This window comes from Sprattus sprattus (genome assembly GCF_963457725.1).
Source record: "Sprattus sprattus genome assembly, chromosome: 2".
In the NCBI taxonomy this organism is placed as follows: domain Eukaryota; kingdom Metazoa; phylum Chordata; class Actinopteri; order Clupeiformes; family Clupeidae; genus Sprattus; species Sprattus sprattus.
This window is the reverse complement of record NC_137921.1, coordinates 9,877,591-9,949,679: the sequence shown is the minus strand read 5'-3', so window position 1 is coordinate 9,949,679 and position 72,089 is coordinate 9,877,591. Positions and strand designations below refer to the sequence as shown.

Genomic DNA, 72,089 nt, shown 5'->3' with positions numbered 1-72,089 from the left:
AGTTTGGTCTGTCATAGACCTTTTGTTAATGTTTGTCTTTCCGTGTTCTGTCATAATGGTTTCCTATGTGAAGATATTTGCTATTGCAAGAAAACATGCAGTAAGCATCCGGGCCTCAAGAGGGCAGCACATCCCCAGGAATAAGAAGTATGGAGAGCGTGTTCCTAAAGCTTCAGAGAGGAAAGCAGCCACCACACTTGGGATTCTTGTGATTGTGTTTGTCGCATGTTTATTGCCCTATTTCTTGTGTGTTGAACTGAGTCATTTAATTCCATATCCAATAATTGGACATGTGTTTGATGGAAGTCTTACTGTGTTGTACCTTAATTCCACAATTAATCCAATAATTTATGCTCTCTTCTACCCTTGGTTCAGAATATGTGCTAGAATCATCCTCATGTTTAGGATTTTCAATCCTGACTCTTCTCTAATCAATGTGCTTACAAAAAGCAGATAATACTGTGAATGATATTACATTGATGCTTATCAGCAGTTGCTACAGCAGATGTTTTTGGTTCATTGTATATTTGTGTCATATGTCTTAACTGTTAGGGAGCTGTAAATACATTAATACTGCTAATAAAAACAAATACTTCAATTACATTTTCCCATCGCCATATACATCTAAAGAGGCTTGTCAATACATGAATGAAAGCAGTTAGGAATCACTACAAAATGTAAACCCATTATGTATGTAGCCTCTCTGCTTCCGTATCCACCTTCTGTATCTTTGCACCTACATACCCCCAAGTATACCCCCAAGTCAGACATGAAACTGTTCCATTAAACCCTTTTTTGTTTCTTGATAATATATTTGCTGCATACTGTAGGTGGCAACTGTGTCACCAGGAATACATGAATGGCAAACTGTCTGTTTAGAAAGCATTTAAAATTTGCCTTAGGTGAGCAATCTGCATCAGTGACTGTCAGTCAGATATAAAAAAACTAATGTTGATGAAACATGGAGAGATATTAAAGGCACAATATGCAACAATTATGCTTCAGGATTAGGGTTAGGATAAGCAGTTTAACCTTAAAATAACAGCTTAAAAAAAATTGGGGCGCTACAATGACTTTTAATATGGAGAATTGCGTCCGTGCCAATGGCATAGCAGGGTCGATAGGCATATAACTGCCTTCTGTAGTTTTGCCTGCCGATGCCCGCCGACCTGACTTTGATTACCTTCTGCCGATCTAGTAAGTAGCTTATTTGCCGTCTTGCTTAGTCTTGTGTTGCACATGATTGATGTTTGACTGTATAAGGACAGTCGTTGAGTAATTAGTTAGTCATAATGTCAAAGTCAGCACATTTCAAGAGATTTCGTTAGTTTTAGCTGCTAGCATACCTCTAGCGAATAGCTATTAATCCTTAATGCACCTTTAAGAAATTGGCCCAGAGGAAGAAAAGTATCCCTAACATCTTGGTCACTTCCTTCATAGGCCTTCGATAACCTCTCTGGGCCTTAAACTAAACGTTACGCAAGAGAGAGCAAGAGAGAGCGAGAGAGACCAGAGAGCCCATGTCCACTGGGATCAGTGTTTTTCCAACACCTTTAATAATGATCATGGAGGAGCAGCCAAAGGAGATTTGTCACCACACTCATTAATACACACAAACAAATCTGTATCCACAGATTATGCTATTTTCAGTCAAAGGCATTAATATGTGCTAAAAGCATTACACAGACCAATGTCTTAATGAAGACCGTTGAGATGCTATCAGCAAACTGGCAACCATCAAAACATGATGCAATTATTACAGCTAATGTGTGTGTTGATCTATGTGTATGCTCTCTCTCTCACACACACACACATACACACACAGGGCCCTAATTTAATTGATGGCCAATATGGCCGGCAATATACAAAGTCCACTGCACATGACCTAAGGGTAATTTAATAACTTCAAAAATAAAACTTTAAATCAAACATTTGTTTAACTGAGAGAGTCCTGTTTTCTAGACCGACTGCACCGCCCAGTTTACAGAGATGGGACTCTTAATTTACTCTAGGTACTCAGGGTCTTAGTTTTGTGGGAGCAACCCCACAGATTCATCCAGACAACAATTTCCGATTAAAAAAATATAATATTTCTTACAAACTTGGTTTTCTAAAAGAAAACCATGACAGTTATTCAAGTCCATGTGTAGCAGTCTGTGGGCCACTGCCGAAAGGTGCAGAGTCCACAGTAGGTTTTCATACAAGTCTGTCGCATCCGCCCCACCACACACACACACACCACACTGTACCGCAACTGGGCAGACAGGAGGGCCTGGCACGAGGCACACCACTACCTCCAGAGGGCAGTCTGACAACCCCAAGGACAGGCAGATGTCAGACAAGGGCCCAACCCCAACTACGCCCTCAGATTCAGGAAGTCTGGCTGTCCACCCGGATGTCCAGATGAGAGTGCTGTCCTTGTTTTAATGGCCCATGACACCTGGCACAGTGGTATCTCCTCCAGAACGGGCTCTTCGCACTAGAATAATTCAGTTTAAGATAATCCACAGAATGTACTGGACTCCCGTTTAACTGTACATGGTCAAGCTCACTACTGCCCCAGGGTGCTGGAAGTGTTCAGAAGAAGGCACATTTACTCATCTGTGAGCAGGCCCGGGGTGGGTAATCGGGAGAATCGGGAGCTTTCCCGGTGGGCCACTTCACTTCTGGGCCGGTCGAGAATTTAATTTTTTGACATTTGTCACGTTCGTTCATCTTCTCTTAAAGTAGGCTAAACACGTTTCACATTCTGATACCGCAGCCTCCGCATGGGTTGTACCATGCGAGGAAGTTCTCCCCTCCCAAATAGAGTTGGTTGGGTCCACAGCCCGTCTTTTCCAAAAAGTTTTCTCATTAGACTGCTGCTGGGCCGGCCCAAACGCAACGATACGAGGCAGGGAGGATGGATGGGAGGAAAAGGCCAGGAGGGGCTGAAAAAGCCAGATTGAAATAAAGAAAGGCATTGGAGGAGGATGCTGCCAAATGTGCCAAGTTTACCGATCTATTTTCAAGAGGTAAAAACACAAGTGGCAACTGGTAAAGAGAGGCATAGGCCTAATGATTAGCAACGTAAATATTCGGCTAGCATTGTAGCGTTGGTTAATATCGTTGTAGCGTTGTAAACCTATTCGCAAGCAAAATATTACATTTCATTTAAATATTAGCCTTTTTATATCACCCAATATATGGTAAAATGATTCCTGCTGAAAATGATGAGCACGAAATGTGCAATGAGGAGGCCATGACTACAGGGACAGGTAGAGAGGTTAACCAAATAAAATAAACAATATGAATTTAAGTTATTTAATGTAAGAAAGAGCAGTATATGACCGTGCTTGATGAAAGAAAAGAATGCCAGGGGAGATTTTAGATGATGCCAGTTCTTCTGATGTTGCTTTTGAAGTGAAAGTCCATAATGTTATTCTGGACACTGATAGCATGGATAGTAGGTTTTCAGCTAATGCAAAACTTGCCTCAGATTTAGCTTGTCTTGACCCTAAAAACATTCCTGAAATAAAGATAGATGGGCTCCCTAACTCAGCACTCCAGGAAATCAGCAAATGTCTGCTTACGTTTGATTACAGAGCTACTGTTAGCACATTACAAACTGAGCTGTCTAGCCTGGCATACCAGTGGGAGAGACTGAAAAAGTCCTCTCTTGAAGGTTGTACTGTCAGGGCATGTAGGCTAGTGAGATGGCACAGGAAGGTCAGGAGGATAGTGGCGGACTATATGGAAGAACCAGAGATGGAGCTTGAAAGCAGGACCTGTTCCTCCTGCAAAAACTGTGCCATTTGTGCCCAATTAATACTCTCACTGTACAACCTCCTCCCAGATGCTTATCATGTCATTAGGTAAGCATATAAGTTTGGGTTGACTTTGTCCATCACACAGGTTGCATGTGAGAGAAGCTTTCCAAACCCTAACATTTGTGAAGAATAGGTTTCGAAGCTCATTGAGTCAGGAGAACTTGGAGGATTTCATGTTAATGTGCACAGAAAAGGAAATCCTCATGTCTAGAAGCAGTGACACAGTTATAGATAAAGTGGCTGAAACCAGTGCAATGCTTAAGCAGTTACTGATGCTGTAGATGCTGTTGGTACTATTCCCAATGTAACTGTTTACTGTACTGTGAGTTGAACTGTAAACATTAGATCAATATCCTCATTGTTGAAGAGTGGGATAGGTTTCAAATGCTTTATTTATTTCCGCTTTTGTTAATTATCAACCTATCCTTGTGGAATAGCGGAATATTTTTTGTTGACTTCTCAGTTTAAGTGGATTATTATTTAACCTTTACATTATTTGTTGAACCATGGTATTGATTAAAAAAAAAATCAGAATAGTAAGAGCTGAACTGTTGCTTCATTTATCCAATTTCCGCTACCATGGAAAAAGTGGGCCTGAAATTCCCGGGCTGAAAAGTGGCCCTACTCCGGCCCAGTCTGTGAGTCTGTGGATCCTTTTCCACGTGACCTGCATTCAACGAATAATATCTGTTTCCTTGGCTGAGCCTATGCAACAGTTCCGATGCGCGGCCACGAGAAAATTAACAAATCTCTTTTTGAGAGGACTCGTTACTCTAGTCCTTGTAAGGATTTGTTCAAAATGAACGAATTGTCCACGAACGACACATCACTACGGCGAAAATGGAAGAAACTATTGCTAAGCTTAAAAAGTTCTCAAGCGTGAAATGATCAATGATGGAAGGCCAATGCCGGAGCTAAAAGGTATGCTTCACACGACGGGACAGAAGATAACTCGCTCTTTTCAAACGGAGTGGTATACCGAAAAGAATACTTTAAAAAAAAAAAAAATACTTTAATTAAATTAAATTAAATACTTTTAATACTTTAAAAAAATACTTCCGAAAAGACTGGCTGTGTGGCTGTGCTACAAGAAACTGCCTTTACTGCTTTCCTGTGTGACAGAATCAGGATTTTGTGACTTGAAAAATCTGCCAAGAAGCCTAGGTAAACATGAAAGGTCAGGAACCCACATTTAAATCAAAATAGCTTTGAAAACTTCTGGAACCTCAAAAATAGATTTGGCTTTGGAATAACAGCGGAGATTAAAGGTTAGCATCCACAATGCTAAGGTAAAGGAAAACCGAGAGATTTTAAAAGACCTCATTAATGCAACCTGCTTCCTAGCTAAAAAAGGAACTGGCATTTCGTGGCAACGATGAGAGTAGAAGTTCTTCTAATAGTGGGACCAGGGGCGGCCCTAGCTACCCCCCCCCAAGACTGCAATTATTTCACATAAACACAACGATCGCAGCAAATAGACTGTGTTACCGTCACACACCTGTGTAAACTCAGTCCCAACACAGAACAACGACATGCAATAAGAACAGTAAGGAACAGGTACATCGTTAGTGCATTATCACACAAAGAAAAGTATATACGCCCGCCGCACGCCATTATGGGGCGACTATGCCGGCATGCTACAGTCAGTATTATCATTATTTGTTAAATTTAGCTTTGTGGCGAAATGTATTTCCTCGCTTCAATGTCGTTATAAGAATACGTTACTTTGCGCATAGGCCTATGTGATATTGTTGGAAGAAGTTTGATTTGTAATTAGTTGCAACAGACGAGGGCCTGTCGAGCGGCTGTTCCCATAAATCCATGTACATGTTCTCATTCACAATAATGTTTGATAACCCCCTGAAGAAGTTGTATTAATGTTTTCCCACGTGTTGTTTATCTGCTCATTATACACTGTTTCTCCAAAATCAGTTTGATCTCTGAAATACTGTGTTCATCATTAGTGTTTTCATGATAACATATTGTAGCAACCCTTAATGTGTATTGTACATCATAAGTGGACTTCCCTGCACCTTGCGGCGTTGTAATATCATTACTTTTACCTGTCTTTCCGACGGTAAAGAGATATATCGATGAGTTTGATGATCAGGGCCGTCTAGTCATGTACGCCGTTGGGGTTAAGCCTCTTCAGAGGATAGACACACACTCGCACCAAATGTCTCGCTATGCTAGCATGATTTAACAACACCAATGAAGAACATAGCCCTCCGTTTTCGAGTTTTGGCTCATTTTACCCTAAAGTTAGATTTATTTTTTTATGTCAAAATATTGGTTGGAGCTATAGAAGGAGCGCCAACTTATGCGTATTGTGTTTTTTTTTTTTTTTTTCGGGCGCATTATTTGGCGCTCCCCCTCTAGATGGTGCTCTAGGCGGCCGCCTAACCCGCCTGTAGGAAAGGCCGCCCCTGAGTGGGACCTATGTTGAACAATCCCGTAAATCCTCAAATAAAGACCAGGATTCAATTAGGGGCCAGGCTTCAGATAGTAGCCTGGGGCGTGGTCGATACAGACTTATAAAGGCCGGGCCCGAATACAGGCCGGGGGTAAAAAAAAAAGGAAGCCTATTTTACTGTAGCCTACCAGCATCAGTCCATCAGCACAAAGCAGACATCACAATTCAATTGAATGCATTTCATAAATACATGTTCTCCTGTTTATTGTTGTTGGCTAATTTCATGGGCTGTTTGCAATAAAATAGACATTTTCCAACGTAGGCCTACTAGGCCAATTTGTTATTGTTCATGAAGGCGTGTCTGGCAATTTGTTATTGTTTAGCCTAGTTGCACATCTCGTAGCCTACTGTTGTTCATCTTTAACGTTTTAGTTGGCTAGGCTACTTTAAAAAAAGACATCATGAAGCAGTACACTATGGCGCCAAGGCGAAAAAATAAAACACAAAGAGAAGGTTTTGAAGTTTGCAGAAGAACATTCGGGAGAAAAGGCAGGATAGAAGTTTAATATAGACCCAAAACAAATTCAATACTGGAAGAAGCAGAAGAATGAATTCAATGCGGCCAAAAAGACCAGAGCCCGACTAGCAGGTAGAGGTAGAAAAAAAGTTAGCCTGGATATGGAGACCAGCCTGGTCGAATGGATTTTTTCATTCCGCTATAGGCATCCTAGAGTAACTAGAACAATTATTTGGAAATCTTTTCCTCCGTGATTGACAGTGGAGACCGTAACTTTGTGGCAATTAGGGAGCTAAGGTCTTGTCTGCGAATGGGTACATTTCGCATGTGCGAGAGTCGCCATTCGCTTGGCACAATTCGCTTCACGCGAGAGTCGCCACTTTGTGAATGAAGCGCGCTTCACTTAGGACGCGAACTACAAACAAATAGCTACACGTAACCTATAAACGTTGTTGAGACTTTTATTAAAGATAACAATAACAAAACAGAGACAAATAGCCACACGGTCAAGCAATGTAATTTATTACGTTCTACGAATCCAACTGATACAAACATGTAGTCTACTGTTCGGGTAGTAATCTACAGCAACTCTTGACTTCTATTGAAAGAGATTTTGAAATCCTCAAAACCTGGTTTGATGTTAATAGATTGTCACTCAATAGAAAAATAAAAAACTAATTCATGGTCTTTGGAAATCGAAAAAGGAAATAGGTAAGGACATTCAATTAAAAATAAGTGATGCTGAACGAGTGACCGAGATAACATTTCTAGGAGTGGTCATTGACCATAAATTAACATGGAAACCACATGTTTATTATATCAAAGGAAAGATCTCTAAGATGATAGCAATTTTGTACAAATCAAGAAGCATGTTAAACTATAAGGCCTTACATATTATTTACTGTTCACTTATACTTCCCTACATATCATATTGTGTGGAAGTCTGGGGATTGACATATAAAACAACTGTCAATGAAATCATTATTTTACAAAAACGAGCCATAAGGATAATAAATAAGGTTGATTATTATGCACCCACTAACCCATTGTTTATGAAATCATTTGTTATGAAATTTAATGATCTGGTATATTATAAAATAATGCAAATAATGTATCGAGCTAAATCAAACCAACTCCCAGTCAGCATACAAAGGTTTTTTTCATTTCAAGAGACAAAATATAATCTCAGAGATGTCTGTAAATTTAGTGTACCAAATGCCAAAAAATTAATTAAAAGGAGATGTATATCTGTTGTTGGAATTTCATTATGGAATGATGCTAACATAATCTTAAGAAAGTGTAAGACATTTTTTGTTTTCAAAGGGATGGTAGCTAAAGCAATTTTTGAGGGCTACAAGTGTCCATAATGTATGCAGGATTTTGTGCTGTTTATTTGAGATCTTGCTTCATTGCTCTTCTTGTGACTAACTTTTTGGAGGCAATTCTTTTGTTTGTTTTTTTATTTCCATTACATGTATTACTTGTAAAAAATAAAATAAAAATGCATATGTTGATGGGTAGCTTAAATTGGTCAAACAGGACAGGCTTAAATACAAGCATTATTCTTCAGCTTGTGCCTTTTCAGTCACTTTGAATGTATTATTATTTGTGTTGAACTTGTTTGTTGTTACTGTGTGTGACTGAATAAAAACATAATCAATATAAACTTACATTACCACTGCACACTCACAACCTTACAGATAATGTATTGTATAGCATTTGTATTCAGTATGATATGGCAGCGCAAGATATATGGGGTATGAGTAGTTGTAACATTGGCAGCAATAGTTGGTCATTAGCGCAGATATGATACAGGTACAAGTCAAGTCAAGTCAACTCTTTTATTGTCAGATACACAGAACAACAGAGTTGGACTGGGCACTGAAATGCTTAAGACAGGACACCATACCACACTACCATAGATACTAAACATAAATACACATATTAAACAGATACTAAACAGATAAACAACCTACATGAGCTAAACTGAACATGAGCTGGACTGAGAAAGTAGTGCAAACAGCAGTAAAAGTGAGCCAGTGAAGAGTAAAGTGGCAAGTGTAAAGTGAGGAGTGCATTATTCTTCATTTAGGAGTCTGATGGCCTTAGGGTAGAAACTGTTCTCCAGTCTGCGGGTGCGAGACCGGACACTTCGGAACCGCCTACCAGAAGGCAGCAGGGTGAACAGTCTGAAGGATGGGTGATGACAGTCTTTTAGGATCCTGCCAGCTCTTCGGAGGCATCTTTTAAGGTAGATGTCCTGAAGGGATGGGAGTTTCCTGCCGATGATGAACTCAACGGATCTGACCACACTGCGTAGGGCCTTACGGTCCATGGCTGTGCAGCTTCCAAACCACACTGAGATGCTAACAGTCAAGATGCTTTCTATAGTGCATCTATAGAAGTTGGTGAGGATGTCTGGATTCATGCCAAACTTCCTGAGTCTCCTCAGGAAGAAGAGGCGTTTTCGGGCAGCTTTGACCACCTTGTCAGTGTGGGCAGACCAGGTGAGATCATTGCTGTCTGATGTTGATATGATATAAGTACAATGCAACGGAATCTAACCAAAGGAACCATAGCAGAAGAGTGCAGAGTATTCTGCATAGTGGTAATATAAAAATAAATAGATGGGATGTATACAGTATGATATGACAGTACAAGATATATGGGGTATGAGCAGTAGTAACATTGGCAGCAATAGTTGGTCATTAGTGCAGATATGATACAGGTACAGGTGAAGGTAGCAATAGAGGTTATGAATGAGGTAAGACATGATAAGATATATAAGTACAATGTATATGAGGTAAGAGTCATGAGGCATGATATGACATAAATAGATATGAATACACTATAGAATGTTAAGTGGCTGAACAAAAAAAATACCAATTCAACACCCACAAGCTAGTTTACACAGCACCAGGTTACAACCATCAAGACGGCTCCTGGCCTATTGTTTAGGTTGATGGGCCATCAGACCTGGTTCCTGGCTTTTTTGTGTCTTGGAACCAGAGCTCTTACACTCTGATTGTTTGTTTTTGAAATAAATGACATGAAATGACATTGCTTGAACGTGTACCTATTTGTCTCTGTTTTGTTACCGACTTTCAACCACGAGAACGAGTAAAATCTTTATTAAGAGTCTCAACAACGTTTATAGGCTACGTGTAGCTATTTGTTTTGTCTTTGTGAGTCAACAACGTATATGTCTCATATGCGCCCGTCTCTGTGCAATTCTGTACCGACTTTCAACCACGAGAATGAGTAAAATCTTTAATAAGAGTCTCAACGTCTCATATGCGCCCAAAGTGTCGACTCTCGCCCACTCGAATTGTGCCTGATTCGCGTGAAGCGAATGGCGACTCTCGCACATGCGAATTGTACCAATTCTGAAGCGAATGGCGACTCTCGCACATGCGAATTGTACCAATTCCCAGCTTTGGCCTTACCTGAATTAGGGGCTGGCTCCAGAGAATTCTCGAGCGCAATGGGTTTTCAGTGAGGAGACGTACAACAGTGTCTCAGAAAGACCCAGACCAAGTGGTTGAGAAGCTGGTTCCCTACGTTGACTACGTTGGAAAAGTAATCGCCTCCCAAAAAAAATTATGGATAGATATGCTGTCATCCACAACGGCCAAAAGCATGGCTTTAAAAACTACAGGGCATGAGAAATGCCATCTCATAGTGATCCTGGCTGCCAAGGCGGATGGTACCAAACTTAAGCCGCACATCGTTTTCAAAGGGGCTGTGTGTGAAGTGGCTCGAATGCAACAACAGAAAGTCAGCACTGTGATTGCAACTTCTGCGAATGGCTGGATTAACGACAGCACTTGAAATGGGTAGTCGCTGCCTGGGCGAAGCTGGGCAAGGACATGATCCGAAAGTCCTTCAAAGTTTGTGGACTGACACTGAAAGATGACGGGAGTGAAGATGATCTCATCCATTGCTTAAAAGCGGGACAGCTATGCGCCCCTGGTAGGGACGTGCTTGCGCAGGCGCAGTCATTAAGCAGACGCTTTTGTCCAAAGCGACGTACAAGGGAGAGAACAATCAAGCTAAGAGCAATAAAACCTGGTGTAACAATAAATACTGCTTTTTTTTTCTTTTCAAGGAATAGAAAACGACATAGAAAGAAAAAGAAGTGCGGGACTGTCACTGCTTAAGTGCAAGTTAAGCCGAGGTGCCAGTTAGGAAGGGAGGGACGCCCATGCTCTGGTAGTGCTAGGCAGGTCATTCCACCAGGGACGTGCAGTCATAGGAGGCAGGGGAGGCAGAGCCTCACCTGTCATTTTGAAAAGTAAAAAAAAAAAATATAAAAAATAAAAATAAAAAATTGTATAATAATCATATATATTTATGTATTATAAAATAAATATTCATATTTCTCTAGTTATCTGTGTTACGAGTGTCATTTCTGCATGATTCCGATCATTTCGAGCATTTTTATTATCAAAATCGCTGAATTTGAGCATTTCCTGTTCCCAGTGATCAGCCAATGAACATTGGACGTGCGGTCAAGGGAGGCAGATGCATTGCAGTCTATGGGCAGGGTAGGCAGTGCCTCCCCTAGGATTGCGAAATCACTCCAAACTGGGTTTTACGCATGCGTGCGCAAGCGTAGAACCTTTTGAGTTGAGCTGAAAACGCATTGAAAAATATTGCAAGGGAGGCACGCACTACCACGGATTCAAGAAGGGTGGCGAGCGAGAGGGCACTTGTTGGGTATATAATCTGACGTTGGATTTTCTTCTTCACTTCTCTACTTGAGTTTGACAGCGAAAATGGAAGATTGCATTGCTAACCTGAGGCATGTTGAATTAACTAAGAACGTTTTAGTTAACACAGTAGTATTACACATTTGCATTGGAGTATTTCACGTTTCCCAACGGGACTACATATTCATGCGCAACACGAACCTAAAGAAGCTAAAGGCTGTTGATGCAGGAAAGTTGCCTTGAAGTTGTGAGCAGACTAGGTAGGTGCTAATCCTGAGCTAAACTAGCCACTGACTGCATTCACTCAAGAAGAGGACAACGGATTTCCACTGATCTATACTGATAATCGTGAGTGGATTAATTTTGTTTCACCTCAAACTGACGGTTATGAGCTCCAACGAAAGTGCACCAACTTTAAATTATACTGGCCAGTAGAACATTTTGGTATTGTGTGCTATGTATGCGGTGTTTAACTGTTTACCTGTTAATATGTTGTGTAAATAAATATGGAATTGTTTTTTCGAAGCTGTCCGAGTTGGTTAAATGGTCATTTAAATTAGCATCCCACCACGTAGTTATATTTTCTCCAGACAAAATGAAATGAGCCATATCATTGGTGGGAGGGCTACATACACTAGCTTGCAACTATTAATATCTTATTAATAACTCATCATAATACAATAAAAAAACAATCGTTTGAAAATAATGGTATTAGACAATAAAACAACGTTTTTTCAGTTCTGATCAGATGACAATTTTAAAACCATAGACATATATACATGTATATATACATTATATATATTGTTTAAACTAGAGCTCAAAATGACGTAATCACTTCCGGTTTCTGTGCCTCACCAGCTCCGAACCTCACTGCACGTCGCTGCATTCCACCAACGTGGAACTACAACTGAGAATAGTCTGGATTGCCGTGCTTGCACAGGCAGCAGTGCTGGCGGCAGAGAACCGCACGCAAGTAGCCCAGGATGAGGAGAATGACGAGGAGGAGCTGCTTAATAATGAACTTGTTGTTCTCGATGATGAGGATGGGAAAGAGGGTGTGGATGGGGACGCCGAGTAGCTGTTGAGCTTTGGATGTAGACCTAGAAGTATTATGTTTAGATGTAGGCCTATTTTGCAAGGTCCATCTTGTTCGGAGTTTGTTTGCTCCATTTGACCGTAGCTTAATGGCTATGCCCATTCAGATGTTGCTTATGAATTTGGTAGGTGCGTAATATTAAAGACTAGGCCTAAGTCCTGGCCTTTTGGTTTAATTTGGGTTGTCTCCTGTTCGTTCTGTGATTGCTGTCCTTTGACGGGACCAGATGTTTGTTACATTGACACTGCAAATAATGCGCTACGCGATAAACTTTTCATTTGGCCGAGTGAGATTTTTGACTTGCTTGATTGTTATTGAGAACATTGGAAAATATCTGCAATTAACGATGTAGCTGAGACTGAGACTATGGTTTATTACTGATTCATTTCTAAATGGTTATTCTACAGAAAGTTGATTAGCTATAGGTCTACCGGTTTCATTCTATCGGTAGCCTATCGGTAAATGGCTGCAGAAAGTGTTGAATGCATATGCAATGAATGATATTAGTCAATGTAACTATGCCCATTATCAAACAGAATACGGAACGATTTAATTGAAGCAGTCGGTAAGGTGATTAGAAAATATATAAACAATTAGATTAATGCAGCAACTTTTGTTGCAGGAGAAGAACACGAAACAACGGATGTCACACAAAAAAGCCCAGATCTTTGTCATTTTGCGTTATGTGGCTAAAAGTGAGGTGGCCTGTAAAGTGAGGGAGGCGTTTTGGGGATTTGATGATGTGAGTGATGTAAACTCTCTCTGTGTGTCTGAGTGCTAGCATGCCTGGCCAGACAGGAGATAGCGTTGAGGGTGGGCTATATGGGAGTTACTGGTAGGGGCTTGGTGGTCCTGATGTGCATGTGTGAAGACAGAAGTGCTGTGTGCTATTTGTTTGTGGCCAAACTGTCACGGAACGAACAGCTCAGACGAGGGGATTTACAGGAAGACAGGGTTTATTGATGGAACAGCCAGTGAGCAGGGGAATGGACACAATGCAGGGCGGACTAACAGGCAGATGAGACGCACACAGGAGGAGACTAGACTAACCTAAAGACAGGTCTAGGAAAGAGAGAACTAAACTACACAGAGTCACACTCTGGAATTACACAAAACACCGGGGAACACTAGCTGGGAGAAACAAATAAACTAACAACGTACATGGAATACTAAACTAACACAAAGAACCTTAACTGGGAACATTAACTAAAGATCTCACAAGCAGAGTGTCACTCTGGCTAATGTGCGTAGGGTGCAGAGCAGATACACGGCTCAAAGCCAGACAAGACAGTCACGTTAGACCTGGTGTCGTATGCCCAGCACTCTGGGTAATGTAGTCTTGGAAGCCTGGAGGCACGGAACTGGCTGACGCGGAAGGAATCGTAACATCAAAAACAAAACAAAAACATCCCAATAGGGTGGGTGGGTGGGTGGGTGGGGCAACCGAACAGGGGCAGAATGTCTGGTGGACGACCGAACCGGGACGGAGTGTCTGGTGGCCGGTCGGGTTTACGGCCGAACAGGGGCAGAGTGTCTGGGGCACGGCTGGATGGACGGCCAGAGAGAGGCAAATAATCTAGCTGGAGCGCCTGGGTCAGCGGCAGCTGGGTCTGCAGAGTGAGTGACGGCTGGTTCAGGCACAGCAGAGGTTGCTACGGACTCCCCTGAGGTAGAGGCTGCTGTGGATTCAGCAGAGGCTGCAACAGACTCCCCTGAGGTAGAGGCTGCTGTGGGTTCAGCAGAGGCTGCAACAGACTCCCCTGAGGTAGAGGCTGCTGTGGGTTCAGCAGAGGCTGCAACAGACTCCCCTGAGGTAGAGGCTGCTGTGGGTTCAGCAGAGGCTGCAACAGACTCCCCTGAGGTAGAGGCTGCTGTGGGTTCAGCAGAGGCTGCTACGGACTCCCCTGAGGTAGAGGCTGCTGCGGGCTCATTAGAGGCCGACGCTGCTGCGGGCTCATTAGAGGGCGACGCTGCTGCGGGCTCAGTAGAGGCAGCTGCAGGCTCAACAGGGGCAGAGGCAGCTGCCCTGTATGGAGCAGGAGTGGGGACAGCGGCTGTGGCCACAGGAGTAGCCGGAACAGCTGCTGCGGCAGGAGCAGCAGTAACAGCTGCGGAAGAAACAGGAGCAGCACCTGCGAGAGGTGCAGCAGCAGTAGCAGGAGCTGCCATTGCGGGAGCAGCATCAGCAGGAGGCGCAGCAGGAGGAGCAGGAGCAGGAGCTGCCACTGCGGGAGCAGCATCAGCAGGAGGCGCAGCAGGAGGAGCAGGAGCTGCCACTGCGGGAGCAGCATCAGCAGGAGGCGCAGGAGGAGCAGGAGCTGCCACTGCGGGAGCAGCATCAGCAGGAGGCGCAGCAGGAGCAGGAGGAGCAGGAGCTGCCACTGCGGGAGCAGCAGCAGCAGGAACAGGAGAAGCAGCAGGAGCCCGGCGAGGTGCAGGCATTAAAATGGCCTCCGTACTGTTAAATTAAACTTGAATTAACCCTAGTGTTCACTTCACATATAGTTGGCATGATACTGCCGTAACTAATAGGCCTAAAAATTAACAATACGTGCACAGAATGAAATCATTGATACATGCATCTGCATCACCATAAGCCTCTTTTGGTGTCGCCAATCTGTAAATTCTACAATATTCATAATATTTGCAAATATTGTGCGTACTTCACCTCGAAACATGAATGTTTTCCAGGAAAGTGTCGTTTCACAAGTATATTTTTCTGTGTAGAAAAGTGCCCAGCGTGATTTGAGTGTGTATGTAATGTTGTTACATGTGGCCCAACATAAGAATACTACATTTCCCATCAGAAAAACACTGTAATATGTGTATAGAATGTCCATACTTATTTCGAAATATATTTCTTTTCAGACACATCAATCAAGATTACATCATGTGTTTGTGTCTGTCGTTGTCATCAGGGAACCTATTCGTCTTGAGTGTAGGACATAAAATCTGCCACTTCAGAGCTTTCTACCTCAGAGAGTGTGCATCTCATGGACATCGCACACTACCCACACTCAGGTTTCAACACACCAAGGACCTGCATTGGGTGATTTAACTCTTTGTGGGAAACGTTTTGCCCGATGAAATGCTAGCGATTCATTTTTATAACACCAATGAATTTTAGAATTGTGACTGAACTGAATTTCTGCTCTAATGCCAAAGTGGGAATCGTTTGCCCGTTGAAATGCTAGCGACTCATTTTTATAAGAACAATGAATTTTAGTGTTGTGAATGAACTGCATTTCTGCTCTAATGCCACATGTCAAGATTCTGAGTGGACCCCTTCTTCTGTACTTATCTTTGCCTGTGTGGCAGTGCTGATCAGCCTGACTGTGTGCGGAAACCTGCTGGTGATCATCTCCATCTCGCACTTCAAGCAGCTCCACACACCCACAAACTTCTTAATTCTTTCTCTTGCTACAGCTGACATGGTGGTTGGTCTTACTGTCATGCCCATATATTTCATATCAAGAAATATATGTGTGATTGTGAGCAAGATATTTTGCTATGTTTGCCTACTGTGTTCAACACACTTTACCTTTTTATCTATTTACAATGTCTCTTTTATTTCTCTGGATCGCTGGTATGCCTTATGCTACCCACTGCAATATTCAATCAAAGTCACATCCAAATGTATGTCCATTGTCATCTGCCTGAAGTGGTTCATTTCATTATTGTACAACTTGACTTTTATTTATTTTAATGGAACTGCCACAACAGACATACTATGCCTGAGGGATTGCAATGTAGTGGCAGAAGGAGTTTGGTCTGTCATAGACCTTTTGTTAGTGTTTGTCTTTCCGTGTTCTGTCATAATGGTTTCCTATGTAAAGATATTTGCTATTGCAAGAAAACATGCAGTAAGCATCCGGGCCTCAAGAGGGCAGGACATCCCCAGGAATAAGAAGTATGGAGAGCGTGTTCCTAAAGCTTCAGAGAGGAAAGCAGCCACCACACTTGGGATTCTTGTGATTGTGTTTCTCGCATGTTTATTGCCCTATTTCTTGTGTGTTGAACTGAGTCATTTAATTCCATATCCAATATTTGGACATGTGTTTGAAGGAAGTCTAACTGTGTTGTACTTTAACTCCACAATTAATCCAATTATTTATGCTCTCTTCTACCCTTGGTTCAGAATTTGTGCTAGAATCATCCTCACGTTCAGGATTTACATTCCTGACTCTTCTCTTATCAATGTGCTGATAATACTTTGAATGCTATTACATTGATGCTTATCGGCAGTTGCTACAGCAGATGTTTTTGGTTCATTGTATATTTGTGTCATATGTCTTAACTGTTAGGGAGCTGTAAATACATTAATACTGCTAATAAAAACAAATACTTCAATTACATTTTCCCATCGCCATATACATCTAAAGAGGCTTGTCAATACATGAATGAAAGCAGTGAGGAATCACTACAAAATGTAAACCCATTATGTATGTAGCCTCTCTGCTTCCGTATCCACCTTCTGTATCTTTGCACCTACATACCCCCAAGTATACCCCCAAGTATCCCCAAGTCAGACATGAAACTGTTCCATTAAACCCTTTTTTGTTTCTTGATAATATATTTGCTGCATACTGTAGGTGGCAACTGTGTCACCAGGAATACATGAATGGCAAACTGTCTGTTTAGAAAGCATTTAAAATTTGCCTTAGGTGAGCAATCTGCATCAGTGACTGTCAGTCAGATATAAAGTCAGTCAGATATAAAAAAAACTAATGTTGATGAAACATGGAGAGATATTAAAGGCACAATATGCAACAATTATGCTTCAGGATTAGGGTTAGGATAAGCAGTTTAACCTTAAAATAACAGCTTAAAAAAAATTGGGGCGCTACAATGACTTTTAATATGGAGAATTGCGTCCGTGCCAATGGCATAGCAGGGTCGATAGGCATATAACTGCCTTCTGTAGTTTTGCCTGCCGATGCCCGCCGACCTGACTTTGATTACCTTCTGCCGATCTAGTAAGTAGCTTATTTGCCGTCTTGCTTAGTCTTGTGTTGCACATGATTGATGTTTGACTGTGTAAGGACAGTCGTTGAGTAATTAGTTTGTCATAATGTCAAAGTCAGCACATTTCAAGAGATTTCGTTAGTTTTAGCTGCTAGCATACCTCTAGCGAATAGCTATTAATCCTTAATGCACCTGTAGCCCAGCTAAATAATAGTCATGTGCACTGCGCATGCGCAGGGAATCCTTTTTCATTTAGGAGATCCGTTGAATCTAGCCACGCAAACGAGTAGACACAACTTGATAAAAGAAAAGTTAAACTAGAATTGAATTTAGTAAGATATTGATACATTTTCCTTTTTATTTTATAAGTAATTCTTTCTTCCCTGCTTTTTATGAGAAGAGAGTTAAGTTTGATTCGTTTTTGATGAAGGAAGAGCTTCGGTGAGTTTAAATATTTCATACTGTACAAACAAGTTCAAACTCATTGAGCATATAAAAAACCAGTCGAAGCATTTATTTTACAATCTTTTATTTCTCAAATGTATATAGTATTTTCATGTTTGGTATTTGTAAAGAGGTATAACTTGTTTGAAACCGTGCATTGAAATGGTATAGCTAACGTGGTTATGGTTAAGTGTTAGCTATTCATGACATTTCGTTAGGTAAGATAAAACATTCAACAGATATTCGACAGATATTCAACAGTATTGTGTATTGTATGTGTTGTTATGCATTTAACATGATTGAAAATGGGTTTATTACCGAATTATATGTATATACTGTCCATAGGGGTAAGGTTGGCCATGCAGGCTAATTGCACGTTTTTGGTTTAATTTAACTGCTGCGCGGCAGCAGAAAAGATAACCACCTTTTAGGGCAGTTCGGTTTTCTACCTGTAGATTTACATGATGTAAGAGTAAAGCTTTACGAAGATTTTGATATAGAATACTAACTTTGAATGTATTACACTGTTGTGTAGATTGGTTTTAAGTTTGGATTGAAGAAGACTCGGAAAAGATGGCGAGCTACCCAAGAGCTTCATATCACGCACATGCAGCATGTAACCTGTGGTAGCCTGTCCAGCTACCATATGGTTTCTTCAACGTCAGTTTGAACACGAACTTTGCAACATCGCGTGGACAGATAAGTTCAACCTTTCACACTGAAAAGGCGAATCCTTTTGCATACACCCACACGGACTGTTGATTGTGACTGATAATACAGTTTTTCCATACTGAATTGATACTGTTTTTCCACACTGATTTGTTAAATTGTATTTGATTGAGCATACTGAAGGGTTACACTGTTTTTTAAAGTGTATACTGAATTTTATATAGAGTGCATTTACTTTTATTGCTTTGTTTCAATTGAATGTACATTTTGGTGCATATTTACATGGTTTTGTTATTTTCTTTTCTTTAATATACATATACTACACATTTACACACACCCATTCATACACTGACTGCAACGTATTCACATCTTTTCAATTTTATATCAAGGAAACTGTACAAAATAAAGTGTTAACTATTTACAACTCTAGTTTTCTAGAATCTTCGTGAGTGTAGCTTCTTTTCACTAGTCCAGATAACACAGGTGCTACATAAAGTGGCGAGCCAGCCAGGAGAGTTGTGGCTTTAGTTTTGTACAGTTTCATCACCTTTTATTGCGAGAAATTATTTTGAACTTGTTGCCCTAACATTTAAGCATTTAAAAATGGATGTTATAAGATCTGAAAACATCAAAGTGCCTAATGCTGTGTTAGTCAGTGGATTGTCTCATTCTGAGGCTGATGATTATATTTTTGAGTTACTAAGTAGATATGGCACTGTAAGCAGAGTCTTGCAGAGCGATAGCCCAGATCCAGCTTTTCTGAACACTGCTGTTGTAGAGTACGACAGTGGCGCAGCTATTGAGAAACTTAAGGATGATCTACCTTTTTCCAAAATATCCCCTTCTGATCCAAGTGTGATTCATCACATTAAGCTGCTGTCAACTCTATTTACCGCATCTCTAGGATCTAGCCTCACCAGTAGCTATATATCAGAACTTAAAAATGTTGCAAAATTAGGTGGCATGGACTTTGAAGCATTGCTTCTTGAAGAGTTAGCCAGAATCCGAGTGTCCACTAAAGGTGAATCTTCCACACAAGATGTAAGCTTAGGGAAATCCCCAAGCTGTCACTTAAACAGGGCTGATGTATCCATACGGATAGATGAGGATGAGGATGTAATTCAAGGAACTTGCTCTTTTCCAAAAGAAAACACCCAAAGCCCTTCGCCCAGAATCTTGACTTGTTCAGTGCCCACTTCTGCAACAGCCATACGCCTACCTGTTGATCAGCTAAGTACCCCTGAGGTCCAAAGATTAGTCGTCGAGCACATAGTGAAGGGTGATGATGTTTCTTCCAGGCATCGCTCTCTGAAATTAAGATCCTTCTCTGGGAAAAGTCCTGTTCCACCAATGGAAGTCGATTATGAAACATGGCGAAGCCACATTGATTTCTATCTCAAGGATTCTTCTTTTCCTGATCTGCAGGTGGTCAGGAAAATTGTTGAAAGTCTTTTGTCTCCTGCAGCTACCATGGTGAAGCATTTAGGTCCTCAGGCGAGTTCTGCTTGTTACTTGAGTTTGTTGGATTCTGCTTATGCTGCTGTGGGCGATGGAGACGAACTCTTCGCAAAGTTCTTGAACACAAATCAGAATGCTGGCGAGAAACCTTCTGCTTATTTACATAGGCTACAGATCTCTCTCTGTGCAGTAGTGAAGAGAGGTGGACTACATGCCAGTCAAATTAACCTCCAGTTGCTGAAACAATTCTGCAGAGGCTGCTGGAACAACAGCTTGATCACAAATCTCCAGCTTGAGCGAAAATTAGATAACCCACCATCTCTATCTGAGTTCATGCTTCTGTTACGGACAGAGGAGGACAAACAAGCCGCAAAGTCAAGCCGCATGAAACAGCATCTTGGCTTTCCAAAAGCAAAAGCTCAGTCCAACTTGCATGCTGTGTGTGACCCTTTTGCCACTGAGGTTGACATGTTTTCTGTTACCTCTGACCTCCCCTCAGAAACAAAGAAAATGAAAATGCAAATAGCTGACCTTCAAGCTCAGTTAGCTACTCTAAAAGTTTCAAAAGAACAAAATGTAGGGGCTAGCAGCAAAACAGAAAAATATAGGAGAATCAAACCTAAAGACTTCAAACAAGAGACACCACAGCAGTCCACACAGCAGTTTGCAGGGAAAGCGAATAGAAAGCCCAGACCCTGGTATTGCTTCAATTGCGGGCAAGATGGTCATATCTCACCCTCCTGTAGCGATGAGCCTAATCCAGCACTGGTGGACGCCAAGAAAAAGGAACTGAGGGAGAAGCAAAGAGCTTGGGAGGAGTTTAATGTTCCTTTCAGCACTCCACCTTTAAACTAAAGTCTGCTTCTGTTGGGGGGAAAATGGGAGCAGAAATAGGTGTCAGTAGCCCCAAGCAAAACACTGTTTGTCAGCCTATCATACAGTCTCATTGTGTGAAAACCAGATCTAAACCACAGTCTAGATTAGTTGGTGAACGGTGCACTGCCATGGTTAACATTTCCGGTGTTGACTGTAGCTGCTTATTAGACACCGGATCCCAAGTGACCACAGTGTCTCTTTCTTTTTATAACAATCATCTGTCAGCACAGCCAATCAAGCCTTTAGATCACCTCATAGAGGTAAAGGGTGCCAATGGCCAGTCTGTGCCATATCTTGGCTATGTAGAGATAAGCGTGAAACTCCCAAAAGAATTCATCAGCAATGAAGACCCAGTTTCCACTTTAGCCCTGGTTGTTCCTGATGCATGCTTTAACACTAAAAGGTCTATATCCCTCGTCCGGGATATTTTTATTTTTGAGTTTTCGTCTTAGAGACATAAAAAGAACAACCACGGAAACATTGAACCCTTTTCTAATATTATTGCTGAGGTCTTCTAGAATAGAATCATATATTCCATGTGTGCATCAATGTTTTTAGTTAAGCAAAATGTACAAAAACATCAAGGCATGTCAGACAACTTAGAAAAGTCTAAAAGGCCTTGGACCTTAGAGTGCTAATAGTGAAGTTACCATCCTTATTGGGACAAATCTGCTTGACACCGTCTACAGTGAATATCCTGGACACAGCGCTAAGGGTAGGCATTCTTCAGTGCATGGCTATGCACAGATCCTTAAAATTCTTGAGCTAAGGAAAAGTCAGAGCACCAGTGGACGAGTGGGACTGATGACACTCAAAGGGAGAACAAGACAAACCATACCGGCTGGTCAGAGAGTTGCATTGGATTGTTCCATGAGAATTAATGCCATTCCCTCTGAACCATATGCTTTAGTAGAACAACCCACACTGTCTTCCTTACCTGGTGGAATTGTTGTTGATCAATGTCTTATCACCTTACCTAAGAAGTCACCCAGCAAGTTTGCTGTATGGGTTAGAAACCAAACTGATCATGACATAACACTTCATCTCAATTGTGTCGTTGCTCAGCTTAGCGTTGCTCATCAAGTCCTGGAAAATCCTCAAATGGCAGATAAGTCTGGCATGATGTGCTCAGGTTCTTACCAAAACTGTGCTCAGACAACTAGTTCCAGCTTGAGGTTCGACTTTGGAGATTCCCCTCTTCCAGAGGAGTGGAGAAAAAGAGTTGCTCAGAAGCTGAATACTTTTGCTGATGTTTTTGCGCATCATGACCTGGACTTCGGCCATGCCACCAAAGTTAAGCATCGCATTAAGCTGAAAGATGACACCCCCTTCAAGCAAAGACCCAGGCCTATCCATCCTCGTGACTTTGAAGCAGTAAAAAAACACCTAAAGACGCTTTTTGATGCTGGTGTAATCCGTGAGTCGGAATCCCCCTTCTCATCTCCTATTGTAGTAGTGAGGAAGAAGAATGGCGATGTTCGACTTTGCGTAGATTATAGGAAGCTAAATTCGCAAACCATCAAGGACGCTTATGCGTTGCCCAACTTGGAGGAGGCGTTCTCTGCACTCGCTGGGTCCAAATGGTTCTCCGTTATGGACTTGATGTCAGGGTACTACCAAATCGAAATGGAGGAAGAAGACAAACAGAAGACGGCTTTTGTGTGTCCTTTGGGTTTCTGGGAATTCAACAGGATGCCACAGGGGACCACAAATGCACCAAGCACTTTCCAACGTTTAATGGAAAAGTGCATGAAGGACATCAATTTAAAGGAGGTGCTAGTATTTCTGGACGACTTAATTGTTTTTTCTGCTACTTTAGAGGAACATGAAGCAAGGCTGCTGACTGTACTTCAGCGTCTGAGAGAAAATGGTCTTAAACTGTCTCCAGAGAAATGCAAATTCTTTCAGTCACGTGTCCGTTATCTTGGTCATATTGTGTCTCATAATGGGATTGAGACGGACCCAGAAAAGGTCCGTGCATTGAAGACTTGGCCCAAGCCTCAGACCTTGAAAGAACTGCGCTCGTTTTTAGGTTTCTCTGGATACTATCGCCGTTTTGTGCGAGACTACTCAAAGATAGTGAAGCCATTAACCAATCTGACTGTTGGGTATCCACCATCCAGTAAATGTCGCAAAAAGCCTTCGCAGAATGTAACCTACCTGAACCCCAAAGAACCCTTTTCTGACCGGTGGACGGCAGCATGCCAGAAAGCTTTCGAATGCATAATAGACAGACTAACATCAGCTCCTGTACTAGGGTTTGCTGACTCTAAGCTCCCCTACGAACTCCACACTGATGCCAGCACCACTGGTCTCGGAGCTGTGCTTTATCAAGAACAAGACGGTCAACAGAGAGCTGTAGCTTATGCGAGTCGCGGTTTGTCTAAGAGTGAGGCCCGATATCCAGCCCATAAATTAGAATTTTTGGCAATGAAGTGGGCCATAGTTGAGAAGTTTCAGGATTATTTGTATGGGAACACTTTTACCGTAGTAACTGACAACAATCCGTTAACATATGTACTCACTTCCGCCAAGCTTGATGCAGCTGGTTACCGCTGGCTGGCGGCATTATCCACCTTCAGCTTCAATATCAAGTACAGGCCCGGAAGCAAAAATCAGGATGCGGATGCTCTTTCCAGAATGCCCCATGATGCACTAGACGACGATCCTGCTGCTACCGAAGAGAGTGCGAGGATCATGGATTTTGCAAAGCAGCATCTGGCTTCGCAGGATTGTACAAACTTACCTTGCAGTGTTGTTGCTGCCGCCTGTCTCCGTCATCTGTCAGATGGAGGTAGTTATGACCTGCCTGATGTGACCTTAGTTGAATCTCTTGCCATGAGCGCTGATGCAGTTCCAGATGTTTATGGCGATGAGAAAGCGTTTGGAAAATGTGTGTTAATTCCTACTTTCACTGATGAGGACTTGATCAAGCACCAAAGAGACGACCCCATAATTGGACGTGTTATCCAGGCTCTGGAAGCTGGGTGTTCAGTGTCTGGCGATCCGGATACTCACTCACACGACCTCAAGTTGATGATCAAGGAGTGGAAGCGTTACGTTATGAGAGACGGCATCTTGTACAGGAAACGCCAGTGTGACGACCACCTTGTTTATCAGCTTGTACTTCCTGAAGTGTTGAGAACCTCCGTGCTCAAGTGTCTCCATGACGATATGGGCCACATGGGGATTGATAGGACGCTTGACTTAGTGCGTTCCCGCTTTTATTGGCCTAGAATGTCGTTCGACGTGGAGCGCAAGGTGAAAACCTGTGGACGATGTGTCAGGAGGAAAGCACAGCCTGAACATGCTGCCCCCTTGGTAAACATCAAAACATCCAGGCCAATGGAGTTGGTTTGTATGGACTACTTGTCAATAGAGCCAGATAGTCGCAACATAAAAGATATTTTAGTAATCACAGACCACTTTACCCGCTATGCTGTTGCTATTCCGACAAGAGACCAAAAAGCGCGAACAGTGGCAAAAAGTCTCTGGGAGCATTTCCTGGTGCACTATGGATTCCCGGAACGGCTTCATAGTGATCAGGGCAGGGACTTTGAATCTCATGTCATACATGAACTCTGTGCTGTAGCAGGTATTAGGAAAGTTCGAACAAGTCCTTACCACCCGAGAGGTAATCCTGTCGAGCGATTTAACCGCACGTTGCTGGATATGTTGGGTACGCTGAAAGACAAAGACAAAAGTCACTGGTGTGATTTTGTGAAGCCACTCGCTCATGCATACAACTGTACCAGAAATGAAGCAACTGGTTTCAGTCCGTATGAGTTGATGTTTGGTCGACACCCAAGGTTACCAGTGGACATTGCCTTTAACTTGCCAGTCAGAGAGGCCAAATCTCAGTCGCACTCCCAGTATGCCCAGAGCCTCAAGTCTCGTTTACAGGAGAGCTTCAAAACTGCTACTGCAAATGCTCAGAAGTTGGCTGACCGGAATAAGCAACGATTCGACAGGCGTGTGCGAGAATCCAAGCTTGAGGTGGGAGATCAAGTTCTGGTTAGAAACCTCCGCCTGCGAAATAAGCATAAATTAGCTGACAAGTGGGAGTCTGTTGCCTATCGTGTCCTGGAGAAGATGGGAAACTTACCTGTCTACAAGGTCCAGTCAGTAGGTGGAGACGGCCCAACTCGAACCCTCCATCGCGACCTCTTGCTGCCCTGCGGGTACTTGTTTGAGGAGAATGATGAACCAGCGGAACCGAAGCCTATTCGTCGTCCTCGAACCAGAGCAAATCCTTCTCGAAACCCTGACGAGGGACGTGATGAAGATTCTGACGATGATGATGACGAATCCTTCGGCCCATCATCGTTCACTGAGAAGAGGTTCACAAGGACCTATGACATCACCAGAGTTGCACCTGCTGCTCAACCTGTTGACAGTCAGTCATCGCCTTTGATGCTGCAAGAGCCCTGCCCAATGACTGAACCTCCGGCAGTAGAGACGACTGATGTGCCCTTGGAGAATTCATCTGAAGGACAGAACAGTGCTCTGATGCCGGTGGAAGATGTGTCTGAAGTCGATCCATTGGTAGAGGGTAATGCAGAAGAGCCAAGCACAACAGACCCCAGTGGTGAAAGCCATGAAGTTGCTGAAGAGTTGGCAGAAAATGATGATAACCACACTGAAAACCATACTGAAACCTCAGAGACTGACAGACAAGCAGCTGAAGAAAGTATGCGTAGGTCTGAACGGATGCGACGACCCCCAGGTCGTTTCAATTATCCCCAACTTGGAAAACCTTTGATTTCTTTTGCACAAACTATTTTAGAAAGCTTTAACAGTGTTCTTCACTCAATTCATGATTGTGATAATTTGCCAGTGATAATCCATATCTAGTAGCTGGCGCATGCAGGGACGCATGCTCATTCAGGAGGGGAGTGTGTAGCCCAGCTAAATAATAGTCATGTGCACTGCGCATGCGCAGGGAATCCTTTTTCATTTAGGAGATCCGTTGAATCTAGCCACGCAAACGAGTAGACACGAACTTGATAAAAGAAAAGTTAAACTAGAATTGAATTTAGTAAGATATTGATACATTTTCCTTTTTATTTTATAAGTAATTCTTTCTTCCCTGCTTTTTATGAGAAGAGAGTTAAGTTTGATTCGTTTTTGATGAAGGAAGAGCTTCGGTGAGTTTAAATATTTCATACTGTACAAACAAGTTCAAACTCATTGAGCATATAAAAAACCAGTCGAAGCATTTATTTTACAATCTTTTATTTCTCAAATGTATATAGTATTTTCATGTTTGGTATTTGTAAAGAGGTATAACTTGTTTGAAACCGTGCATTGAAATGGTATAGCTAACGTGGTTATGGTTAAGTGTTAGCTATTCATGACATTTCGTTAGGTAAGATAAAACATTCAACAGATATTCGACAGATATTCAACAGTATTGTGTATTGTATGTGTTGTTATGCATTTAACATGATTGAAAATGGGTTTATTACCGAATTATATGTATATACTGTCCATAGGGGTAAGGTTGGCCATGCAGGCTAATTGCACGTTTTTGGTTTAATTTAACTGCTGCGCGGCAGCAGAAAAGATAACCACCTTTTAGGGCAGTTCGGTTTTCTACCTGTAGATTTACATGATGTAAGAGTAAAGCTTTACGAAGATTTTGATATAGAATACTAACTTTGAATGTATTACACTGTTGTGTAGATTGGTTTCAAGTTTGGATTGAAGAAGACTCGGAAAAGATGGCGAGCTACCCAAGAGCTTCATATCACGCACATGCAGCATGTAACCTGTGGTAGCCTGGCCAGCTACCATATGGTTTCTTCAACGTCAGTTTGAACACGAACTTTGCAACATCGCGTGGACAGATAAGTTCAACCTTTCACACTGAAAAGGCGAATCCTTTTGCATACACCCACACGGACTGTTGATTGTGACTGATAATACAGTTTTTCCATACTGAATTGATACTGTTTTTCCACACTGATTTGTTAAATTGTATTTGATTGAGCATACTGAAGGGTTACACTGTTTTTTAAAGTGTATACTGAATTTTATATAGAGTGCATTTACTTTTATTGCTTTGTTTCAATTGAATGTACATTTTGGTGCATATTTACATGGTTTTGTTATTTTCTTTTCTTTAATATACATATACTACACATTTACACACACCCATTCATACACTGACTGCAACGTATTCACATCTTTTCAATTTTATATCAAGGAAACTGTACAAAATAAAGTGTTAACTATTTACAACTCTAGTTTTCTAGAATCTTCGTGAGTGTAGCTTCTTTTCACTAGTCCAGATAACACAGGTGCTACACACCTTTAAGAAATTGGCCCAGAGGAAGAAAAGTATCCCTAACATCTTGGTCACTTCCTTCATAGGCCTTCGATAACCTCTCTGGGCCTTAAACTAAACGTTACGCAAGAGAGAGCGAGAGAGACCAGAGAGCCCATGTCCACTGGGATCAGTGTTTTTCCAACACCTTTAATAATGATCATGGAGGAGCAGCCAAAGGAGATTTGTCACCACACTCATTAATACACACAAACAAATCTGTATCCACAGATTATGCTATTTTCAGTCAAAGGCATTAATATGTGCTAAAAGCATTACACAGACCAATGTCTTAATGAAGACCGTTGAGATGCTATCAGCAAACTGGCAACCATCAAAACATGATGCAATTATTACAGCTAATGTGTGTGTTGATCTATGTGTATGCTCTCTCTCTCACACACACACACATACACACACAGGGCCCTAATTTAATTGATGGCCAATATGGCCGGCAATATACAAAGTCCACTGCACATGACCTAAGGGTAATTTAATAACTAAATAATATCAAAATTAATATCAAAAATAAAACTTTAAATCAAACATTTGTTTAACTGAGAGAGTCCTGTTTTCTAGACCGACTGCACCGCCCAGTTTACAGAGATAAGACTCTTAATTTACTCTAGGTACTCAGGGTCTTAGTTTTGTGGGAGCAACACCACAGATTCATCCAGACAACAATTTCCGATTAAAAAAATATAATATTTCTTAGAAACTTGGTTTTCTAAAAGAAAACCATGACAGTTATTCAAGTCCATGTGTAGCAGTCTGTGGGCCACTGCCGAAAGGTGCAGAGTCCACAGTAGGTTTTCATACAAGTCTGTCGCATCCGCCCCACCACACACACACACACACACACACACACACCACACTGCACCGTAACTGGGCAGACAGGAGGGCCTGGCACGAGGCACACCACTACCTCCAGAGGGCAGTCTGACAACCCCAAGGACAGGCAGATGTCAGACAAGGGCCCAACCCCAACTACGCCCTCAGATTCAGGAAGTCTGGCTGTCCACCCGGATGTCCAGATGAGAGTGCTGTCCTTGTTTTAATGGCCCATGACACCTGGCACAGTGGTATCTCCTCCAGAACGGGCTCTTCGCACTAGAATAATTCAGTTTAAGATAATCCACAGAATGTACTGGACTCCCGTTTAACTGTACATGGTCAAGCTCACTACTGCCCCAGGGTGCTGGAAGTGTTCAGAAGAAGGCACATTTACTCATCTGTGAGCAGGCCCGGGGTGGGTAATCGGGAGAATCGGGAGCTTTCCCGGTGGGCCACTTCACTTCTGGGCCGGTCGAGAATTTAATTTTTTGACATTTGTCACGTTCGTTCATCTTCTCTTAAAGTAGGCTAAACACGTTTCACATTCTGATACCGCAGCCTCCGCATGGGTTGTACCATGCGAGGAAGTTCTCCCCTCCCAAATAGAGTTGGTTGGGTCCACAGCCCGTCTTTTCCAAAAAGTTTTCTCATTAGACTGCTGCTGGGCCAGCCCAAACGCAACGATACGAGGCAGGGAGGATGGATGGGAGGAAAAGGCCAGGAGGGGCTGAAAAAGCCAGATTGAAATAAAGAAAGGCATTGGAGGAGGATGCTGCCAAATGTGCCAAGTTTACCGATCTATTTTCAAGAGGTAAAAACACAAGTGCTAACTGGTAAAGAGAGGCATAGGCCTAATGATTAGCAACGTAAATATTCGGCTAGCATTGTAGCGTTGGTTAATATCGTTGTAGCTTTGTAAACCTATTCGCAAGCAAAATATTACATTTCATTGAAATATTAGCCTTTTTATATCACCCAATATATGGTAAAATGATTCCTGCTGAAAATGATGAGCACGAAATGTGCAATGAGGAGGCCATGACTACAGGGACAGGTAGAGAGGTTAACCAAATAAAATAAACAATATGAATTTAAGTTATTTAATGTAAGAAAGAGCAGTATATGACCGTGCTTGATGAAAGAAAAGAATGCCAGGGGAGATTTTAGATGATGCCAGTTGTCTCATCTGATGTTGCTTTTGAAGTGAAAGTCCATAATGTTATTCTGGACACTGGTAGCATGGATAGTAGGTTTTCAGCAAATGCAAAACTTGCCTCAGATTTAGGTTGTCTTGACCCTAAAAACATTCCTGAAATAAAGATAGATGGGCTCCCTAACTCAGCACTCCAGGAAATCAGCAAATGTCTGCTTACGTTTGATTACAGAGCTACTGTTAGCACATTACAAACTGAGCTGTCTAGCCTGGCATACCAGTGGGAGAGACTGAAAAAGTCCTCTCTTGAAGGTTGTACTGTCAGGGCATGTAGGCTAGTGAGATGGCACAGGAAGGTCAGGAGGATAGTGGCGGACTATATGGAAGAACCAGAGATGGAGCTTGAAAGCAGGACCTGTTCCTCCTGCAAAAACTGTGCCATTTGTGCCCATTTAATACTCTCACTGTACAACCTCCTCCCAGATGCTTATCATGTCATTAGGTAAGCATATAAGTTTGGGTTGACTTTGTCCATCACACAGGTTGCATGTGAGAGAAGCTTTCCAAACCCTAACATTTGTGAAGAATAGGTTTCGAAGCTCATTGAGTCAGGAGAACTTGGAGGATTTCATGTTAATGTGCACAGAAAAGGAAATCCTCATGTCTAGAAGCAGTGACACAGTTATAGATAAAGTGGCTGAAACCAGTGCAATGCTTAAGCAGTTACTGATGCTGTAGATGCTGTTGGTACTATTCCCAATGTAACTGTTTACTGTACTGTGAGTTGAACTGTAAACATTAGATCAATATCCTCATTGTTGAAGAGTGGGATAGGTTTCAAATGCTTTATTTATTTCCGCTTTTGTTAATTATCAACCTATCCTTGTGGAATAGCGGAATATTTTTTGTTGACTTCTCAGTTTAAGTGGATTATTATTTAACCTTTACATTATTTGTTGAACCATGGTATTGATTAAAAAAAAAAATCTGAATAGTAAGAGCTGAACTGTTGCTTCATTTATCCAATTTCCGCTACCATGGAAAAAGTGGGCCTGAAATTCCCGGGCTGAAAAGTGGCCCTACTCCGGCCCAGTCTGTGAGTCTGTGGATCCTTTTCCACGTGACCTGCATTCAACGAATAATATCTGTCTCCTTGGCTGAGCCTATGCAACAGTCCCGATGCGCGGCCACGAGAAAATTAACAAATCTCTTTTTGAGAGGACTCGTTACTCTAGTCCTTGTAAGGATTTGTTCAAAATGAACGAATTGTCCACGAACGACACATCACTACGGCGAAAATGGAAGAAACTATTGCTAAGCTTAAAAAGTTCTCAAGCGTGAAATGATCAATGTTGGAAGGCCAATGCCGGAGCTAAAAGGTATGCTTCACACGACGGGAAGATAACTCGCTCTTTTCAAACGGAGTGGTATACCGAAAAGAATACTTTAAAAAAAAAAAAAATACTTTAATTAAATTAAATTAAATACTTTTAATACTTTAAAAAAATACTTCCGAAAAGACTGGCTGTGTGGCTGTGCTACAAGAAACTGCCTTTACTGCTCTCCTGTGTGACAGAATCAGGATTTTGTGACTTGAAAAATCTGCCAAGAAGCCTAGGTAAACATGAAAGGTCAGGAACCCACATTTAAATCAAAATAGCTTTGAAAACTTCTGGAACCTCAAAAATAGATTTGGCTTTGGAATAACAGCGGAGATTAAAGGTTAGCATCCACAATGCTAAGGTAAAGGAAAACCGAGAGATTTTAAAAGACCTCATTAATGCAACCTGCTTCCTAGCTAAAAAGGAACTGGCATTTCGTGGCAACGATGAGAGTAGAAGTTCTTCTAATAGTGGGACCTATGTTGAACTACCGTAAATCCTCAAATAAAGACCAGGATTCAATTAGAGGCCAGGCTTCAGATAGTAGCCTGGGGCGTGGTCGATACAGACTTATAAAGGCCGGGCCCCGAATACAGGCCGGGGGTAAAAAAAAAAAAAAAAAAAAAAAGGAAGCCTATTTTACTGTAGCCTACCAGCATCAGTCCATCAGCACAAAGCAGATATCATAATTCAATTGAATGCATTTCATAAATACATGTTCTCCTGTTTATTGTTGTTGGCTAATTTCATGGGCTGTTTGCAATAAAATAGACATTTTCCAACGTAGGCCTACTAGGCCAATTTGTTATTGTTCATGAAGGCGTGTCTGGCAATTTGTTATTGTTTAGCCTAGTTGCACATCTCGTAGCCTACTGTTGTTCATCTTTAACGTTTTAGTTGGCTAGGCTACTTTTAAAAAAGACATCATGAAGCAGTACACTATGGCGCCAAGGCGAAAATATAAAACACAAAGAGAAGGTTTTGAAGTTTGCAGAAGAACATTCGGGAGAAAAGGCAGGATAGAAGTTTAATATAGACCCAAAACAAATTCAATACTGGAAGAAGCAGAAGAATGAATTCAATGCGGCCAAAAAGACCAGAGCCCGACTAGCAGGTAGAGATAGAAAAAAAGTTAGCCTGAATATGGAGACCAGCCTGGTCGAATGGATTTTTTCATTCCGCTATAGGCATCCTAGAGTAGACCAAGTGGTTGAGAAGCTGGTTCCCTACGTTGACTACGTTGGAAAAGTAATCGCCTCCCAAAAAAATTATGTATAGAGACATAATTGCCATGGACGAAACAGCAGTCTGGTTTGATATGCTGTCATCCACAACGGCCAAAAGCGTGGCTTTAAAAACTACAGGGCATGAGAAGTGCCATCTCATAGTGATCCTGGCTGCCAAGGCGGATGGTACCAAACTTAAGCCGCACATCGTTTTCAAAGGGGCTGTGTGTGAAGTGGCTCGATTGCAACAACAGAAAGTCAGCACTGTGATTGCAACTTCTGCGAATGGCTGGATTAACGACAGCACTTGAAATGGGTAGTCGCTGCCTGGGCGAAGCTGGGCAAGGACATGATCCGAAAGTCCTTCAAAGTTTGTGGACTGACACTGAAAGATGACGGGAGTGAAGATGATCTCATCCATTGCTTAAAAGCGGGACAGCTATGCGCCCCTGGTAGGGGCAGTCATTAAGCAGACGCAGGCGCAGTCATTAAGCAGACGCTTTTGTCCAAAGCGACGTACAAGGGAGAGAACAATCAAGCTAAGAGCAATAAAACCTGGTGTAACAATAAATACTGCTTTTTTTTTCTTTTCAAGGAATAGAAAAACGACATAGAAAGAAAAAGAAGTGCGGGACTGTCACTGCTTAAGTGCAAGTTAAGCCGAGGTGCCAGTTAGGAAGGGATGGACGCCCATGCTCTGGTAGTGCTAGGCAGGTCATTCCACCAACGTGGAACTACAACTGAGAATAGTCTGGATTGCCGTGCTTGCACAGGCAGCAGTGCTGGCAGCAGAGAACCGCACGCAAGTAGCCCAGGATGAGGAGAATGACGAGGAGGAGCTGCTTAATAATGAACTTGTTGTTCTCAATGATGAGGATGGGAAAGAGGGTGTGGATGGGGACGCCGAGTAGCTGTTGAGCTTTGGATGTAGACCTAGAAGTATTATGTTTAGATGTAGGCCTATTTTGCAAGGTCCATCTAGTTCGGAGTTTGTTTGCTCCATTTGACCGTAGCTTAATGGCTATGCCCATTCAGATGTTGCTTATGAATTTGGTAGGTGCGTAATATTAAAGACTAGGCCTAAGTCCTGGCCTTTTGGTTTAATTTGGGTTGTCTCCTGTTCGTTCTGTGATTGCTGTCCTTTGACGGGACCAGATGTTTGTTACATTGACACTGCAAATAATGCGCTACGCGATAAACTTTTCATTTGGCCGAGTGAGATTTTTGACTTGCTTGATTGTAATTGAGAACATTGGAAAATATCTGCAATTAACGATGTAGCTGAGACTGAGACTATGGTTTATTACTGATTCATTTCTAAATGGTTAGTCTACAGAAAGTTGATTAGCCATAGGTCTACCGGTTTCATTCTATCGGTAAATGGCTGCAGAAAGTGTTGAACGCATATGCAATGAATGATATTAGTCAATGTAACTATGCCCATTATCAAACAGAATACGGAACGATTTAATTGAAGCAGTCGGTAAGGTGATTAGAAAATATATAAACAATTAGATTAATGCAGCAACTTTTGTTGCAGGAGAAGAACACGAAACAACGGATGTCACACAAAAAAGCCCAGATCTTTGTCATTTTGCGTTATGTGGCTAAAAGTGAGGTGGCCTGTAAAGTGAGGGAGGCGTTTTGGGGATTTGATGATGTGAGTGATGTAAACTCTCTCTGTGTGTCTGAGTGCTAGCATGCCTGGCCAGACAGGAGATAGCGTTGAGGGTGGGCTATATGGGAGTTACTGGTAGGTGCTTGGTGGTCCTGATGTGCATGTGTGAAGACAGAAGTGCTGTGTGCTATTTGTTTGCGGCCAAACTGTCACGGAACGAACAGCTCAGACGAGGGGATTTACAGGAAGACAGGGTTTATTGATGGAACAGCCAGTGAGCAGGGGAATGGACACAATGCAGGGCGGACTAACAGGCAGATGATGAGACGCACACAGGAGGAGACTAGACTAACCTAAAGACAGGTCTAGGAAAGAGAGAACTAAACTACACAGAGTCACACTCTGGAATTACACAAAACACCGGGGAACACTAGCTGGGAGAAACAAATAAACTAACAACGTACATGGAATACTAAACTAACACAAAGAACCTTAACTGGGAACATTAACTAAAGATCTCACAAGCAGAGTGTCACTCTGGCTAATGTGCGTGAGGGCGCAGAGCAGATACACGGCTCAAAGACAGACAAGACAGTCACGTTAGACCTGGTGTCGTATGCCCAGCACTCTGGGTAATGTAGTCTTGGAAGCCTGGAGGCACGGAACTGGCTGAAGCGGAAGGAATCGAAACATCAAAAACAAAACAAAAACATCCCAATAGGGTGGGTGGGTGGGGCAACCGAACAGGGGCAGAATGTCTGGTGGACGACCGAACCGGGACGGAGTGTCTGGTGGCCGGTCGGGTTGCTCAGTAGAGGCAGCTGCGGGCTCAACAGGGGCAGAGGCAGCTGCCCTGTATGGAGCAGGAGTGGGGACAGCGGCTGTGGCCACAGGAGTAGCCGGAACAGCTGCTGCGGCAGGAGCAGCAGTAACAGCTGCGGAAGAAACAGGAGCAGCACCTGCGAGAGGTGCAGCAGCAGTAGCAGGAGCTTCCACTGCGGGAGCAGCATCAGCAGGAGGCGCAGCAGGCGCAGGAGGAGCAGGAGCTGCCACTGCAGGAGCAGCAGCAGCAGGAACAGGAGAAGCAGCAGGAGCCCGGCGAGGTGCAGGCCATAAAGGTGCAGGCATTAAAATGGCCTCCGTACTGTTAAATTAAACTTGAGTTAACCCTAGTGTTCACTTCACATATAGTTGGCATGATACTGCCGTAACTAAGAGGCCTATAAAATTAACAATACGTGCACAGAATTAAATCATTGATACATGGACTGTTTAGCCATTTGCATCACCATAAGCCTCTTTTGGTGTCGCCAATCTGTAAATACTACAATATTCATAATATTTGCAAATATTGTGCATACTTCACCTCGAAACATGAATGTTTTCCAGGAAAGTGTCGTTTCACAAGTATATTTTTCTGTCTAGAAAAGTGCCCAGCGTGATTTGAGTGTGTATGTAATGTTGTTACATGTGGCCCAACATAAGTATACTACATTTCCCATCAGAAAAACACTGTAATATGTGTATAGAATGTCCATACTTATTTAGAAATATATTTCTTTTCAGACACATCAATCAAGATTACATCATGTGTTTGTGTCTGTCGTTGTCATCAGGGAACCTATTCGTCTTGAGTGTAGGACATAAAATCTGCCACTTCAGAGCTTTCTACCTCAGAGAGTGTGCATCTCATGGACATCGCACACTACCCACACTCAGGTTTCAACACACCAAGGACCTGCATTGGGTGATTTTACTCTTCGTGGGAAACGTTTTGCCCGATGAAATGCTAGCCATTTTTATAAGACCAATGACTTTTAGCGTTGTGACTGAACTGAATTTCTGCTCTAATGCCACAGTGGGAAACGTTTGCCCGATGAAATGCTAGCGACTCATTTTTATAAGACCAATGAATTTCAGTGTTGTGACTGAACTGAATTTCTGCTCTAATGCCACATGTCAAGATATTGAGTGGACCCCTTCTTCTGTACTTATCTTTGCCTGTGTGGCAGTGCTGATCATTCTGACTGTGTGCGGAAACCTGCTGGTGATCATCTCCATCTCGCACTTCAAGCAGCTCCACACACCCACAAACTTCTTAATTCTTTCTCTTGCTACAGCTGACATGATGGTTGGTGTTACTGTCATGCCCATACATTTCATATCAATCAATATATGTGTGCATGTAACCAAGATAGTTTGCTATGTTTGCCTACTGTGTCCATCACACTTTACCTTTTTATCTATTTACAATGTCTCTCTTATATCTCTGGATCGTTGGTATGCCTTATGCTACCCACTGCAATATTCAATCAGAGTCACATCCAAATGTATGTCCATTGTCATCTGCTTGAAGTGGTTCATTTCATTTTTGTACAGCTTGACTTTTATTTATTTTAATGGAACTGCCACAACAGACATACTATGCCTGAGGGATTGCAGTGCAGTGGCAGAAGGAGTTTGGTCTGTCATAGACCTTTTGTTAGTGTTTGTCTTTCCGTGTTCTGTCATAATGGTTTCCTATGCAAAGATATTTGCTATTGCAAGAAAACATGCAGTAAGCATCCGGGCCTCAAGAGGGCAGCACATCCCCAGGAATAAGAAGTATGGAGAGCGTGTTCCTAAAGCTTCAGAGAGGAAAGCAGCCACCACACTTGGGATTCTTGTGATTGTGTTTGTCGCATGTTTATTGCCCTATTTCTTGTGTGTTGAACTGAGTCATTTAATTCCATATCCAATAATTGGACATGTGTTTGATGGAAGTCTTACTGTGTTGTACCTTAACTCCACAATTAATCCAATAATTTATGCTCTCTTCTACCCTTGGTTCAGAATATGTGCTAGAATCATCCTCATGTTTAGGATTTTCAATCCTGACTCTTCTCTAATCAATGTGCTTACAAAAAGCAGATAATACTGTGAATGATATTACATTGATGCTTATCAGCAGTTGCTACAGCAGATGTTTTTGGTTCATTGTATATTTGTATCATGTCTTAACTGTTAGGGAGCTGTAAATACATTAATACTGCTAATAAAAACAAATACTTCAATTACATTTTCCCATCGCCATATACATCTAAAGAGGCTTGTCAATACATGAATGAAACAGTTAGGAATCACTACAAAATGTAAACCCATTATGTGTGTAGCCTCTCTGCTTCCGTATCCACCTTCTGTATCTTTGCACCTACATACCCCCAAGTATCCCCAAGTCAGACATGAAACTGTTCCATTAAACCCTTTTTTGTTTCTTGATAATATATTTGCTGCATACTGTAGGTGGCAACTGTGTCACCAGGAATACATGAATGGCAAACTGTCTGTTTAGAAAGCATTTAAAATTTGCCTTAGGTGAGCAATCTGCATCAGTGACTGTCAGTCAGATATTAAAAAAAAAACTAATGTTGATGAAACATGGAGAGATATTAAAGGCACAATATGCAACAATTATGCTTCAGGATTAGGGTTAGGATAAGCAGTTTAACCTTAAAATAACAGCTTAAAAAAAATTGGGGCGCTACAATGACTTTTAATATGGAGAATTGCGTCCGTGCCAATGGCATAGCAGGGTCGATAGGCATATAACTGCCTTCTGTAGTTTTGCCTGCCGATGCCCGCCGACCTGACTTTGATTACCTTCTGCCGATCTAGTAAGTAGCTTATTTGCCGTCTTGCTTAGTCTTGTGTTGCACATGATTGATGTTTGACTGTGTAAGGACAGTCGTTGAGTAATTAGTTTGTCATAATGTCAAAATCAGCACATTTCAAGAGATTTCGTTAGTTTTAGCTGCTAGCATACCTCTAGCGAATAGCTATTAATCCTTAATGCACCTTTAAGAAATTGGCCCAGAGGAAGAAAAGTATCCCTAACATCTTGGTCACTTCCTTCATAGGCCTTCGATAACCTCTCTGGGCCTTAAACTAAACGTTACACAAGAGAGAGCGAGAGAGACCAGAGAGCCCATGTCCACTGGGATCAGTGTTTTTCCAACACCTTTAATAATGATCATGGAGGAGCAGCCAAAGGAGATGTCACCACACTCATTAATACACACAAACAAATCTGTATCCACAGATTATGCTATTTTCAGTCAAAGGCATTAATATGTGCTAAACGCATTACACAGACCAATGTCTTAATGAAGACCGTTGAGATGCTATCAGCAAACTGGCAACCATCAAAACATGATGCAATTATTACAGCTAATGTGTGTGTTGATCTATGTGTATGCTCTCTCTCTCACACACACACACATACACACATACACACACAGGGCCCTAATTTAATTGATGGCCAATATGGCCGGCAATATACAAAGTCCACTGCACATGACCTAAGGGTAATTTAATAACTTCAAAAATAAAACTTTAAATCAAACATTTGTTTAACTGAGAGAGTCCTGTTTTCTAGACCGACTGCACCGCCCAGTTTACAGAGATGGGACTCTTAATTTACTCTAGGTACTCAGGGTCTTAGTTTTGTGGGAGCAACACCACAGATTCATCCAGACAACAATTTCCGATTAAAAAAATATAATATTTCTTACAAACTTGGTTTTCTAAAAGAAAACCATGACAGTTATTCAAGTCCATGTGTAGCAGTCTGTGGGCCACTGCCGAAAGGTGCAGAGTCCACAGTAGGTTTTCATACAAGTCTGTCGCATCCGCCCCACCACACACACACACACACACACACACACACACACACACACACCACACTGTACCGCAACTGGGCAGACAGGAGGGCCTGGCACGAGGCACACCACTACCTCCAGAGGGCAGTCTGACAACCCCAAGGACAGGCAGATGTCAGACAAGGGCCCAACCCCAACTACGCCCTCAGATTCAGGAAGTCTGGCTGTCCACCCGGATGTCCAGATGAGAGTGCTGTCCTTGTTTTAATGGCCCATGACACCTGGCACAGTGGTATCTCCTCCAGAACGGGCTCTTCGCACTAGAATAATTCAGTTTAAGATAATCCACAGAATGTACTGGACTCCCGTTTAACTGTACATGGTCAAGCTCACTACTGCCCCAGGGTGCTGGAAGTGTTCAGAAGAAGGCACATTTACTCATCTGTGAGCAGGCCCGGGGTGGGTAATCGGGAGAATCGGGAGCTTTCCCGGTGGGCCACTTCACTTCTGGGCCGGTCGAGAATTTAATTTTTTGACATTTGTCACGTTCGTTCATCTTCTCTTAAAGTAGGCTAAACACGTTTCACATTCTGATACCGCAGCCTCCGCATGGGTTGTACCATGCGAGGAAGTTCTCCCCTCCCAAATAGAGTTGGTTGGGTCCACAGCCCGTCTTTTCCAAAAAGTTTTCTCATTAGACTGCTGCTGGGCCGGCCCAAACGCAACGATACGAGGCAGGGAGGATGGATGGGAGGAAAAGGCCAGGAGGGGCTGAAAAAGCCAGATTGAAATAAAGAAAGGCATTGGAGGAGGATGCTGCCAAATGTGCCAAGTTTACCGATCTATTTTCAAGAGGTAAAAACACAAGTGGCAACTGGTAAAGAGAGGCATAGGCCTAATGATTAGCAACGTAAATATTCGGCTAGCATTGTAGCGTTGGTTAATATCGTTGTAGCGTTGTAAACCTATTCGCAAGCAAAATATTACATTTCATTGAAATATTAGCCTTTTTATATCACCCAATATATGGTAAAATGATTCCTGCTGAAAATGATGAGCACGAAATGTGCAATGAGGAGGCCATGACTACAGGGACAGGTAGAGAGGTTAACCAAATAAAATAAACAATATGAATTTAAGTTATTTAATGTAAGAAAGAGCAGTATATGACCGTGCTTGATGAAAGAAAAGAATGCCAGGGGAGATTTTAGATGATGCCAGTTCTTCTGATGTTGCTTTTGAAGTGAAAGTCCATAATGTTATTCTGGACACTGATAGCATGGATAGTAGGTTTTCAGCTAATGCAAAACTTGCCTCAGATTTAGCTTGTCTTGACCCTAAAAACATTCCTGAAATAAAGATAGATGGGCTCCCTAACTCAGCACTCCAGGAAATCAGCAAATGTCTGCTTACGTTTGATTACAGAGCTACTGTTAGCACATTACAAACTGAGCTGTCTAGCCTGGCATACCAGTGGGAGAGACTGAAAAAGTTCTCTCTTGAAGGTTGTACTGTCAGGGCATGTAGGCTAGTGAGATGGCACAGGAAGGTCAGGAGGATAGTGGCGGACTATATGGAAGAACCAGAGATGGAGCTTGAAAGCAGGACCTGTTCCTCCTGCAAAAACTGTGCCATTTGTGCCCAATTAATACTCTCACTGTACAACCTCCTCCCAGATGCTTATCATGTCATTAGGTAAGCATATAAGTTTGGGTTGACTTTGTCCATCACACAGGTTGCATGTGAGAGAAGCTTTCCAAACCCTAACATTTGTGAAGAATAGGTTTCGAAGCTCATTGAGTCAGGAGAACTTGGAGGATTTCATGTTAATGTGCACAGAAAAGGAAATTCTCATGTCTAGAAGCAGTGACACAGTTATAGATAAAGTGGCTGAAACCAGTGCAATGCTTAAGCAGTTACTGATGCTGTAGATGCTGTTGGTACTATTCCCAATGTAACTGTTTACTGTACTGTGAGTTGAACTGTAAACATTAGATCAATATCCTCATTGTTGAAGAGTGGGATAGGTTTCAAATGCTTTATTTATTTCCGCTTTTGTTAATTATCAACCTATCCTTGTGGAATAGCGGAATATTTTTTGTTGACTTCTCAGTTTAAGTGGATTATTATTTAACCTTTACATTATTTGTTGAACCATGGTATTGATTAAAAAAAAAATCAGAATAGTAAGAGCTGAACTGTTGCTTCATTTATCCAATTTCCGCTACCATGGAAAAAGTGGGCCTGAAATTCCCGGGCTGAAAAGTGGCCCTACTCCGGCCCAGTCTGTGAGTCTGTGGATCCTTTTCCACGTGACCTGCATTCAACGAATAATATCTGTTTCCTTGGCTGAGCCTATGCAACAGTTCCGATGCGCGGCCACGAGAAAATTAACAAATCTCTTTTTGAGAGGACTCGTTACTCTAGTCCTTGTAAGGATTTGTTCAAAATGAACGAATTGTCCACGAACGACACATCACTACGGCGAAAATGGAAGAAACTATTGCTAAGCTTAAAAAGTTCTCAAGCGTGAAATGATCAATGATGGAAGGCCAATGCCGGAGCTAAAAGGTATGCTTCACACGACGGGACAGAAGATAACTCGCTCTTTTCAAACGGAGTGGTATACCGAAAAGAATACTTAAAAAAAAAAAAAAATACTTTAATTAAATTAAATTAAATACTTTTAATACTTTAAAAAAATACTTCCGAAAAGACTGGCTGTGTGGCTGTGCTACAAGAAACTGCCTTTACTGCTTTCCTGTGTGACAGAATCAGGATTTTGTGACTTGAAAAATCTGCCAAGAAGCCTAGGTAAACATGAAAGGTCAGGAACCCACATTTAAATCAAAATAGCTTTGAAAACTTCTGGAACCTCAAAAATAGATTTGGCTTTGGAATAACAGCGGAGATTGAAGGTTAGCATCCACAATGCTAAGGTAAAGGAAAACCGAGAGATTTTAAAAGACCTCATTAATGCAACCTGCTTCCTAGCTAAAAAGGAACTGGCATTTCGTGGCAACGATGAGAGTAGAAGTTCTTCTAATAGTGGGACCTATGTTGAACTACCGTAAATCCTCAAATAAAGACCAGGATTCAATTAGAGGCCAGGCTTCAGATAGTAGCCTGGGGCGTGGTCGATACAGACTTATAAAGGCCGGGCCCCGAATACAGGCCGGGGGTAAAAAAAAAAAAAAAAAAAAGGAAGCCTATTTTACTGTAGCCTACCAGCATCAGTCCATCAGCACAAAGCAGATATCATAATTCAATTGAATGCATTTCATAAATACATGTTCTCCTGTTTATTGTTGTTGGCTAATTTCATGGGCTGTTTGCAATAAAATAGACATTTTCCAACGTAGGCCTACTAGGCCAATTTGTTATTAGTGTGCTTGCCCGAAGGGAAGCACAGTATTGTTATCGTCAAGTTTTCTTTATTAGTGTGCTTGCCCGAAGGGAAGCACACTATTGTTCTTCGTTTTTTACTATTTTTTTTATTCTAGTAGTTTTTCTTGCAGCTAACTACTCCTCGCCCGATTGAGATAGAGACGCCGTTCAAACACCAAAACGTCCGGCCCGATCCGGTGCAAGCTGCTATGACTTTTCGTGGCGGTACTCCTTGCCACTCCTTTTTTATTCCTCTTTTTCCATCACCTTTTTTCTCCATAGACTTGCATGGCAGAACTTTGAGGCATTATGACATCATAATAGGCTCATTAAACTGGCTTGCACCTGTGATTCACTGACAACTCTCACTGACACCTGCGCACGGTTCCTCTTCTCTCTCTGTCCCTCTCCATTCAACTGTATAACTAGGAATATTAAGAGACACCTTCCATACCAGGGCTCTACTCACTCATGCATACTCACTCATGTTTACTCACTCGTGCATACTCACTCATGCATACTCACTCGTGCATACTTACTCATGCATACTCACTCATGTTTACTCACTCATGTTTACTCACTCATGCGTACTCACTCATGCGTACTCACTCATGTTTACTCACTCATGCATACTCACTCATGCATACTCACTCATGTTTACTCACTCATGTTTACTCACTCATGCATACTCACTCATGCATACTCACTCATGCATACTCACTCATGCATACTCACTCGTGCATACTCACTCATGTTTACTCACTCATGCATACTCACTCATGCATACTCATTTGTGCATACTCATTTGTGCATGCTCATCCAGCAGGGAGAGCTGGAGAGCTGACACCTGCCCCAATTCCAAGGCACTTGTTCTCTCGGTCATGGCCGCAACAGAGCAAGCACACTCTCGCAGTTCGTTCACGAAACGCATTCTAGTTAGTGTGCTTGCCCGAAGGGAAGCACAGTATTGTTATCGTCAAGTTTTCTTTATTCCGTACGTTTTTCTTGCAGCTAACTCCTCCTCGCCCGATTGAGCTAGAGACGCCATTCAAACACCAAAACGTCCGGCCCGATCCGGTGCAAGCTGCTATGACTTTTCGTGGCGGTACCCCATGCCACTCCTTTTTTATCCCTCTTTTTCATCCCCTTTTTTCTCCATAGACTTGCATGGCAGAGCTCCCTGCCATTATGACATCATAATAGGGTCATTAAACTGGCTTGCAGCTGTGCTTCTCACTGACACCTCCGCTCGCCAAATCCAAGGAACCGCATTTTCTCTGTCCCTCTCAATTCAACTTTGAAAAAGAATAAGAGGAACCGTATTTCTCTGTCCCTCTCAATTCAACTTTGAGAAAGAATAAGAGTAACTACAGTTTCTAACCTAGCTACCGTATTTCCACTTCGTTAAGGTGAGTTGAATGGCAGCATTTTCAGTGTACTGACTGAAATTTTAATGGAAACTGATAGTTAGCCGTAGCAGCTAACATATAAATTAACGTTACGTTAACGTTGGAGACGACATTTTCCGTAATTCAAGTTGTGAAGTAAACCTTTGAAGTAATTCATGAATTTAGTTGTGTGGATATAGTGACCTAAGGCTTGTATTCCCACTACGGTAACGTTAGCTGTGTTAAGCAGAGCTATCCTAGCTGTGTTAAGCAGCTGTAACATCTGAGTACGGGGCTAAAGGCTAACTAACACTACGTAACGGGAGTATCCACTGCCAGTTTCAGCTAGCCGTAACGGGGGATCATTTTCCTTAATTCAAGTTGTTAAGTAAACCTGTGAAGTAATTCATGAATTTAGTTGTGTGGTCAAGTGAGCTAAGGCTTGTATTCCTACTACGGTAACGTGAGCTATCCTAGCTGTGCGGGGCTATGCAAAGGTTGCTTATACTGAAAGAATGGTTAACTTGTTGTGGCCGATAGCGTGAGTTAACATTAACCCGTGTCCTGGGAGTAATGATTCATGAGAGACCTTGAATCATTAGGTTAACTGAAAAACGTTTGAGGATGTAGCTGTTGTAGTGTGCTCAGTTTTCGAAAACTAGACTGAAACTAAGAAGGATAACTATGACTAAATGTGACTAAAACTAATATGCACTGAATCTAAAATAGCTGCTGAATCTAAAATAGCTGCCAAAATGAACACTGAGATGTATTAATTTTGGCAGCTATTTTAGATTCAGTCTTAAGACAAAAATGCATATTAGTTTTAGTCACATTTAGTCATAGTTATCCTTCTTAGTTTCAGAAGAGGTTTTTCATGGTTGCTAGCTCTAATCAGATGTACTATAGGCTTATAAGAGAAGACTAACTTTTTATGCCAACAAACACCAATAACTAGAACTAATTTGACAGACTATAAACCAATGTGATACACGTGCTCTCTAGCTATACAGTAAAAGTGTTGCTTACGTTTGATACTAGACCTACAGTCTAACTCTAACTGCATTAAGTCTAACATATAGGCCTATCTTACAATAAACTTTAAGTAAAGCTGGCTATGTAACCGCATTCATTCCAATATTGTTGCAGAGATGTTTCCTTTTACCAAGATAGCAATTTCAACAATTCACTTAGCTCAGTAAGTCAGTATAACGAAACTCTGAGATACCCTCATATGTCTAAACGTCAGTGGAGCCAAAATATAATGGTTGAGCTTGGTTGCTTGCTAAAATATATTGGAAGAAGGCCCCACTACACTGATTGAGTAGATGTAAATACATGTTAATTCATAGGCACTTGTTCTCTCTGTCACAGAGCAAGCACACTCTCGCAGTTCGTTCACGAAACGCATTCTAGTTTATTTATTTATTCCGTACGTTTTTCTTGCAGCTAACTACTCCTCGCCCGATTGAGCTAGAGACGCCATTCAAACACCAAAACGTCCGGCCCGATCCGGTGCAAGCTGCTATGACTTTTCGTGGCGGTACCCCATGCCACTCCTTTTTTATCCCTCTTTTTCATCCCCTTTTTTCTCCATAGACTTGCATGGCAGAGGTCTCTGCCATTATGACATCATAATAGGGTCATTAAACTGGCTTGCAGCTGTGCTTCTCACTGACACCTCCGCCAAATCTAAGGAACCGCATTTTCTCTGTCCCTCTCAATTCAACTTTGAAAAAGAATAAGAGGAACCGTATTTCTCTGTCCCTCTCAATTCAACTTTGAGAAAGAACTAGAAAATGCATTTCCTGAAGGAAATACCAGTGCATGAAATGCAAAGGTTAAGAAAGGAAGAAGAAAAGAAAGAAGAGTGAAAGAAGGAAAGAAGAAAGGAAAGAAGAGTGGAAGAAGGAAAGACAAAAGGAAAGAAGAGTGAAGAAAGGAAAGAAGAGCGGAAGAAGGAAAGAAGAGTGAAAGAAGGAAAGAAGAAAAGAAAGAAGAGTGAAGAAAGGAAAGAAGAGTGGAAGAAGGAAAGAAGAAAAGAAAGAAGAGTGAAATAATGAAAGAAGAAAGGAAAGAAGAGTGAAGGAAGGAAAGAAGAGTGGAAGAAGGAAATAAGAAAAGAAAGAAGAGTGAAAGAAGGAAAGAACAAAGGAAAGAAGAGTGAAAGAAGAAAATAAGAAAGGAAAGAAGAGTGGAAGAAGGAAAGAAGAGTGAACAAGAGTGGCTCTGGATGAAGAGATAAAGAGAGAGTGAAAATATTGAAAAAAGGAGATAAAAATGGAGTGAAGAAGAGAGATTGAGTGTGAGAGAAAGTTGACTGAGAGAGAAAGATGGAGAGATGGAGAGAAAAAAAAGTAGAGAATGGATGGTGTCTTAATGTTCCTAGTTACAGTTAAATTGAGAGGGACAGAGAGAGTAGAGGTTCCTTTGATTTGGTGCAGCTGTCAGTGAAGCACAGGTGCAAGCCAGTTTAAAGACCCTATTATGATGTCATAATGGCCCAATGTAAGTCAATGGGAGACATTTATATTTGTTTTTCTTTAATATCTTAAAAAGTATAAAGTTTAGAAAAGTGAAAAATACATAGCATAAGTGTCGTTTACAAGACCTACGCGTCAAAGTTTGAATGAAGTTTCTACGTTAAGCGGTTCGGGCTGAATTAATCGCAGAAAAAGGTAACAAGAATAAGAAGAAGAAGAAGAAGAAGAAGCCTAGGAATAACAATACAGGGCATTTCATGCACTGTAATAAGAGTAACTACAGTTTCTAACCTAGCTACCGTATTTCCACTTCGTTAAGGTGAGTTGAATGGCAGCATTTTCAGTGTACTGACTGAAATTTTAATGGAAACTGATAGTTAGCCGTAGCAGCTAACATATAAATTAACGTTACGTTAACGTTGGAGACGACATTTTCCGTAATTCAAGTTGTGAAGTAAACCTTTGAAGTAATTCATGAATTTAGTTGTGTGGATATAGTGAACTAAGGCTTGTATTCCCACTAAGGCTTGTATTCGTGGCGGTACCCCATGCCACTCCTTTTTTATCCCTCTTTTTCATCCCCTTTTTTCTCCATAGACTTGCATGGCAGAGGTCTCTGCCATTATGACATCATAATAGGGTCATTAAACTGGCTTGCAGCTGTGCTTCTCACTGACACCTCCGCCAAATCTAAGGAACCGCATTTTCTCTGTCCCTCTCAATTCAACTTTGAAAAAGAATAAGAGGAACCGTATTTCTCTGTCCCTCTCAATTCAACTTTGAGAAAGAACTAGAAAATGCATTTCCTGAAGGAAATACCAGTGCATGAAATGCAAAGGTTAAGAAAGGAAGAAGAAAAGAAAGAAGAGTGAAAGAAGGAAAGAAGAAAGGAAAGAAGAGTGGAAGAAGGAAAGACAAAAGGAAAGAAGAGTGAAGAAAGGAGAGAAGAGCGGAAGAAGGAAAGAAGAGTGAAAGAAGGAAAGAAGAAAAGAAAGAAGAGTGAAGAAAGGAAAGAAGAGTGGAAGAAGGAAAGAAGAAAAGAAAGAAGAGTGAAATAATGAAAGAAGAAAGGAAAGAAGAGTGAAGGAAGGAAAGAAGAGTGGAAGAAGGAAATAAGAAAAGAAAGAAGAGTGAAAGAAGGAAAGAACAAAGGAAAGAAGAGTGAAAGAAGAAAATAAGAAAGGAAAGAAGAGTGGAAGAAGGAAAGAAGAGTGAACAAGAGTGGCTCTGGATGAAGAGATAAAGAGAGAGTGAAAATATTGAAAAAAGGAGATAAAAATGGAGTGAAGAAGAGAGATTGAGTGTGAGAGAAAGTTGACTGAGAGAGAAAGATGGAGAGATGGAGAGAAAAAAAAGTAGAGAATGGATGGTGTCTTAATGTTCCTAGTTACAGTTAAATTGAGAGGGACAGAGAGAGTAGAGGTTCCTTTGATTTGGTGCAGCTGTCAGTGAAGCACAGGTGCAAGCCAGTTTAAAGACCCTATTATGATGTCATAATGGCCCAATGTAAGTCAATGGGAGACATTTATATTTGTTTTTCTTTAATATCTTAAAAAGTATAAAGTTTAGAAAAGTGAAAAATACATAGCATAAGTGTCGTTTACAAGACCTACGCGTCAAAGTTTGAATGAAGTTTCTACGTTAAGCGGTTCGGGCTGAATTAATCGCAGAAAAAGGTAACAAGAATAAGAAGAAGAAGAAGAAGAAGAAGAAGCCTAGGAATAACAATACAGGGCATTTCATGCACTGTAATAAGAGTAACTACAGTTTCTAACCTAGCTACCGTATTTCCACTTCGTTAAGGTGAGTTGAATGGCAGCATTTTCAGTGTACTGACTGAAATTTTAATGGAAACTGATAGTTAGCCGTAGCAGCTAACATATAAATTAACGTTACGTTAACGTTGGAGACGACATTTTCCGTAATTCAAGTTGTGAAGTAAACCTTTGAAGTAATTCATGAATTTAGTTGTGTGGATATAGTGAACTAAGGCTTGTATTCCCACTACGGTAACGTTAGCTGTGTTAAGCAGAGCTATCCTAGCTGTGTTAAGCAGCTGTAACATCTGAGTACGGGGCTAAAGGCTAACTAACACTACGTAACGGGAGTATCCACTGGCAGTTTCAGCTAGCCGTAACGGGGGATCATTTTCCTTAATTCAAGTTGTTAAGTAAACCTGTGAAGTAATTCATGAATTTAGTTGTGTGGTCAAGTGAGCTAAGGCTTGTATTCCTACTACGGTAACGTGAGCTATCCTAGCTGTGCGGGGCTATGCAAAGGTTGCTTATACTGAAAGAATGGTTAACTTGTTGTGGCCGATAGCGTGAGTTAACATTAACCCGTGTCCTGGGAGTAATGATTCATGAGAGACCTTGAATCATTAGGTTAACTGAAAAACGTTTGAGGATGTAGCTGTTGTAGTGTGCTCAGTTTTCGAAAACTAGACTGAAACTAAGAAGGATAACTATGACTAAATGTGACTAAAACTAATATGCACTGAATCTAACATAGCTGCCAAAATGAACACTGAGATGTATTAATTTTGGCAGCTATTTTAGATTCAGTCTGAAGACAAAAATGCATATTAGTTTTAGTCACATTTAGTCATAGTTATCCTTCTTAGTTTCAGAAGAGGTTTTTCATGGTTGCTAGCTCTAATCAGATGTACTATAGGCTTATAAGAGAAGACTAACTTTTTATGCCAACGAACACCAATAACTAGAACTAATTTGACAGACTATAAACCAATGTGATACACGTGCTCTCTAGCTATACAGTAAAAGTGTTGCTTACGTTTGATACTAGACCTACAGTCTAACTCTAACTGCATTAAGTCTAACATATAGGCCTATCTTACAATAAACTTTAAGTAAAGCTGGCTATGTAACCGCATTCATTCCAATATTGTTGCAGAGATGTTTCCTTTTACCAAGATAGCAATTTCAACAATTCACTTAGCTCAGTAAGTCAGTATAACGAAACTCTGAGATACCCTCATATGTCTAAACGTCAGTGGAGCCAAAATATAATGGTTGAGCTTGGTGGCTTGCTAAAATATATTGGAAGAAGGCCCCACTACACTGATTGAGTAGATGTAAATACATGTTAATTCATAGGCACTTGTTCTCTCTGTCACAGAGCAAGCACACTCTCGCAGTTCGTTCACGAAACGCATTCTAGTTTATTCCGTACGTTTTTCTTGCAGCTAACTACTCCTCGCCCGATTGAGCTAGAGACGCCATTCCAACACCAAAACGTCCGGCCCGATCCGGTGCAAGCTGCTATGACTTTTCGTGGCGATACTCTTTGCCACTCCTTTTTTATTCCTTTTTTTCATCCCCTTTTTCTCTCATTGACTAACATGGGGAAGGTTGAGCCATTGTGACGTCACCCACTAAGGCGAAGCTCTGTATTCTCCTGTAACGGCAGTTGACGGCCAGCGACGACCAGCATACAATCATGGATATAAACACTAGAAATGCTGTTGCTGAACTTCATCTACACACCTGATTTAATTCTTTAAGCCTTATTGGACATATTTTTATCTTAAAAGCTATATATATTTGTATTTAACTATTTTGAGAAATGATAACGTTATTACGTGATGTGCCTTCGCTGCAGAACAGGATGGTATAAGTAAGGGATAATGTATAGAACGCAGGTCCTTATCGGAAAATAAGTCCCGACAGGGTGAACCGGACACCGACGCGAAGCGGAGGTGTCTTGCTTCGCCCTGAAGGGACTTATTTTCCGATAAGGACCTGCGTTCTATACATTATCCCGCTTATTATACGGCAACTTGCCAAAACAAAAAAATAACTTAACACAGTGTGTCTTTTTACAATGTATTTGTTACTATATGTAGTGTTAAAAAGCAGAGAAATAGTTCGCTAAAGACGTTGAACTTCAAAGACGTTGAACATTCTTTAGAACACAGCTGCTCAACCGTCCGCTGAAACTCCATTGATAAGTTACCGGACTCAATACTTTCGGAATGATACGAAAGACCTATATCAGAAGCACAAAACCCGTTGCCATTGACAGCACAGCGGTCATTATATGCAGGTCATTATATGAAAATAAGTACCTGCGAACGTTGGGGATGGCCCATTCAAATCAACGGGGCTTTTTGGAACGTTCTGAAGAGCCGTATAATAAGAGAAAGAGAGCGGAGATTCTCCTAACTAGCTGGCTAATGTAGCCATCCCATTTAAGCTATTCATATTACCGCTAAGCTATTTGTGACATTGGTAATTATACAGTATAATTTGTTACATTTCACTCTCAATTTTTCCCGCTACAAACTGCTTAGTATTCCACTTTGTAGCCTTCTCTAATCACTCGATTACCTCAGCCAGCCAGATTGGCAAAATGACAGCACCGAGAGGTCCACGTATGTTTACCCTGGAGAGAGCAGTAGTGCTTTGCCAAATTGAGCCAGAGATTTTCGAGTCGAATGACAACGAAACTAATGTAAGTTGTAAAATGAATGTTGATGGATAACAACCTAAATCTGAGCCATAGTTGCCAACTCTGGCATCTACAACATTTCTGATTAGCTAATAGCATACACATAGCCTCTTACTCTATAAAACATTAAAGCAAATATGGCGATTATTATTTACCTTATCTGCTGGTAACCATAGAAGATCGTGAAGTAGGCCTACTAGTGATTTGAGTCCAAGCCCATATGTATTGTAGATGAGGTAATCCACTTGGTGCTAACAAGCACATCAAAACTCCAGTCAAAACGATGGTCTGTCGACAACGCAGATTTCGCTAATATGTTTATCCTACTTGTAACTTGTTGGTTGCTAGAAAGCTCTCTGAACATATGACCGGTCTTACTATACTGTTAGTACACAGAGTATTCCTATTTTATGGACTGCATGGCTTATGAACAAAGCTCATGTAAAGTGACATTTCTAGTAACGTAATCTTGGAATGTGGCCTGGCTCACGTCGCTGTCATTCTTCCACACTGTCAGTGGACGAGCGTTGGCTCACTGTAGATTCACTTTGTTTGCGTTATTTCAGTGTAGTATTTATTTATATTGTAATACTCCAGACAGTCTTGGTCAAACTTGTGGGAAACTTCCCGTGCTTTATTGTTCCAACAAGCATATAACAACCGAGTTGCTGTTTCAGCCACAACTCACGCTTTAACTCGAAATAGACAGCACCAACTTACTAACTATCATCTTCACTCTCACACCTGCACACGCACACACTCACGCGCACACACTTAACTCCACCCCCTAAATCTCCCTAAAAGGCACACAACATTTCAGGAAACCTAACAGGCACAGAACACAATATCACAGGATATTACACTGCCCCCTCCTTTATGAAGCCCCTCGCCCTCGAGGGGTCAAACAAAAGTCATTCAACCGTGGCGGTCTCCGCCGCTGTCTCTGTGGCCTGCGCGTGTCTGGTCCCGTCCCACCTTGCAGTGCTACAGGGGGGTGAGCGGGGACTGCTGATGGGGTGTCAGGGACATTAAGGCTGGGGGACATCTGAGAAGGGGAGGCCAAGGAATTTGAATCTGCAGAGGGCCCGGGGTTTGCCTGTGAACTAGGCCCCTGCTCAAACAGTGGGATGGCGTTCCCTCTGTATGGCGCTAATCTGTCCCGGTGGAGAACTACTCTCCTACCCCTAGGGGGAACCTGTACCCTATAGACCACCTCACCCACCCGCTCGATGACCCTACAAGGCCCGTCCCAGTGGCAGTCTAGCTTGGGGCACCGCCCTTTCTTACGCTTAGGAGTATAAACCCAGACCAACTCCCCGGCCTGGAAGTCTCTTCCCTTACTCCTAACATCATAGTTCCGTTTCTGCCTCATGGCGGCCTTCTCCAGCTGGTCCCTGGCAAAGGCATGGGCATTTTCTAGGCGATCCTGAAGCTTTCGAGCGTACTCCGGGCCTGGTGGATGTTCAGAGTCCGGTGGCCTACCAAATGCCAGCTCTGCAGGTGTCCGAATCTCTCTGGCTAACATTAGTAGAGCAGGGGTGCAGTTGGTGGAGCTTTGGACAGCAGAACGGTATGCCATCAAAACAAAAGGGATGTGTCTGTCCCAGTCACGCTGGTGGGCTGCTGTGAGAATGGCTAGCTGCTGCTGCATAGTTAAATTAAACCGCTCCACTAGGCCATCACTTTGTGGATGTAAAGGTGTTGTGCGTGTTTTCTGCATGCCTAAACGCTCACACAAGGCAGCAAAAAGCTTGGATTCAAAATTACGACCCTGGTCGCTGTGGATGACCTCTGCTGCTCCAAACCGGCTGAACATGCCCTCTATCAATGCCTCTGCCACCGTTTCAGCTTCTTGGTCAGGTAGAGCATAGGCCTCCGGCCATTTCGTAAAGTAGTCCATCGCACACAGCACATATTTGTTTCCTCTGTCTGTTACGGGAAATGGGCCCATTATGTCCACTCCTACCCTCTCCATCGGTGCCCCTGATGTTTGTTGTTGCAGGGGGGCATGGGATCGGTCCAGGGGTCCTTTGTGTGCCGCACACGCATCACAGCGCTGACAAAAATCTTCAACATCCCGGCGGTGCTGACCCCAATAGAACCCCTGGCGTAGCCGATGGAGAGTTTTAGTGCTCCCGAAGTGACCAGAGCCGGCACCCCCATGGCAGGACCCCAGCACGGCTTCTCTGAGGTCTTTTGGCACCACAACTTGCCACCTCTCTTCGCCTGTGGCTGGCTTCTTCCATGCACGTTGCAGTACCCCATCAGACAGGCGCAGCACATTGAATTTACTCCACAGACTTTTCGTGGCCACTGACAGTCCTGACACAGCTTCCCAGGGTGGTCTGTGCCCGTTGAGGACCCACTGACGCACTGGCCTCAGGTCTCCATCCTCCTCCTGACGGGCAGCCCACTCAGCAGCATCCACCACCTGCAATGCACAGCATGTTGGTTCAGCAGCAGTCTCCTCGCCCCGTAGCTCTCTCTCTCTGGCATCCTTTCTGTCGCAGTAGCTACACCCATCCACAGCACATGGGCGCCTGGACAAGGCATCCGCATTGCCATGCTGAGCCCCAGGTCTGTGCACTATCGTGAAGTGGAAAGACTGCAGCTCTTCAAGCCAGCGCGCTACCTGGCCCTCTGGCTCACGAAAGGACATCAGCCACTGGAGCGCAGCGTGATCCGTCCTGACGGTGAAAGGCACACCACACAAGTAGTACTTGAAGTGCCGAGCAGCCGTCACAATGGCTAGCAGCTCACGCCTTGTCACGCAGTAACGCCGCTCACTCTTACTGAAGATGCGGCTGAAGTACGCCACCACTCGTTCCCCTTCAGGCCCTGTTTGTGACAGTACTGCGCCCATGCCAATGTTGCTGGCGTCTGTATCCAACAGGAAAGGTAAGGCTGGGTCTGGGGGGGTGAGGACTGGTGCATGTGTGAGGGCCTGTTGAAGAGTGTTAAATGCCTCCTGGCAGTCTGTGGACCATGTGAACGGCTGATTTTTCTGAAGCAGGCGGAAAAGCGGTGCACCAATGCAAGAAAACCCCCTAACAAACCTGCGATAGTAAGAGGCTAATCCTAAGAAACTTTTGAGCTGTCTCTGGTTATTAGGGATTGGCCAGTCTCTAATAGCACAGCCTTTCTCCTCAAGTGTGCTAATGCCCTCCCCGCTCACTCTATGGCCTAGAAACTCCACTTCCCTTCTCATGAAATGGCACTTATCAGGATGTAATTTAAGGCCTGCCCCAGCTATTCTCTCCAGCACCTGCCTCAGGGAACCTAACGCAGCCTCAAAGGACTTCCCATGAGCCAGGACATCATCTAAGTACACTAGGCACTCTTGGCGGGGAACACCAGCTAGCACATTGTCCATAAGTCTCTCAAATGTCCCTGGGGCATTGCATAGTCCAAAGCTAAGAACCTTAAACTGCCAGTGCCCCCTGCTAGTGCTGAACGCTGTCTTAGGTCTCGACTCAGGAGTGAGGGGGACCTGCCAGTACCCACTCCGCAGGTCAAGAGATGAGAACCACGATGACCCAGACACCAGGTCCAGTGTCTCATCCACCCGCGGGATGGGGTAGCAGTCCTTTCTCGTCACCTTATTCAGCGGTCTATAGTCCACTCAAAATCTCCATCTTGAAGTCTTTTTCTTGGGGACCATGACTATGGCTGACGACCATGGACTATCAGAGGGTTCGATGATGCCTGACTCGAGCATGGCATGGACCTCCTGTTCAGCAGCCTCCTGTTGCACCATGGGTAGGCGGCGGGGGCGCACTTTGATGGGCCGTGCCTCGCCAGTGTCAATGTGGTGCTGTACTAGATGTGTGAGACCCACCTCATCATCGCTGAGAGCGAAAGTGTCTTTGAATTCCCACAGCAGTTGCCACAGATTAATTTGCTGTTGGTCATCTAGACCAGCACAGTTTTTTCTCCAAATGTCTCTGATTGCCTCTGTTCGATCCCCTAGGTCCCTTGTCTGTTCAGACGGAGGCAAGACTGCATGGCCCCTGGGAGACACGGGTGGGCTAGACTGCATCATTTGCACCTGGGGACCAGTTGCTTCAGAATGCGCTGTTAAGCTGTAGGTAGGCACAATTTGTGTTACCTGTTGAGAGGGGGATGTCAGCTGAACACATTGTCCACCGGGTAGAACTAGCACCCCAGAGCCCAGGTTTACTGCACACCCCATGAATCTTAGAAAATCGAGGCCAAGTATGCATGGGTCACGCACCTCTGCCACCCATGCCGTAAAAGTCACTGCTAAATTCCCCAATGTGAAAACAAAAGTTCCCCTACCTCTCATGGAGGCTGTCTCTCCTGTAACTGTTTGTAATTTTACAGAGGTCTGTTCTAAGACGGTCCCTTTTGGAACAACGTCTGGTCTAACTAATGTGGCAGTGGACCCTGTATCCACCAGGGCTGAGCATGACACATTTCCTACCAGCACCGGAACATGGCACAAGTTACCCACCTCTGTCCAGCCCACTGTTACAACAGGGTCAGTCTGTATAAGTCTGTCCATGCACTCTTCCCCTTCATGCGAAAACTGCAGTCCCCGGTGAGTGGCTGAAGGGGTCCGTAGTGTCGGGGCTACCCGGACCCATTGCCGTTTCCCTGCTGGCCCCTCTCTGCAGGACAGCGGCGGAGCAGGTGCCCGTGCTGGCCACACCCCCAGCAGACAACAGGGCGGCGCTTGGTGTCATCCTCAGGACGGGCAGCCGAAGTCCGCACAGCACGCACCAGCTCGTCCACCCACGCCGGCCTCTGGTCTAGCACTTCCGACGCAGCAGCGACTGTGACAGCAGGAGGTGTTGATTGCTTTGTAGCACAAACTGCAGTCTCCCTCTCTATGGCAAGATCAAGCGCTATACCCAGGTTGGCTGGGTGGGCGAATTGTACATGCAAGCGTAGTTTGTCCGGTGTAAGGGCTTGGATAAACTGGTCGCGGGCTAGCTCACCCTGGATGGCAGCTGGCATATCAGTGTACGCGCGCCTGCTGAGGCTCTCAATCTCATAAGCCAGGACGCGGAGAGACTCACCCGGCCTCCTAACGCGATGTTTGAACTCACAACGTAGAGAGTCTTTCAGGTTAGATTCGCCAAAACGCCTCTGCAACGCTCCAACTAGGGTTGTATAGTCACCTCTCTCCTCCGGGCTTAAAAGTAGCAAACAGGCTGAAGCATCCTCCGTCAGCGAAAGGGCGAGCTGAAGGGCCTTTGTTGCATCTGACCAGTATGCAGCAGAAGCTAAAAGTTCAAACTGAGCTCGGTATGCTTCCCAGCTTCCCTTACCAGAGAATTTCGGCGTCTTCGGGCTTGCTGGAGCGAAGTGCAGGGCGCCGCCATCTTTGTGTACATCCGAAGCAACCTTGCGGTCGTGACGTAGCTCATCCGAAGCCCTCCCGTACTGCCAGTGGCGCGAATCAGTGGCATCGTGCCGCAAAGTTCCAAAGTTTTCGTCAGCCCAGGTCGACAGGCCATGGAGCTCCGGAAAATCCTCACACTCACTTTTCACCTTGGAACGGGCACCCATGAAGCCATCCATAATGCCCTCTGAGTGGTAGCCAGGAACAGCCAAACAAAGCGAGGTCCAATCTCTATCTTCTGACACCAATGTAATACTCCAGACAGTCTTGGTCAAACTTGTGGGAAACTTCCCGTGCTTTATTGTTCCAACAAGCATATAACAACCGAGTTGCTGTTTCAGCCACAACTCACGCTTTAACTCGAAATAGACAGCACCAACTTACTAACTATCATCTTCACTCTCACACCTGCACACGCACACACTCACGCGCACACACTTAACTCCACCCCCTAAATCTCCCTAAAAGGCACACAACATTTCAGGAAACCTAACAGGCACAGAACACAATATCACAGGATATTACAATATATTTAATTTTGCAATTAGGCTATATAGGCTGTCAAAAAGGTGTTGTATCGCTATGGCAGGGTTACATGAAGTAAATATGAATGTAATAGACTACTTTGTGCTACTGAATAATGCAGCTGAGATAATAAAGTCTTTGGAAGATGTTTTGTGTCATGTCTATAGGTTTATGTCTGTAAATGTGAAATGGTTAGTGGTAGGCCTACATCTCATGGCATTTCAATATATTTCTAGTTTAGTGAGCTACACTTTAGATATTTTCTGAGAGTCTTCGAGTTTAGCTGCCCCCTCCTTATATGGATAAAACATATAACAAGCCAGACATCACTGTTGAGAGAGAACTGCATTAAGTCTAACATATAGGCCTATCTTACAATAAACTTTAAGTAAAGCTGGCTATGTAACCGCATTCATTCCAATATTGTTGCAGAGATGTTTCCTTTTACCAAGATAACAATTTCAACAATTCACTTAGCTCAGTAAGTCAGTATAACGAAACTCTGGAACTATTAGGCTATGACCAAATGTAACACACTAGACCCTTTCACAATAAACAAGCAAACAAACAAACAAAAACAGAACAACAAAGATACCCTCATATGTCTAAACGTCAGTGGAGCCAAAATATAATGGTTGAGCTTGGTTGCTTGCTCAAATATATTGGAAGAAGGCCCCACTACACTGATTGAGTAGATGTAAATACATGTTAATTCATTGGCACTTGTTCTCTCTGTCACAGAGCAAGCACACTCTCGCAGTTCGTTCACGAAACGCATTCTAGTTGTTCATGAAGGCGTGTCTGGCCATTTGTTATTGTTTAGCCTAGTTGCACATCTCGTAGCCTACTGTTGTTCATCTTTAACGTTTTAGTTGGCTAGGCTACTTTTAAAAAAAACATCATGAAGCAGTACACTATGGCGCCAAGGCGAAAATATAAAACACAAAGAGAAGGTTTTGAAGTTTGCAGAAGAACATTTGGGAGAAAAGGCAGGATAGAAGTTTAATATAGACCCAAAACAAATTCAATACTGGAAGAAGCAGAAGAATGAATTCAATGCGGCCAAAAAGACCAGAGCCCGACTAGCAGGTAGAGGTAGAAAAAAAGTTAGCCTGAATATGGAGACCAGCCTGGTCGAATGGATTTTTTCATTCCGCTATAGGCATCCTAGAGTAACTAGAAAAATTATTTGGAAATCTTTTCCCCCGTGAGTGACAGTGGAGACCATAACTTTGTGGCAAGCAGGGGCTGGCTCCAGAGAATTCTCGAGCGCAATGGGTTTTCAGTGAGGAGACGTACAACAGTGTCTCAGAAAGACCCAGACCAAGTGGTTGAGAAGCTGGTTCCCTACGTTGACTACGTTGGAAAAGTAATCGCCTCCCAAAAAAATTATGGATAGAGACATAATTGCCATGGACGAAACAGCAGTCTGGTTTGATATGCTGTCATCCACAACGGCCAAAAGCGTGGCTTTAAAAACTACAGGGCATGAGAAGTGCCATCTCATAGTGATCCTGGCTGCCAAGGCGGATGGTACCAAACTTAAGCCGCACATCGTTTTCAAAGGGGCTGTGTGTGAAGTGGCTCGATTGCAACAACAGAAAGTCAGCACTGTGATTGCAACTTCTGCGAATGGCTGGATTAACGACAGCACTTGAAATGGGTAGTCGCTGCCTGGGCGAAGCTGGGCAAGGACATGATCCGAAAGTCCTTCAAAGTTTGTGGACTGACACTGAAAGATGACGGGAGTGAAGATGATCTCATCCATTGCTTAAAAGCGGGACAGCTATGCGCCCCTGGTAGGGACGTGCTTGCGCAGGCGCAGTCATTAAGCAGACGCTTTTGTCCAAGACGACCTACAAGGGAGAGAACAATCAAGCTAAGAGCAATAAAACCTGGTGTAACAATAAATACTGCTTTTTTTTTTTTTTCAAGGAATAGAAAAACGACATAGAAAGAAAAAGAAGTGCGGGACTGTCACTGCTTAAGTGCAAGTTAAGCCGAGGTGCCAGTTAGGAAGGGAGGGACGCCCATGCTCTGGTAGTGCTAGACAGGTCATTCCACCAACGTGGAACTACAACTGAGAATAGTCTGGATTGCCGTGCTTGCACAGGCAGCAGTGCTGGCGGCAGAGAACCGCACGCAAGTAGCCCAGGATGAGGAGAATGACGAGGAGGAGCTGCTTAATAATGAACTTGTTGTTCTCGATGATGAGGATGGGAAAGAGTATTATGGTTTAGATGTAGGCCTATTTTGCATGGTCCATCTAGTTCGGAGTTTGTTTGCTCCATTTGACCGTAGCCTAATGCAGAGATGAGCAAAAATACATCAAAATGTATTTTGATACAAAATACAAAATACCCCTCAAATAAATGTATCAAAATAAAATACAAAATACTGTTGCCAGAAAATGTAAAAAAAAATACAATACATAGACTCTTTTTAAAGATCTTAGCCTACTATAAACGTTAAGATTTTTATTAGGTTGAAAGTCGGTAACAGAACAGAGACAACTAGCTACACGTCAAGCAATGTCATTTAATTCCTAAAATACGTTTTACGAATCCAACTTACATTACCACTGCACACTCACAACCTTACAGATAACGTATAGAAGTTGTACTAGCATTTGTATTCAAAGTTTACACTTTAATCTACCAAAGTACTTACCGTTTAACAATACAACTTCCACAAGTTACAGATTATCTTTGACAACATTGGCGCCCGCATGTGATTGACAACACTGGCGCACACATGTGACATCACACAAATAAATGGCCGTGTAGCTATTTGTTTTGTCTCTGTGAGAATGAGTAAGATCTTTAGTAAGAGTCTCAACAACGTTTATAGTAGGCTAAGATCTTTAATAAGAGTCTCATGTGCGCCCGCGCCCCTGCCTCTATGCAATGCGGCACGGAGTGCCAGATCGCTTCCTAGGTGAGGTGCGCCTCATTCACAAAGTGGAGAGTCTCGTCCAGGCGCGGAGTGGCAGATCGCGTCCCGGGCCTTAGCTCTAATTGCGTATAAGGACATCACACAGCTTTCATCAAGTCACATTGTGTCAAGATGGCTAACGTTCAGTGCAACAACTGGATTCGCTCTTTGAAAGAACCTCCTTTAAGTCGGTGTACTAATGAAGATAAATTGACAAGGATCAAGACAGCTTTCTAAGTTTACGAACACAACCGTGTTTTGTGAAAAAAATTTATTTAACATGAGAGTCAATGAGAGAGATCTGGGGTGATTTCCTTTTCACCCCAAAAAGGGGCGGGCCATAACATAAGAAGCAACACTTTTGGCAAATTGACTGATTCAACAATGACATTCAGAGGCAGATCAGATGGTCTCGTGGTAGAATCTGACAGAAAAAAAATCTCCTTCTGCCTAAACACTGGAAAGTAATTTGAGTATTTTAAATACAAAATTACTCCACTCCAAGTATTTTGATACAAATTCACACACATTCGATTTTTTATCGGCCCTATCAAATACAAATTACAAAATACTCAAAAGCAAATTAACTAGTATTTCAAATACAAGTAATTGAAATACTGCCCATTCAGATGTTGCTTATGAATTTGGTAGGTGCATAATATTAAAGACTAGGCCTAAGTCCTGGCCTTTTGGTTTAATTTGGGTTGTCTCCTGTTCGTTCTGTGATTGCTGTCCTTTGACGGGACCAGATGTTTGTTACATTGACACTGCAAATAATGCGCTACGCGATAAACTTTTCATTTGGCCGAGTGAGATTTTTGACTTGCTTGATTGTTATTGAGAACATTGGAAAATATCTGCAATTAACGATGTAGCTTAAGACTGAGACTATGGTTTATTACTGATTCATTTCTAAATGGTAAGTCTACAGAAAGTTGATTAGCTATAGGTCTACCGGTTTCATTCTATCGGTAGCCTATCGGTAAATGGCTGCAGAAAGTGTTGAACGCATATGCAATGAATGATATTAGTCAATGTTACTATGCCCATTATCAAACAGAATACGGAACGATTTAATTGAAGCAGTCGGTAAGGTGATTAGAAAATATATAAACAATTATATTAATGCAGCAACTTTTGTTGCAGGAGAAGAACACGAAACAACGGATGTCACACAAAAAAGCCCAGATCTTGTCATTTTGCGTTATGTGGCTAAAAGTGAGGTGGCCTGTAAAGTGAGGGAGGCGTTTTGGGGATTTGATGATGTGAGTGATGTAAACTCTCTCTGTGTGTCTGAGTGCTAGCATGCCTGGCCAGACAGGAGATAGCGTTGAGGGTGGGCTATATGGGAGTTACTGGTAGGGGCTTGGTGGTCCTGATGTGCATGTGTGAAGACAGAAGTGCTGTGTGCTATTTGTTTGTGGCCAAACTGTCACGGAACGAACAGCTCAGACGAGGGGATTTACAGGAAGACAGGGTTTATTGATGGAACAGCCAGTGAGCAGGGGAATGGACACAATGCAGGGCGGACTAACAGGCAGATGAGACGCACACAGGAGGAGACTAGACTAACCTAAAGACAGGTCTAGGAAAGAGAGAACTAAACTACACAGAGTCACACTCTGGAATTACACAAAACACCGGGGAACACTAGCTGGGAGAAACAAATAAACTAACAACGTACATGGAATACTAAACTAACACAAAGAACCTTAACTGGGAACATTAACTAAAGATCTCACAAGCAGAGTGTCACTCTGGCTAATGTGCGTAGGGTGCAGAGCAGATACACGGCTCAAAGCCAGACAAGACAGTCACGTTAGACCTGGTGTCGTATGCCCAGCACTCTGGGTAATGTAGTCTTGGAAGCCTGGAGGCACGGAACTGGCTGACGCGGAAGGAATCGTAACATCAAAAACAAAACAAAAACATCCCAATAGGGTGGGTGGGTGGGTGGGTGGGGCAACCGAACAGGGGCAGAATGTCTGGTGGACGACCGAACCGGGACGGAGTGTCTGGTGGCCGGTCGGGTTTACGGCCGAACAGGGGCAGAGTGTCTGGGGCACGGCTGGATGGACGGCCAGAGAGAGGCAAATAATCTAGCTGGAGCGCCTGGGTCAGCGGCAGCTGGGTCTGCAGAGTGAGTGACGGCTGGTTCAGGCACAGCAGAGGTTGCTACGGACTCCCCTGAGGTAGAGGCTGCTGTGGATTCAGCAGAGGCTGCAACAGACTCCCCTGAGGTAGAGGCTGCTGTGGGTTCAGCAGAGGCTGCAACAGACTCCCCTGAGGTAGAGGCTGCTGTGGGTTCAGCAGAGGCTGCAACAGACTCCCCTGAGGTAGAGGCTGCTGTGGGTTCAGCAGAGGCTGCAACAGACTCCCCTGAGGTAGAGGCTGCTGTGGGTTCAGCAGAGGCTGCTACGGACTCCCCTGAGGTAGAGGCTGCTGCGGGCTCATTAGAGGCCGACGCTGCTGCGGGCTCATTAGAGGGCGACGCTGCTGCGGGCTCAGTAGAGGCAGCTGCAGGCTCAACAGGGGCAGAGGCAGCTGCCCTGTATGGAGCAGGAGTGGGGACAGCGGCTGTGGCCACAGGAGTAGCCGGAACAGCTGCTGCGGCAGGAGCAGCAGTAACAGCTGCGGAAGAAACAGGAGCAGCACCTGCGAGAGGTGCAGCAGCAGTAGCAGGAGCTGCCATTGCGGGAGCAGCATCAGCAGGAGGCGCAGCAGGAGGAGCAGGAGCAGGAGCTGCCACTGCGGGAGCAGCATCAGCAGGAGGCGCAGCAGGAGGAGCAGGAGCTGCCACTGCGGGAGCAGCATCAGCAGGAGGCGCAGGAGGAGCAGGAGCTGCCACTGCGGGAGCAGCATCAGCAGGAGGCGCAGCAGGAGCAGGAGGAGCAGGAGCTGCCACTGCGGGAGCAGCAGCAGCAGGAACAGGAGAAGCAGCAGGAGCCCGGCGAGGTGCAGGCATTAAAATGGCCTCCGTACTGTTAAATTAAACTTGAATTAACCCTAGTGTTCACTTCACATATAGTTGGCATGATACTGCCGTAACTAATAGGCCTAAAAATTAACAATACGTGCACAGAATGAAATCATTGATACATGCATCTGCATCACCATAAGCCTCTTTTGGTGTCGCCAATCTGTAAATTCTACAATATTCATAATATTTGCAAATATTGTGCGTACTTCACCTCGAAACATGAATGTTTTCCAGGAAAGTGTCGTTTCACAAGTATATTTTTCTGTGTAGAAAAGTGCCCAGCGTGATTTGAGTGTGTATGTAATGTTGTTACATGTGGCCCAACATAAGAATACTACATTTCCCATCAGAAAAACACTGTAATATGTGTATAGAATGTCCATACTTATTTCGAAATATATTTCTTTTCAGACACATCAATCAAGATTACATCATGTGTTTGTGTCTGTCGTTGTCATCAGGGAACCTATTCGTCTTGAGTGTAGGACATAAAATCTGCCACTTCAGAGCTTTCTACCTCAGAGAGTGTGCATCTCATGGACATCGCACACTACCCACACTCAGGTTTCAACACACCAAGGACCTGCATTGGGTGATTTAACTCTTTGTGGGAAACGTTTTGCCCGATGAAATGCTAGCGATTCATTTTTATAACACCAATGAATTTTAGAATTGTGACTGAACTGAATTTCTGCTCTAATGCCAAAGTGGGAATCGTTTGCCCGTTGAAATGCTAGCGACTCATTTTTATAAGAACAATGAATTTTAGTGTTGTGAATGAACTGCATTTCTGCTCTAATGCCACATGTCAAGATTCTGAGTGGACCCCTTCTTCTGTACTTATCTTTGCCTGTGTGGCAGTGCTGATCAGCCTGACTGTGTGCGGAAACCTGCTGGTGATCATCTCCATCTCGCACTTCAAGCAGCTCCACACACCCACAAACTTCTTAATTCTTTCTCTTGCTACAGCTGACATGGTGGTTGGTCTTACTGTCATGCCCATATATTTCATATCAAGAAATATATGTGTGATTGTGAGCAAGATATTTTGCTATGTTTGCCTACTGTGTTCAACACACTTTACCTTTTTATCTATTTACAATGTCTCTTTTATTTCTCTGGATCGCTGGTATGCCTTATGCTACCCACTGCAATATTCAATCAAAGTCACATCCAAATGTATGTCCATTGTCATCTGCCTGAAGTGGTTCATTTCATTATTGTACAACTTGACTTTTATTTATTTTAATGGAACTGCCACAACAGACATACTATGCCTGAGGGATTGCAATGTAGTGGCAGAAGGAGTTTGGTCTGTCATAGACCTTTTGTTAGTGTTTGTCTTTCCGTGTTCTGTCATAATGGTTTCCTATGTAAAGATATTTGCTATTGCAAGAAAACATGCAGTAAGCATCCGGGCCTCAAGAGGGCAGGACATCCCCAGGAATAAGAAGTATGGAGAGCGTGTTCCTAAAGCTTCAGAGAGGAAAGCAGCCACCACACTTGGGATTCTTGTGATTGTGTTTCTCGCATGTTTATTGCCCTATTTCTTGTGTGTTGAACTGAGTCATTTAATTCCATATCCAATATTTGGACATGTGTTTGAAGGAAGTCTAACTGTGTTGTACTTTAACTCCACAATTAATCCAATTATTTATGCTCTCTTCTACCCTTGGTTCAGAATTTGTGCTAGAATCATCCTCACGTTCAGGATTTACATTCCTGACTCTTCTCTTATCAATGTGCTGATAATACTTTGAATGCTATTACATTGATGCTTATCGGCAGTTGCTACAGCAGATGTATTTGGTTCATTGTATATTTGTGTCATATGTTTTAACTGTTAGAGAGCTGTAAAAACATTAATACTGCTAATAAAAACAAATACTTCAATTACATTTTCCCATCGCCATATACATCTAAAGAGGCTTGTCAATACATGAATGAAAGCAGTTAGGAAGCACTACAAAATGTAAACCCATTATGTATGTAGCCTCTCTGCTTCCGTATCCACCTTCTGTATCTTTGCACCTACATACCCCCAAGTATACCCCCAAGTATCCCCAAGTCAGACATGAAACTGTTCCATTAAACCCTTTTTTGTTTCTTGATAATATATTTGCTGCATACTGTAGGTGGCAACTGTGTCACCAGGAATACATGAATGGCAAACTGTCTGTTTAGAAAGCATTTAAAATTTGCCTTAGGTGAGCAATCTGCATCAGTGACTGTCAGTCAGATATAAAGTCAGTCAGATATAAAAAACTAATGTTGATGAAACATGGAGAGATATTAAGAAATTGGCCCAGAGGAAGAAAAGTATCCCTAACATCTTGGTCACTTCCTTCATAGGCCTTCGATAACCTCTCTGGGCCTTAAACTAAACGTTACGCAAGAGAGAGAGACCAGAGAGCCAATGTCCACTGGGATCAGTGCTTTTCCGACACCTTTAATAATGATCATGGAGGAGAAGCCAAAGGAGATTTGTCATCACACTCATTAATACACACAAACAAATCTGCATCCACAGATTATGCTATTTTCAGTCAAAAGGCATTAATATGTGTTAAAAGCATTACACAGACCAATGTCATAATGAAGACAGTTAAGATGCTATCAGCAAACCGGCATCCATTAAAACATGATGCAATCCTTTAATAGAATATTAATAAAGCACGCTAAAGTTGAAGAATGGACCGGAGGCAGAGTCAGTTTCAGTTGGCTTGTATTTCAGCATGGAGACCCCTCTCGCTGTTGGTTCAAGAACGGTCTAACCTGAATAGCAGTAGGCTATTGCATTTATACAATTCAGGTTGAAATACAAAGGGAGAGGGGAAGGGCCACACCTATGGGGGGATGATGCCAGGACACAAGGCCTCTAGCAGGAAGAGGGGGAGGGGAGGGTCACATGTCATTTGCATTGGATCTCAGTGAGAGACAGACCTAGTACACAATCAGAGTGTAGATACAGAGCAGTACATCTTTACCTATAATAATAACAATAATTCCAGTTCCATCAGTCCCCCAATTGAGCATATATATGCTCACACAATAATAACCAGGCAACAGCCAATCAGGGCAGGACACATTGAAATATGTTACAGATAGGGATGATACAAATTAACAGTGGAATATCTATTTTGCAGTTCCATCAGTAGTTATCTTGTGAACACACAGAGCCCACATGCAGAGTCCTTCTGCCATGTTTTCTGGGTGGGTAGTCTCTACCATGGCAAGACGTGCTGAATCAGGTGCTGAAACACCAAGCACGTGGATGGCCAGTTGATGAGTTCAGGTTTCCATTGTGGTCACAGGGTTGTCAAGAGTCCTTTTGTTTAGGCTGAGTGTGTATCTCTGAGGAGAGCTGAACAGTCCATGGCCATCTCAGGGTCCTGAGATTCTTGGCTGCGGGTACTTATCAAGTCTCACATGAGAAGCCAACAAAAGCATGAGGTGTTTGGAGAACATTAAAGCATTTGCATTTGACTGTGATATGGGGGAGGGGGAGGGGTGTTTGGTAACAGGAAATTAAATGACTACTTCATGAGTGAAGGCACAGGCATGGTAAAATAAAATGGAAGGTTGGACCAAACAAAGACAAATAGCACAAGACATTGACAAAATAAAATAAAAAGGAATACAGGAAACAAAATAGCACAGTAGGGAGATCTCACATCAAACAAAAGACAACATAAAATAGTGCAGATAAGTCACAACAAGCCTTCAAATCCCCTATATGATAGCTTGGAAGCTATCACCTTTGAAAAGTAAATACAAGTTAAAGAAAGGCATTGTCAGACTTAAATCATACCAGACAATAAACAAAGCAGTCAAAAGTGGTCAAAAGTATGTCAGTCTATATTCTCACTCAGTCAGTGAGTGGCATTGAAGTCATTCATTGGCTAGGAGTCGTGTAAGTACATTCATTCATCGGCTGGCCAGCCCACACACACACACACACACACACACACACGCGTACACGCGCGCTTGCGCAGTTGTTCGCTCAGAACACGCGTTGTGTGACTCGCGGGGAAACAAAGACAAGAGAAGTTAATAATCTGGTTACAACATGTAGGCAACACAGAACACAGAGAGTTAGCAGAAGTCTGCCTCCTCAACATTCACTGGCTTATTTTGACTATCAGACAGCGACAGATCACTTGAACAGCGAGCTCATTTGATTTTACTTAAAAGGGGCATTCCAACCTATTGTGGGCCCAGCTAATGTGTCTACACATTTACGTATGTTTTTCCGAAAAGGCATCTTATTTCCATGTATCTTAAACATATACACCCAGGATGAAGGCTTTGTTAAAAGTCTTCACTCCTCTCCTTCTAACTGGCTAAGTTAGATCAATTTAGACAATGGGATAGATGGTGCTGTTTGAATCACTACTGATAGTCAAGCCTGGCTACTTTAAGAACAAAGACAACACAGATTGACGCACACAGGCTAACACAATGAACATAAAACACGGAACAGACAAACATAGCACGCTGAAACAAACCAACCGAAACTGACCCGTCCTGGTCCTTACAATGAATAGTATAAGTCAATTATAGCGAACGGGACTTTTTCTATGTGCAGAATTTCTTTGATGTGAGAGGTCCCTATTTCCTCCGAGCAGGTTATTCAAGGTTAGCTCCCGGTTAATTGGAGAGGATTGACGATGGAGGACGTCTCTGTATGTTCAGCGTTACATACAGAGGCCATCACGGCTCTCGGACTCACTGTTGTCCAGACACGTGGCCACAAGTGCTACAAATCCGACGCCCGCGTCTGAGACTTTGTTTGAATATATATTGGGACTAAACCTGAATGCCTTTCACTGTGTGCTGCAGTGTCGGGTATATATATAAAACTACTTTACAAATGGTGTCTCTGTCTCACTCTCTCTCTCTTTCTCGCACACAGTCTCTCTCTTCACGCGCACAATTTTCTCTATCTCTTACTCTCAAAAATTCTGCACATAGAATCAGCTTAAATCGCTTACCGTTCCCGTTCAAAGTTTTTGAAGCGTCGGCTCCTATTCTTTTGCTGTTTCAGATAGGTGGATATCTCCGGCTCGAAGGACCATCTAATAGAATATTAATAAAGCACGCTAAAGTTGAAGAATGATAACAATAATTCCAGTTCCATCACATTAAATCTAATGTGTGTGCTGATCTATATGTATGCCCCCCCCCCACACACACACACACAGGGCCCTAATTTCATTGATGGCCACACACAGTCACACATGACCTAAAGGTAATTTGATAACTTGTCAAAATCATTTTGCTAATTTCTTGACATGAGCCTGTGCAGACGTGGGAGTTCAATGCATAAATGAGTTCCGTTAAAGCAACACCTTTTCCTGTGAAACTTCCAAATGATTTCATGTCGGGCAGACCTTCTGCACAACCTGCGTCTGCTCTGGTTGAACTGGACTGTTTGTGACCAGAAATCTATTGTAGAACAATTACTGAGCTCAGTTTGAATGTTAATAAGGTATCTTTTGCGACCTAGATGTATTTGATAGTTTGCATGGTTATAATTTACATCGAGGTAGGCTGAAGTAGATCTGGGCAGCCTGGAAGAGATATATTGTGTTTCTATTGTGTTTTGGTATTGTTCATGTCCTTAGTACGGTTCTGATTCATGTGGGCGTCTAGACGCCGGGGTTTAGAGGTGAGGATGAGGTCATCAGTGAGCGCTTGCGCCAGTTTGTATTGAATGCTGTGCGAAAACTCCAAAGACTGACTGAAAAGAATAAAGTTGTCAAATGAAAGACATATGCATGTCTGTTTAAGGGTGCAACATATGGTTAGTTATTGAGATGGGCTGATAGAGAATGTCTTCAATGTCACATCCATTAACTACTCAACTAATTTTCTTGAGTGCTCCCTGCTTTGTGTGAATAAACTTAACAAATATAGGCATCCCTGCCTATTCTCTCTGTGTGGTTACTAATACGCAAAGCCCATTTGCGGTGCTTCTTGCCCTATGAACTTAGGGGCCCACACACCAATGCTTCATATAATGGTTTTCATAAGTACCTTGATATGAATTAATGAAATCATATGTAAAATTCCTGTGGCAGTGTAGTCCAACTATGCCACCCAGTTTACAGAGATGGGACTCTAATTTACTCTAGGTACTCAAGGTCTTAGTTTGGTGGGAGCAGCACCCCAGATTCATCCCAAAAAATTATAATATATATTACAAGCTTGGTTCTCTAAAAGAAAGAAACACCATGACAGTTATTGAAGTCCATGTGTAACAGTCTGTGGGCCACTGCCGAAAAGCGCAGAGTCCACAGGAAGTTTTCATACAAGCCTGTAGCATCCACCACACCACACCGCAGATGCTCTTCGTTGGTCTGCCAAACACGCCCAATCTCATGCTTGCAACCCAACGCAGGAAAAAAATTATACTGTCAACCAGAAGTAAATTAAACCAATAAAATAGCAACTTGTGAAGGGCCGTGCTTCTCTCAGTTGCATGGCTCTCAGAAATGTGTGGCACAGTGGCTCAGGTGCTTGCACTGCCGCCTCACAGCAAGAAGGTCATGGGTTCAGACCTTCAGTGCTAAGGTGGGCTTCGGGCTCTATCTTTCTGTGTGGAGTTTGCATGTTCTCTCCATGTTAACAAGGGGTTTCCTCCACGAGGTTTCCTCCAAGAACCCCAACAGAAAAAACATGCAAAAGAACAGAACACTCTCCTGTCCATCCCTGACCAAGACGGACGGTTCACTTCACTTGAGACCTGGCGCTTAAAAGCTGCCCACTGCTCCTGGGGTCCTGGAGGAAGGATAGTTCGGGATGGAAAAATGCAGAGCAGACATTCACAGCGACCTCAGGCCTGTGTGTGTGTGTGTGTGTGTGTGTGTGTACTGTGTCGCCTTCAATTATCCACGTGTGTGTTGCAGTGTGTTGCTTGTGCCATTCAAATCTGACAATTATTATTATAAACGTTATCACTCGCTTTAGAGCAGCCAAGGGAATCTACTATTATACAATGACGCTCCTACTGTTGCTCATGTAAAAATGTCACAAAATGCTTAAATTTTGCACAAGCATATATCTGTTTTAAAGTCACACTCATCCTCATATACATTTCATGAAACCACAGAATGTATCTCGAATGCACTGCTTCACACCCAAACAGTGTACGGGCATCCAACACATTCTCATTCCCAACTCGTCAGAATTTGCAGCTTGGTCAGTCGGAAAAGCGTCAAAAACCGAAGCAATATCTAGCTAGAAGGCAGATATTGCTTCGGATTTTGACGCTTTTCCGACTGACCAAGCTGCAAATTCTGACGAGTTGGGAATGAGAACGTGTTGGGCCATCACATCCACAAACTATAGCAAAATGACATGGCACATTTGATCTAAACACACTCTAAAACTAAACATGTATGTACGTATATTGGTCATTAATATGCTGTTAATCTACAAAAAATATATGAAACGAGAGGGAACATAAAACTTAGAACTAACACTAGGAGCTAAAAAATAAGCATAGTAAAACTCACATGAACTTAACAGACACATGTTCCTCAGTGTAATGCTTGAAAAACTTTTCTGATTCGGTACTTACTTTACTTACACTTCTGCTCAAAGTGTCTAATATTAGTAATGGTGGTGGCAGGTAATGGTAACGTTTGTATGGTAACATTATAGTAACGTTTGTGTGGTAACATTATAGTAACGTTTGTGTGGTAACATTATAGTAACGTTTGTATAGTAACATTATAGTAACGTTTGTATGGTAACATTATAGTAACGTTTGTGTGGTAACATTATAGTAACGTTTGTATGGTAACATTATAGTAACGTTTCTATGCTAACATTATAGTAACGTTTCTATGGTAACATTATAGTAACTTGTGAGTCCATGATTCAGATCAACCAATCAGCCCTGTCTGATCTGTTGGTCTGAAGATGTGTGTGTTTCCTCTGATGTCTTCTTCTTGTCTTGTGTTAATCCGTATGTCTGCTGAGGAGGAGATGGTCTGGGCCTCACACCATGTGAGCACACTTGGTGTGTGTGTGTGTGTGTGTGTGTGTGTGTGTGTGTGTGTGTGAGTGGGTGTGTGTTTGTGAGTGTGTGTCTGTGTGTGTGTGTGTGTGTGTTCATCCGTATGTCTGCTGAGGAGGAGATGGTCTGGGCCTCACACCATATGAGCACACTCAGTGTCTGGGTGTGTGAGAGTGTGTGTGTGTTTGTGTGTGTGTGTGTGTGTTCATCCGTATGTCTGCTGAGGAGGAGATGGTCTGGGCCTCACACCATATGAGCACACTCAGTGTCTGGGTGTGTGAGAATGTGTGTGTGTGTGTGTGTGTGTGTGTGTGTTCATCCGTATGTCTGCTGAGGAGGAGCTGGTCTGGGCCTCACACCATATGAGCACACTCAGTGTCTGGGTGTGTGAGAATGTGTGTGTGTGTGTGTGTGTGTGTGTGTGTGTGTTCATCCGTATGTCTGCTGAGGAGGAGCTGGTCTGGGCCTCACACCATATGAGCCCGCTCAGTGCCGAGCTCACTACTGCTGGTCACTTCATCACTTCACCTTAAAGATTAAAAGATAACATGGGTACGATGACAATGCTAAAGGTTGCTGAAGGTTTCACTGTGTATCTTCAAATTGCCTATACACCTCATCTTGTATAACTGGGTCTGTGAAGAGAGTGACTGAGTAACAGACTGTCCACACATGCATTACTGTATCCTAAGGCATCATGGACGCATATCAGGGTATTGAAGCTGAAGGAAGCTTAAGCTAACGCTAGCCCACACTGGTTTGAGAGATGTGTGTTCTTTTGATACAGCTCACGGGACAGCTCACTCCTGACCCTCTCCACCATGACCATGGTTAGACCCCTGGCACCAATCGAGACCATCTGTGCAAAGCAAAAGAAGTATCTTTAAGGCCGCAAAGGCCTCTTCTGTGGCTAGTGAGGTCATTCCATGTTCAGAAGGGAACTTGCAGATCCATGTTCAACCACTACCAAACAAGCAGGGTTTTCTGAGAACTGTCCAAGCTTCTTTAATTCTGCATTCTCAATGTGAGAACTCCATGCGTATCCATATGACTGTGTTAATTATTTTGAACAGTAGCATACATAGCAGTGGGGTCCGCTGGTCTGCCAGCAGGTCTGTTGCTGTTCTTGTCTTCACCACCAGATAACTGCATGATGGTGCTGTAGGTCACGGGGTCCTCATACAGCTTCTTCAAACAAACAAACACACAAAGGTTATCCCATTCATCCCATACTGAAGAGCATAAACAAGAAGATGACCCAACATGATGATCAGTGTCTCACTGCAGAAGGCCCAGCTTGGGTTGGGTTGAGGTGCTGAAAGGCTGCATAGTGCAGATCAGCTCCTTCTTTCTCCTGTATAGAAGAGAGACTCATTTACATTAGTTTGGAGTAAAGATGAGAAAGTTCAGTGGGAAATAGTGAATAATAGTAAACCTCAGTTGTGTTCAGACTATTATTCTACAACCATGATTATTACTAAAAGTTATTTTTAGTTGTTAGTTGTTAATTATTGCTCTTGGCCTCATATGGATGTATATCATGAGAATATATACCATTATCTTACATTATCTGAGCAGACTGCATGACTATTGCACTGGTCCTGCTTTGAGTCTGAAAAACAATGTTTCAGATTATCTTCTATTTAAATTCATATAGAGTTGCGCAACAGTCAAACTAACATTACACTGTGAAAATAACACGCTGCAGTGTATGAAAAACTCACCTTCATGCTGGAGCCTAGCTTCAAGATGCTACCGAAGATGGATGTGACCCTGGCTTTGGGCTCATCCAGCCTCGTCAATCTTCCCTTTTTTTTTATTTTTTTTTTTACAATTGTCAAAAATTGTATACCACTGCACACTGGCGGGAAGCTGGTGTGTTGCAGCTACAAATGGTCAACAATGGTGCCCTCTGGCGGTTCGTCAGTGTACTAAAACCAGCGAAAAACGTGTTTTCAAAGGAAAATCTAATTAATTAAATCAGCTAAATAACGCAAAATTTGGAAACGCTTCACGAGTTTACGTGTCATCCACATTGTGGGACGCGCATGAGTTTGTAACCTGAAAAGGGCATTGCGCCTCTCTCACCTGCTGCAAGTTGCGTCCAGGCGCAGATCTTATAAACACTGTCGGTGTTGAGGAACCAGAACAGGCTGAGGGCCCCTACAATCAGCAGCATTGAAGACCCCACAAAGAACAGCCCCGTCCTAAAGGCAGGGGACGGGATGGAGGCGAAGTCCAAGACGCTCCCTTTGCAGATGAGCTCAGAGGTGAGTGCGTTGCCGATGCAGTAGTGGAAGAGGCCGAAGTACCCTGCCTGCGGGGTACTCACGCTGTCCCCGATCCAATAGGGCTGGATGAACACTGTGACAGTGATGATCGCGAAGCACA

The 72,089-nt window shown here is 42.9% G+C and overlaps 5 protein-coding genes across 5 annotated transcripts in view; 4 read left to right on the top strand and 1 right to left on the bottom strand.

Annotated features, from left to right (window-relative positions):
- Positions 1-457, top strand: part of LOC308361136 (trace amine-associated receptor 13c-like) — a gene marked incomplete at both ends in the record, with an annotated part of 1,005 nt that extends 548 nt beyond the window's left edge. The window contains one exon of the mRNA XM_080833399.1: positions 1-457. This exon is cut by the window's left edge and continues 548 nt beyond it. Coding sequence (XP_080689525.1) covers positions 1-457 — 457 coding nt within the window.
- A 15,305-nt stretch (positions 458-15,762) lies between these two features.
- On the top strand, positions 15,763-16,764 carry LOC308380748 (trace amine-associated receptor 13c-like; the record flags this gene model as incomplete). Its single annotated transcript, XM_080858152.1, has 1 exon — positions 15,763-16,764. One exon carries the CDS (start codon positions 15,763-15,765, stop codon positions 16,762-16,764), a length of 1,002 nt encoding a protein of 333 aa, XP_080714278.1.
- An 18,645-nt stretch (positions 16,765-35,409) lies between these two features.
- LOC308382445 (trace amine-associated receptor 13c-like) lies at positions 35,410-36,414 on the top strand (the record flags this gene model as incomplete). Its single annotated transcript, XM_080860173.1, has 1 exon — positions 35,410-36,414. One exon carries the CDS (start codon positions 35,410-35,412, stop codon positions 36,412-36,414), a length of 1,005 nt encoding a protein of 334 aa, XP_080716299.1.
- A 26,016-nt stretch (positions 36,415-62,430) lies between these two features.
- LOC308380736 (trace amine-associated receptor 13c-like) lies at positions 62,431-63,432 on the top strand (the record flags this gene model as incomplete). The annotated part of the gene is made up of 1 exon (XM_080858140.1): positions 62,431-63,432. The coding sequence occupies one exon, from the start codon at positions 62,431-62,433 to the stop codon at positions 63,430-63,432; it is 1,002 nt and encodes a 333-aa protein (XP_080714266.1).
- An 8,292-nt stretch (positions 63,433-71,724) lies between these two features.
- The window catches only part of LOC308380725 (LHFPL tetraspan subfamily member 5 protein-like), a gene marked incomplete at both ends in the record, with an annotated part of 465 nt that continues 100 nt past the window's right edge, over positions 71,725-72,089 (bottom strand). The window contains one exon of the mRNA XM_080858129.1: positions 71,725-72,089. This exon is cut by the window's right edge and continues 100 nt beyond it. Within this exon, the coding sequence (XP_080714255.1) occupies positions 71,725-72,089 (365 nt within the window).